Source organism: Pituophis catenifer, unplaced genomic scaffold (genome assembly GCF_029215685.1).
Source record: "Pituophis catenifer annectens isolate HBS135680 unplaced genomic scaffold, rPitCat1.0.hap2 SCAF_6, whole genome shotgun sequence".
Taxonomy (NCBI): Eukaryota; Metazoa; Chordata; class Lepidosauria; order Squamata; family Colubridae; genus Pituophis; species Pituophis catenifer.
The window spans coordinates 82,950,193-83,022,281 of record NW_027256886.1 but is presented as its reverse complement, the minus strand read 5'-3'; the positions used below and the strand labels follow the sequence as shown (position 1 = coordinate 83,022,281).

The following is a 72,089-nucleotide window of genomic DNA, read 5'->3' as shown; positions in this document are numbered from 1 at the left end:
TATTTTTCTATGCAGACTGCTGATTATTTCTAGATATGTTTATTTGATTGAACAGTCAAAATGCTTGTTTTTATTTATGGAAGACCTCAGAATGGTAAACCTCATTTCTATGTGCTATTTCAATACCTTTGAGCACATGGATTTCCTTTTTCAAGGCATGACTTAATTCCATGTATACTTGTTACAGTAATGAAGGCTGACTTGCTGCAGCTATTGTTCATATAATTCTATTATCTCTATCTATCTCTAAGTATATCATATCTCATATATCTGTCTATCTGTCTGTCTGTCTGTCTCATTTCTGCTACATTTTTTGCAAAGATTAGAAGGGACATAGAGATACAGAGAAGCTGAGTGACCATTCCACTGAAGGATCTCCCTTGTTCAACTCATGATGGGGCTGTCTTCAAGGTATTTTCTATTTTTCTTCTACCGCTGATTATTACTATGTTAAGTAGGACACTTTGACTCCTGCATTAGTTTTTCAATTATTTCAATTATTTATTGCTTTGTAATCTTCTCGTGTTCTCAAGTTTCAGGTAAGCATGTATTGGCAGTTCAAATCTGGTTTGATTTGCTACTGTGGTACCTTTAATACTCTTCGTCTCCCACTTCCTTAAACTCAAATATTCCTGATTAGAATTGGGTATAATTGGGAGTGGAATGCCAGAATAGTGGAGAATATACGCAGCTCAGGATTCAATTGTCGGAACTTTGATGGTTTTTCTCTCTCTCTCTGCATTCACTAATAATATTAATAATGAAATATCTGAGGTACCCAACAAGGATTCCACAATCAACAGCTCAGGAATTGCTCCCATACCCAGTAACTGACAACCCACATAGGTTAACTTGTTTTATATTATTTTTGTCATCTTAGGCCATGCATCCCAACAATGCTGACCTTCTTAATGCTTCTTCAGCTGGCCTTCAAGGTTTCACTCCAAGAGAGACCTAACAGAGGGGATCCCAGAATACAAAAGTTAATTGAAGGTATCTGTATGAGAGTGTGCTGTGTTGTTGTTTTTTTATGCATAGGAGGGTGCAGATAGTTTCTGTCTTTTTATAACCTTTGTTATAAAAAGCTATCATACAGTACAGCTATCATGTACTGTTCTACTGATAAAAGGTTGCAGAGATATGAAGAAGTAGAAGAAAAATCCCAAAATTATATTAGGACAGTACAGTTATTGAAGAAACTTAATAACTGTTTATTTTTTTAATTTTGTTTGTCAAACATATACAAGATAGCAGGTATAGGTATAAACATAAACATAAACAAAGGAAGTAAGTACAGATAAATGGGGACAGTAAGACAGGGATGGTAGGCACACTAGTGCACTTATGCACGCCCCTTACAGACCTCTTAGGAATGGGGTGAGGTCAACAGTAGACAGTCTAAGGTTAAAGTTTTGCGGGTTTGGCGAAGAGACCACAGAGTCAGGTAGTGCATTCCAGGCATTGACCACTCAGCTGCTGAAGTCATATTTTCTGCAATCGAGTTTGGAGCGGTTTACCTTGCATTTGTATCGATTGTTTACCAGTGTATTATTGTGGTTGAAGCTGAAGAAGTCATTGACAGGTAGCAGACAATTTTGTGTACTATGCTTAGATTGGACTGCAGGAGGTGCAATTCCAGATTGTCCAAGGCCAGAATTTCAAGACTGGTGGCATAAGGGATTCTATTGTGAGTAGAGGAGTTTGCCAGACCAATACAGCTCATCTGCCTGGAATCCACACTGTATATCAGACATTAACACAAGTGTGCAGGTCCAGAGGTATTTATGCTTGTCGTGAAATACCTCTGGACCTGCACACTTGTGTTAATGTCTGATATACAGTGTGGATTCCAGGCAAATGAGCTGTATTGGTCTGGCAAAGGTTTTGTATGCCCTAGTTAGCAATACAATGTTACTGGAGAAGAAGCTTCACAAGATTAGGTTAACAATTCTTAATGCCATTTTGGCAATGCTATTACAGTGAGCACTGGGGCTTAGATCGTTTGAGATTAGTACTCCTAGGTCCTTGACAACTGTACTGTTGTTAAGTGTACTAATAACTCAGATATGTAATTTTGAAGGAATGTATTTTTTCAAATAAGTAGAAAGTTCAGATCGCTATAATCAGATCCTGATCCCATCATTTGAATCTGTATGGAGTAGCAACACACTGTAGTTGGAGCATAAGCAGTAATTCAGTAATGAAGTCAGTAATGAATTACTAATGCACATAAGGTGTTTGCTACAAGCCATACTTCTGTCACTAATGTCTACACATCAGACGCATCATTTTGTAATTTGTATGATAATGTTGTGACTCGCATGGTGTCACTGGCCGTCCCTCACCCAACCAGAAGAGTAGAAGGCTTAGTAAAAGTTTGGAAGTGAAATCTGAGTACAGGAAGTCCTCAGCCATTTGTTTATTGACCATTCAAAATTACAACAGTATTGTAAAAAAAATGACAATTTTTCACACCGATGACCACTGCAGATCTCCAAGGTCAACCCTGTCCCTCCATTGAGGATCCAGGCCATTTGATGGAGTTAGCACTTCAGGCCCGTATTTAGCTCTTTTGCTAAATATGGTTTATTTTCAAAACATTCTAGTGAGATAGGCTATGGGGAACACTAGGAATCTGCTTAGCTCCCTTTACTTTAGTGAGATTTCTTGTTACATTGAGCCTACTCAAACCAAATCATAAGATATGAGAGTCACACACTGTTCAACCAGGTTTCTTTTAGTCCTTGTTTGCTGGAGAAATTGCAATTGGCTTTCATTTACCCTTCAAATGGTTGCTGAAGCATGTCGGTTGGGTTCCAACAGCCATGCTAATCTGTTGTACAATTTCAGCCACTGAGCTTTGTGAACTCTGCTCTATGGCTCAGCGTTGTGTGTAAACTTCACCACAGAGTGACTTATTCTACAGACTCTGCCTTGGTTTGTGTTAACTTCACAACCACCAATTTTATTCTTCCGATGTCTTGTACTGTATTTGTACAAGGTCCAAACGCTTGAACTTTTATATCACTGTGGTGAGTATATCTGGTTTACAGGCCTGGGATTGTTCAAAGGATCAAAATGACAGCATCCGTTCAGCTCTGACATAGCAGAAATTTCTTTTCTTCTTTTTTTTCCTTTGCCCATCAATACTCTTTTCCTCCTCTGATATATCTTCTGCTCCTCAAAGAAAACTAACAGGGCCTCTTGTTCATCTATCATTAGATCATCCCTCACAGAAACCTTCCCTAAATCTTCCTTGGCTCACAGCTTTGTTTTATTTTGTTTTTTCATTTCTTGAAAATGTGCATATTTACACAAGGTTGTTTTACTTCCTGTTCCAAACAAGGGCGCAGTTATTTTACCGGCCTTCCACTGAGTTAATAAACTTCCTGCTCAGGCAAACATAGTTGTGGTCCATCCAGAATGAAGGAGAGATTTAGAACTCACTATTTTGTACAGGCAAAACTTGTCCAACCAGCCTTCCTATCAAGAGCTGAGTTGAGATCTGCTTAAAAAACTGGGAGTCAGGATATCTATTGTTTGAAGCTGGTGAACGTCCTTCTGTCTTATTACGAAGGTTACTCTGCTTCGTGTTCAACCAATAAAGACACTGTGTTCTTTATCAGAATATTGATTGAACAGAAAATTTAAATAACATTAGGAATCAATGGTGATTATGCCCACCACAAATTTAAATATGCATATAAGAAATATCTGCACTATTAAGTTTCCAAACTCAAGGACATATAAGCCCTGAAATATCTCTTTATATCATAAATGGGGATTTTCTGCATGAATCTTGGAGCCATTCATTCAGTGGTGGGTTTCAAAAAAATTTACTACTGGTTCTGTGGGTATGGCTTGGTGGGAGTGGCATGGCATGGCTTGGTGGGCGTGGCTTGATGGGCAAGGCAGGGAAGGATACTGTAAAATTTCCATTCCCACCCCACTCCAGGGGAAGGTTACTGCAAAATCCCCATTTCCTCCCGATCAGCTGGGACTCGGGAGGCAGAGAATAGATGGGGGTGGGGCCAGTCAGAGGTGGTATTTACTGGTTTTCTAAACTATTCAAAATTTCCGCTACTGGTTCTACAGAACTGGTCAGAACCTGCTGAAACCCATCTATGCACCCATTGATGAATATCTACACAAGGGATTTCATAGGAATGTACAGTTATGAAGGATATACTTCCAATGATAGAATACCATTATATATATATGGGAAGAAACCCGTAATATTAACTGTACACACACACACACACACACACACACACACACACACACACACACACACATATATATATGTGTGTGTGTGTGTGTGTGTGTGTGTGTGTGTGTGTGTGTATAGTTAATATTTCGGGTTTCTTCCCGTGTAATTGTGGATATATCCCTAAAAGGGTAGAAGCGACGTTTCGGCAGAATCCCATCTGCCATCATCAGGCTTATGTTAGCAGTCATTTTGCACTAACTGACGTTGGAATTTCAAATCTGGTGCTGGTATTCTGGGATGGCTCCACCTTTTCATTCTGATTGGTTGGGAGTCCCAGTATGTGTTTATTGGCTTGGCTTCGGGTGTATGGTCGGTTTTTCTCCACTAGGTGGCAGGGCTTCATCTTTGTGGCTGGTTTGAATATGATTTGGTTGGGATTTTTTTGTTTAATGCTTGGTCCCTGTCCCATATATGGTGTCAAGATTCGTCTATCTATGAGAGCAGGTTTCCAAATAGTAGGCAGACGTGAAGTGTCATCCCGTCTATTCATGCAATATGGTCTTCTTTCCATTTCTATTGCTTCTCTGATTATTCTGCCATTGAGATGTTCTATTTTTGCAACTGTTTTTGTTTTATTAAAATTAATGTTGTGTCCTGTTGTATTTATATGTTGAACTAATGATGATGTGTGTTCTTGCTTTTGTATTGAGTTTTTGTGTTCCTCGATGCGCACACTCATTCTTCTGTTGGTCTGTCCAATGTATGTTGATGGGCAGGAAGCACATGAAATCCCAGGGCAGGACAGGGACCAAGCATTAAACAAAAAAATCCCAACCAAATCATATTCAAACCAGCCACAAAGATGAAGCCCTGCCACCTAGTGGAGAAAAACCGACCATACACCCGAAGCCAAGCCAATAAACACATACTGGGACTCCCAACCAATCAGAATGAAAAGGTGGAGCCATCCCAGAATACCAGCACCAGATTTGAAATTCCAACGTCAGTTAGTGCAAAATGACTGCTAACATAAGCCTGATGATGGCAGATGGGATTCTGCCGAAACGTCGCTTCTACCCTTTTAGGGATATATCCACAATTACACGGGAAGAAACCCGAAATATTAACTATACACACATACATACCCGTGAAAACTTACATATATATATATATATATATATATATATATATATATATATATATATATATATATATATATATATATTTCCTAAAAGTGAAATTACTCTTAATTTAATTGCAGTCATATTTCCTACTTCAAAATAAATGAGATAACCCTCATGGGTTTTTTTAAAAAAAAAAATCTGACAAATCCAATCATTGGGTGCCTGAAGTAAGAACTCTAGGAAGGTGGGTCAAGTTATTGCGTCCTTCTGACTAGATGAAAATGTTCTCCAAGGTCATGTATATATATTAGAAATATCATTCTTTTCATTGAAGAATCTCTAATTGAATTTGATATCAATGAGGAAGTCTAACTCAATTCCATTCCCATCCAGTGCTTGATCATCTTAAGCTGCAAATAAAAGAACTTCAGGATGTCGTGATCCAATTTAAAGGAACCACCATCAACATTTTTAAAGGTAAGACATTTGGGAGAAGAGGTTAGGCACTTCTGGCATGTGTGTTTCCACATCTTGATCTAGCTAACAACCTTGGATTTCCCTGCTGGTTCCCCATCCAAATATTAAACAGGGACAATCCTATTTGGCTTTCAAGGCAGCTCTGAGTTCAGTGGCCTCCAACAGTGGCTCTGATAACACAAGAGGAATTCTCTTCTGTGGGTTTCTCATTGTTTATGCACCACTGTACACCAATAATCCTCGATTTACAACAGTTCGTTTAGTGTCTGTTAAGGATATTGTGGGTTATTGAGCAGAGTACCCTTTGAGTATACGCATGAAAAGCGACTGGGAGTGGTTGTGAACAATCAATACACATTCACATGTATTGTGAATCACAATACAAATACACTGAGTTGTGGTAGTCATTTACTTTTCAAAAAAAGTAAAGCAAAGTCCAAAAACAATCCAAGTCATACACAGATAACACAAGAGTTAAAAGATCAATCCAGGGATATTTCAAGTACAAAGTCTTCTTACCAGTTGTAGTCATACACAATAAAACAGTTCTTCTTGAGTTTCAAAACAGGAACAAGTTCAATATCAAAACATTCAATAAATAGTAGAAAGCAACATGTAGCTATGATCAAACAGTGATCATGCAGAGAGATCAGGTAGAGAGTTACAGCAATTAAGCAGGTAAAATGGTGTAGTATCCACACAAGCCATGATCCAGACTTCTCTTAAGTACATAGGCTACAGAGCTTAGCCAATCAGGATACAGGATGATGCAATACAGTCTTAAAGCAATATAATACCTTTCTGACTGCAAACATACATTGTTGGTTTATATATTGCCTGACCAACTAGTTAGACAAATAACCATTTCCTAACAGTGTCAGTTCAAAGTTACAACAACAATTAAAAAAGCAACTTAGGAATGTTTCTCACCCTTATGACCATTGCAGCATCCCAATGGTTACATGATCAAAATTCATACACTGGACAACTGACTCCCTTTTATGACAGTTGCATTGTCCCAGGGTCACGTGTCACACACACACACACACACCTTTTGCAACTTTCTGACAAACAAAGTCCATGGGGAAGTCAGATAACAGTAACATTTTATTACCTTAACAACTGCAGTGATTCACTTAACAAATGTGGCAAGGAAGATCCTAAAAGGGGCACAACTCACTGAACGAAAGCATCACTTAGCAACAGAAATTTTGGGTTATCAGGCAAGTGGTGTGTCACCAGCACACTTCTAACACTAATCAGTAAATGAGTGATAAAATTGATTGAGAATTCGGAGAGCTTCTGTCAGGCACAGGTGATCAGGATCATATGCCAAAAGATTAATTGCTCCAACCTATCCACAAGAATGTGGTCAACTAAAGTTCAATACTAAGTTGATGCCAGATAAGGGACTCAAGACAGAGTTGCACTTGGAACGTAATGACTCTTAAGCTGATGATGCATTTAACTCTGCCCCCAGCTCTGCCTGCTGTTCTTCTACAGCTTTTTCACCAAAAGAAAAAAAATTAATGCAGGTAGTAAAATGCTAGTCCTCCTGTCATTTCCACACTGCCATTTGTATACACAAATAAACAAAGGTTTATTTGTTTATTTGGGTATACAAATAAACAGAGGCTTATTTGTACACACAAATAAACAAGGCAAGAAATAATGGTTGGAAACTAATCAAAAAGGGAGCAACTTCCTATCAGTGAGGACAATTATCCAGTGGAACAGCTTCCCTTCAGATGTTGTGGGTGCTTCATCACTGGAGGTTTTTAAGAAGAGATTGGACAGCCACTTGTCTGGAATGGTATAGGGTCTCCTGCCTAAGCAGAGGATTGGACTAGAAGACCTCCAAGATCCCTTCCAACTCTGTTAGTCTAGTCTAGTCTAGTCTAGTCTAGTCTAGTCTAGTCTAGTCTAGTCTAGTCTAGTCTAGTCTAGTCTAGTCTTAGTTCAGTTCTTAGTTCCAAGATCCAATGTTTTTCCAGTAAAACAAATCTGAAGAGGGACAATTCAACCTAAATGGGCTGCATTGTTTCTGGTACTAACAGAAATCATGACAAGAAATCAAAATATTTTCAAGAGCAGCTTAACTCCTTGTGAGAGAATCAATTGTGTGATGACATCAGATAAAGAGGCAGGACTTGGATTTCAAGTTTTAGGGTGGGTTTTTTGTTGGTAATTTTATTTTGGTGTGTGTTTTTTGCTTTGTTTTCTTTTCTTTGGTACTTTAGTCACCCTTTGAGTTACATGGGATTTTGGAAAGAAATTGATTCTCTAAAAGAGAATATTTGTAGCTTAGGTTGAAATGAATGCTCTTTCAGTTTGTTTGTTTGTTTCCAGGGGTGGGCTCTACTTACCTTTACTACCGATTCGCAATGGGACCACATACGCAGAAGCACTCTGATGACATCTGAGTCAGTGGGTGGTGCCTTCCTCCGGTTTTAGTATCAGTTCTATAGAACCAGTCCGAACCGGGGGCAACCCACCACTGGTTGTTTCCTTTTAGATGTTTCATTATCCAAACTAGGTAGACTAGCACTAATGATGTTACCTAGTTGCAGTAGTGGGTTTTAAAACCCATCTCTACCACTTCGCTCATGCGCTTGCGCATGCTTGTGCACATGTGTGACACTTCTGCACATGCACAGAAGTGTGCGGGTGGGCACAGCCTCCCACCGCCGCCGCTACCAGTTCGCCCAATCTGGGGTGAACCAGTAGCAACCCACCACTGCCTAGTTGGGTAACGAAACATCTGCAAGAAAACAACCAAGCTCAGAGAGCATCAAGAACCCCTCAAGTCCTCTTCTATTTTTTAGGGGCTGCCCCTGAATGTTAGCTACACAATTTATAAAGTACATTCTGACACTGAAAGCAATGATCTAGAGAAGTGAGATATCTCTGCTTCATTGTCCTGGATAGGAGGACAGACAACCCCCTGTCTTTAATACTTTAATTTAGATCCCTGAATGGAGCAGGGTATCCACACTGTGATTATCTCTAGGGTTAGAATAACAAAAGGGAGAGTTGAAAGCTACCTGTAGATTTCTATCTTTTATATGTTTTCCTTTTTTTAATGACACGTTTTTTTTAAAAAAAAAATCCATAACCAATGTATATAAAAGGCATGTAGAAAAGAAGAAAAAGTAGGATGCAATTAATGCTCACTTACTTGCAATATAAAATGCAAGTAAGTAAGCATGGAGATGGGAACATCATGGAGGTTACAGTTTTCCATCTATCATTAGTTGCTTCTCATGTTGTAAAATGCATTAGCTTACTTTTTAAAGAAAAAAATAAAAATAAAAAGCACTGTTAATCTTTAAGAATATCTAGCTAACACAGTATAGTATCACAAACTAGAGCAATGGGCTGTAATAAATCAGATCAATGTAGGAATTTTATTTCTCTTCATTTGAAATATAATCTCTAAATCTAGAACAACCCACATTTTGGATATGGTACAAATCAATGCATAAAATGCAGTGGTGAAATCCAAATTTTTTTACTACCGGTTCTGTGGGCATGGCTTAGTGGGCATGGTGTGACTTGGTGGGCGTGGCAGGGGAAGGATATTGCAAAATATCTCCCTTCCCACCCCACTCTGGGGCCAGCCAGAGGTGGCATTTGCCAGTTCTCCAAACAACTCAAAATTTCCGCTACCAGTTCTCTGAACTACTCAAAATTTCCTCTACTGGTTCTCCAGAACCTGTCAGAACCTGCTGGATTTCACCCCTGATAAAGTGGTAGTCCATTAATTGCTCCCCATTAAAAATGAATTCAGCATCAGATTAGTTTTTTTAATACAAAATTATTTTGGACATTGGGGTATAGGCCCATCGTTTGATGAGCTATTTTCCAGACCATGTTTTATATTTTATTGAAAAGCCTTCCTTTCCATTAAACTGCCAGAGACATAATCATGGTACATTGGCACATTGCAACACATAAACAAACACGGCACTTGAAAGCTTTGCAATTCTCTTTCCTTCTAGTTCTCCTTGGTCCTGGTGGAGCGATTGCTGATGGTAAAATTTTCCGAACGCAAAAAGATCGAGGTACTTTTCAGGACGGCAAAAGTGGCTGCGAGAACAACCTTGCCTTGCCGAGGAATGACGCAGAAAACAAAGCCCTTCAAAATATATTAGTACAGCCTGGTCAAAAGGCAGTTCTGGGAATCACTCACAATGCAGCTAAAAACATCTTTGAGGATCTGACTGGCCAGCCCATAAAATATTTCAACTGGGCTCTAGGAGAACCAAAAATCCTTGAAAAAAAAAAGTGTGTGATGATAATCGAAAATGGCAAGTGGCAAATGCAAGATTGTAAGTTGGATTCATGGACAATCATCTGTGAAACTAGCATCTAACAGATGTTGGGTTGGGGAAGGAAAAGAATTCCACCATAGAATTGAAAACGAAAGCTTATTCTGTTTATCACACAAACAGTCTAGCATATGGCAAGTAAATCCTAATCCAATAGCTTCCCTTGTTTTCAGTGAAGAGATCTGAAGTCAAGTTTTACTCCGTTGACTTCAGCCTTGTCATTCCAATGGAAGTTGCCTTCTTCCACTTAAACCAACCACCTTGGATCCTTCCTCAGTCCTCCACTGAAGTAGTGGCCAGACTTGATGCTGCTTAGCTTTTATGATCCATCATCAAATAGATGTTTCCATCTTCCAAGTCTTCCCTAGCTTAGCTTAGATAGCAAAACCTGCACAGAAATGTAACAGTTTATCGATTTTCCACCATTTCTAAATAAATGCATTTCCTATCAGCATTTGTTGTTTGAGACTCTATTTTTTTATTTACATTGAGAGGCAACTTAATAGACATGGTCCTACAATAACCTTGCTACATTTTCCGGAAATCCTTGGACAGTTATGCAAAGGATACTTCAGAGCATTGGTGGGCCTCGAATTCAGGGATATTCCTATCAGCTCTCAGAGGGTCAGATTAGGTAATCATACTTCCTCGGTCCTTATTCTTAACACTGGTACACCACAGGGTTGTGTGTTGAGTCCCTTACTCTATACTCTTTATGTACATGACTGCATTCCCACTCACACCAGTAATACTATTATTAAATTTGCAGATGATACAACAGTGGTAGGATTCATCTCTGGTGGGGGGGATGAATCTGTCTATTGAGATGAGGTGAACCGGTTGCTTTCGTGGTGTGGAGACAATAACTTGATCCTTAACACCAATAAGACGAAGGAGCTTATAGTGGACTATAGAAGGAATAGATCAGACATCCAGCCCTTGCTTATCAATGGAGACTGAGTGGAACAAGTGACTAGTTTTAAGTTTTTGGGTGTTATCATAAAAAAAGACCTGACCTGGAGTACTCACATTGCTGCACTGGTCAAAAGGGCCCAGCAGAGATTATACTACCTGAGACTTCTCAGGAAACAACAACTGAACGAAAAATTGCTGGTGATCTTCTACCATTGTACCATATCTTAATTTACTGCACCTGTGTATGGTTTGCTAATTGCACAGTGGCAGATAGGACAGCCCTCCAGAGGGTTAACATCATTGGCCAGATAATCATTAGTTGCCCTCCCCCCTTCTTGGAAAAGCTTTATAGCTCCCGTTGCCGTAAGAAAGTTCAAAACATTCTTAAGGATCCATCTCATCCTGGGCACCTTTTTTTTTTTTTTTTTTTGAACTATTACCATCTGGCAGACGGTACAGGATAATAAAAACAAGGACAAATAGGCTGAAAAACAGCTTCTATCTCAGAGCAGTAACTATATTGAATTCTACTGTTTAGTGTAATATTAATGCAGTATCAGGAGTTTTCAATTCAATTGTATAGAATGTGAAGGATGTGTGTTTTTGTTTTATTTTTTTAAATAGTTTTCTTATGTATGATGTACACTGAAGATGGCATTTAATTTCATTGTACGAGATGTAATCACAAAAAGGTAAACTTAACTTAACTTATCATTTTGTACCGAAGGATCCAGATTTGAATTTAAAATTTACAGTAATTTTGTTGTGAGCCATTCAGTCCAAGATGTCAGAGGTGAACCATGATAAATCCTGGCTAGCTTAATAAAGGAAGTTTGGCCTGGTGGGTTTGAAGCGGGAAAACCCACTTTCCACACCTTATAGTGGAATTATATGCCAGTATTGAGTCCCTTCATGCTCACAGGGGGGAAATTATTGGAAGAGCAATTAGGGAGTTTGGTACTGCTATAAACAAAATGCCTACCCGAGGGTAAGGCCATAAAGCATTCAGTAGACGGAGGTATCTTGGAGCCCACCACATTCTGCATGTTATGGATCATATGCATACTCAAAGGGGTGTCTGGGCTCCAATATTCCCCATGCATTACCTCTGGGTAATTTACAGTGGGAGTAGGGGCACGCACTCTTTCCATATTCTAACTATCGAGTGCAGCTTGACACCAGTCTAGGGGTTACTCCCTCATTCCCCACTACTCCTGAGGCTCCGCCCTCTCCTATAAGGCCTACAATACATATAGCTACACAGATTCTGTCAAGTTGTTCGGTTGTGGGATCGCAATTTCCAGGATAAGTTCGTTTCGTCGCCCGTGCGTTGGGTGTTAGCCTCCGGAATAACACCTGCAGGTGTTCACCTTTCCCGTTCATAGAGGGACAGCTCCCGGAGTGTCACCAGAAGGGGAGAGGTTCCCTCTAGTCCTTTGAAGAGTTAGTTTCCACATAAACTTGGGCTTTTTCTTAAAAGCACAGCGAGGAAAGAAAAGTTGAACTCCATTCTTCACCCTGTCTAATGATGGCCATACCAGACTGGGCGAAGTAATTTTCTTTCCTCTCAGTGGTGTCAACTCATTTCTAACAATTCTAGAGATCAGGCATTTAATACTTGCAGTTACCTTGAAGGTACCCAAAGACTTAGACATATACACTAGTCATTATAGATGCACATCCATCTTCCAACGTCGCCTCAAGTTCCTTAGCTTGTTGCAATTCCTCCTTAGAATAATTAGGTCTAATTTGTTCATCTGGGACCCATAGAGTTAAACAGTTAGCCTGTATAATTAAAGGCTTCAGCACGGCTCGACGAGCTTCCTAGTCGGCCTTATTATTGCCTTGCTATGTCTCTGACGCTGTCTTCTGGTGTCCTCTACAGTGCATAATGGCAACTTCTCGGGGGGCCCAAATGCTGTCCAACAGGCGTGAGATCTGGGACCCATACTTAATGTCCTTTCCCCCAGCCGTAATAAGGCCCCTATCCTTGTATATGGCCCCATGCACTTGCACTGTCAAGAAGCATATTTATTTATTTTTTAAAATAATTTTTATTATAAATTAAAAACAAAAAACAGAAAAAAGACTATAACAAGACAAAATCACATACATACAACTGAGGTTGATTCAACTCCCATATATATACAGTTTCTAAATAATATTACATATCATCATACTACAGATTCAATTAGGTTTATCATATTGCATCTTGCACTTGTTAATCTTATATCTTCTTATCTCTAATATTACCTTATTTATATTTAGTTTGCTATTTACATATCTATGCCACATGCTTTCCTAACATCTATCTCATGACATTTTTACTTCTATCCATTGGTACCATTTATCCCAGCTTTGATTGAAAGTTGATTCTTGTCTATCTTTAAGAATATATGTTCATCTATCACATTCTGCACACCACAAAATTTTGTTAATAATCATCTGATCCGATGGTACTTCTTTCCCTTTCCAAAGTTGCACATATGCAATTCTAGCAGCAGTGGTAATATGTATGAAAAGGTACCAGTCTATTTTCCTTATGCCCCCAGGGTTTATTCCTAATAAGTAGACTTCTGGTCTCAATTGAAAGCTGACTCCCGTAATCTCCATGAGCCAATCTTTTATCTTGCTCCAATAGTTTTGGGCTTGTAGACATGTCCACCATTGGTGGTAAAATGTATCCCTGGCTGACCCACATTTCCAACATTCTGCTGAAGTTCCAGGGAACATCTTTGCAATTCTTGCTGGTGGTATATGCCATCTATATAACATTTTAAATATATTTTCTTTGAAGGACACTGCCATCGTCATTTTTGCATTTCTGTTCCATATTTGTTGCCATTTTTCCAAATTTAATGAATATCCAAAGTTCCTCCCCCAGGCTATCATCGAGTCTTTAACTATTTCATCAGCTACAGATCGGGACAGGAGGAGGTTATATACCTTGGTGATACATTTTTTATCACCTTCCAGGAGGGCCTTATCGAACTCTTGTGGTGAAGTAAAAATCTCCCCATTGGCTTTATCTTTTTGATATCTTGCTTGGATTTGTACGTATGCCCACCAGTCCAAATTGATTCCCCGTATTTGTAGGTCCGCTTTAGATCTAAGGTTACCCCCACCATCCAACAATTCCTTGTACATCACAAGTTTATTCAAGTTGTATAGAGGTGGATATGTAGTCGCTTCAAGGGTCACAAACCAATATGGAACCTTACTATACATCATTCCTTTGATCTTATTCCATACCTCAATCAGACATCCCCTTACATAGTGATTCGTAAAGTATTTATGCTGTCCTGCTTTGGTTGGCCAAAGAAAATAATGCCATCCCTGCTGTAAATTATACCCTTCAATTTTTAATATAAGCTTCCTCTTCAATATTATCCAATCTTTTACCCAAACCAGGCAAGAGGCTAGATAATACCACTCCCAGTTGGGGAGCCCCAAGCCTCCCCTTGTTTTATGCTCTTGCATCATTTTCCCTTTAACACGTGGCTTTTTCCCTTACCATATGGATTTTCCAATTATTTGATCCATTTTTCTAAAAAAGCTTTTCTCTAATCTTTCCACAGCTGTTTGGAAAAGATATATCCATTTTTGTAGCACGTGTGCCTTTACCACTGCCACTCTTCCTAGCAGGGATAGCTGTACTTTCCTCCACCGATCTAAATCCTGTTCCATTTGCATGATGAGTTTATCATAGTTGTTCTTTTTTATCGAGGAGCATTTTGGAGTCAGCCATATGCCCAAATATTTTACCTTTTTAGCTATTTGTATTCCCATCACATTCTCTATCTTCAATTTCCGTGTCCCCTTAAGATTTTTAATAAGTAATTTGGTTTTGTCCCTGTTAATTTGTAGACCCACTACTGCGCCGAATTCCTCAATACTTCTCAACAAATTTGGCCCTGAAGTCATTGGCTCCTCCAATATAAAAATGAGATCATCTGCAAACGCTTGTATTTTAAACTCCTCCTTCCTGACATTAAGTCCTTTTATTTCTTTGTTTTGTCTGATTTGATTTAGTAAAGGTTCCAGAGTCAAAATAAATAACAGTGGGGATAGCGGGCATCCCTGCCTAGTTCTCCTATGTATTTATATCTCCTCTGTTGTTTCACCTTCAATTAATACTTTTGCATATTGCGCCGTATAAAGTGCCCGGATTGCTTGCGTAAAACTAAATCCGAAATCCATCTCCTCAATTTGTAATAAAATAAAGTCCCAATTAACCCTATCAAACACCTTTTGTGCATCGAGGAACATTAGAGCCATTTCTTTGTCTGTATGTGTTTCATAATATTCCAATGTATCCATGATGGTTCTAACGTTGTCTTGTAAGTATCTATATGGCAAAAAGCCATTTTGATCTTGATGGATATATTCGTTTAAAAAAATCTTCAACCTTTCCGCTAATATTGATGTGAATATTTTGTAGTCCGAATTAAGCAGGGAGATAGGTCTATAATTTTTAATCTGTGTTCGATCAGAATCAGGTTTGGGAAGCAACGTAATATAAGCTATATATGCGCAGAGATGGACAAACTAACTTTAGAGTTACAGGATAAGGAAGACTCAAAATACTTCATAATATGGAATAGATGGTACCAGTGGATAAACCAGAGAAGGGGGAATGGTTAAAGATGAAATTTAGAAGAAATCAACATAATTAAAAACAGCACTGTCAGATGGATAGAAAAGGAAATAAGTCACTGTGCGTATGTATATATGTATATATAATAATAGAAAGTAGTCAATAGATGAAGTTGAGTACTGTATATGTACGGTATATGTATATGTAATTTTTGTCTTTGATTAAGAGAAACTTGTATGTTTTTCTTATATTTGTTTTTTAAGAACGAATAAAGTTTGTTTTAAAATAATATATATATATATAAGCTTCCATCCATGACCTGGGGACTATTCCTTTAGTTAATACCTCATTAAATAAATCTTTCATGTTTGGCAATAATATATCATATATCTCTTTATATAATTCAGCTGGTAGTCCATCCGGTCGGTGATTTACCACATTTCTGCTTCTTAATAGCAGTTTCGATTTCTCCTTCCCTAATCTCTGAATTAAGAATATCCTTCATATGTTGTGGGACTTTAGCTAATTTCAAGTTTTCAAGGTATGCCCTTACTTGTGTCTCCTGTATTCCCTCTTTTTGATATAATTCCTCAAAGAAATTTATAATCACCTTCTTTTTCCCTTCCACATTCCCCACAAGAATTCCCTCTCCATCTTGTAAGGCATCAATTCTCTTTGCTTCAATTTCTTTTCTTAACCTATACAAGAGCCATTTACCTGCTTTATTAGTGTGTTCAAAAAAATGTTGCCTCCCCCGTTTAAGTTTGTTCACCAATTCCTCTTGGTCTAATAATGATAGTTTATGTTTAAGAAACTCTTTTCTCTCTTTTATCTTCCCATTTCTCGGATCTACTTGTAAACCCTCTCTTCCTTTTCTAATTCTTCTAGAATTTTGCCCCTATTTTCTCTCTCTAATTTCCATTTATGCGCCGAAATTTTTATCGAATATCCTTTTATAAATAAATTTATTTTTATAAATAAATAAATAAATATCCTTTTATCGAATATCCTTTTATAACCGCTTTCATAGTATCCCATACATTTTGCAGCGAGGTATCCTCTCGTCTATTTTCCTCGTAGAAAAGCTTTAATTCTTTTTTCAATCCCGTAACAAATTCCTCCTCCCTTGCCAAATCTGTCCTCATTGTCCACCTTCCTCTATACTTTCTTTCTTTCCAACTTACTATCACCGGACTGTGATCCGCCCATTCGTTTGGTCCAATTTCTACTTCTACAGCCAATCTTAATATTTCTGGAAATATTAAGAAGGCATATTTAGAGTCTGTATAAATGTTGACACATTTGCCTTTCCCAAGTTCCAAAGTTCGAGTCAAAGCATGCAATTCTGCCAGCTGAGCACTTGTACCGGGAGGGAGGGGCTCAGCTTCCCATACATCTTCGAGAGTTACAACAGCATACCTAGCTTTCCGTATTCCCTCCTGCACAAAACTGGTGCCATCTGTGTATGGAGTAAAGTCGGGGTTGGAAAGCAGAACATCAGTCATATCTGGACAGCTGGCATAGGTTTCCTCAATAGTCTGAATACAATCGTGAGTAGCTTTTAAATCTGGTTCAGGCAGCAATGTGGCTGGATTCAATGTAGTAAATTGTATTAACTTGATCATGGGGTTGTGCGTAATTAAACCTTGGTATTTCCGCATGTGGGGGTTGGTCAACCACAAATGTCCTTTGGTTTCTAAGACAGCTTTGAGGGCATGGGAGGGGGGGAGATATCCAATTCCTGGCCAAAATGTAATTTACTAGCTTCTTGTGTTAACAACGCCGTGCCTGCCAGGGCTTTCAGATAGCCAGGCCACCCTCTTGCTACAATATTCAGCTGCTTCAACAGATAAGCAACGGGGCGATGCCAAGTTCCCATTTTCTGGGTGAGAACCCCGACTGCTACGTTCTGTTTAGTGTCGACAAACAGCTGAAACGGCTTGTCTAAGTCAGGGAGCCCTAAGCTGGGAGCTTGCATTAAAGCGTCTTTTTAAGTTGTGAAACTTTTCTCTTCCTCTTTTTCCCATCGCAGAGGTTCCTTATCACTTCCTCTTATAACGTCATAGAGAGGTTTTGCAATTAAACTGAAATTGGGGGTCCAGATGCGACAGAAGCCTGCAGCCCCCCCCCAAAAAAACCCCTCAAGTCTTTCCTATTCCTAGGCGCCGGGAGCTGACATATGGCCTCCTTTCTCTCATGGCCGAGAGTTCTTTTACCTGGTTCAATGTCATATCCCAGATATCTGACTTTTTGTAAGATTAGTTGTGCCTTTTTCCTGGATGCCTTGTAGCCCAGCTCTCGCAAGAGATGGAGCGGGTCGTGGGTGTTTCACCAACAGTCGTTTTCTGTCTGGCCTGTAACTAACAAATCATCTATGTATTGCAACACAACATCTGGTGGAGCCTGGTGGAGCCTGGTGGTGCAGTGGACTAAACTACTGTTAAAGTAGTATTTAGCTGCCAGCTGTCTGCAATTACTGTGAGTTCAATTCTCACCAGGCTCAAGGTTGACTCAGCCTTCCATCCTTCTGAAGTAGGTAAAATGAGGACCCGGTTTGTGGGGGCAATAAGCTGACTTTGTATAAAATATACAAAAGTATGAAGGCTATTGCTTAATGCCTTGTAAGCTGCCCTGAGTCTCCGGAGAAGGGTGGCATATAAATCAAAAAATTTTTTTTAAAAAAAGCATTGTAAGCCACTCTGAGTCTCCGGAGAAGGGCAGCATGTAAATCAAACTAATAAATAAATAAATAAATAATAAACATCTGGGTAGGGGATTTCCAGGGCCGTCAAATCTTTTCCCAGTGCAGCCCCAAAAAGAGTTAGGGAGTTCTTGAATCCTTGGGGTAACCGTGTCCAGGCATACTGTTGTTTTCTTCCCCATCACTCCTTGGATATTGGTGAAGTAGGGGGAGGCTTGGCTCAGAGGCTGGGTTAGGACTGAATGAGTGGCCCCAGTATCCACAAGGAAGGAGATAGGTTTGCCTCCTATTTTAAACTGACCACAGGTTCTGGGAGGCGGGCTGAACCTGGTCGATCTCAGTCCCATTCCTTCACTTTTGCCAGGCCTATGAGGGGGGCTTTTAAAAATCCTTCTCTTCGTCCTCTCCCTCCCTGGCTTCTCCCTAGGCCAGCTCTGTAGTTCTTCACAAACCTGCCTCTTCTTCCTTCTTGTCCTTTTCCGGGCATTCACCCTTTCAGTACCCTTCTTTCTTACATATGGCGCACTGGTTACGTCCCAAACCCATTCCATACCCTTTACCTCTGCAACCTCCCCTTCCTCTTGGTACCCCCATCATAGCAGCGGCCAGCAATTCAGCTTTTCGTTGCATTTTTTTGGTCCTGCTTCCTTTCCTCCACCTTGTCACAATTGACAAAAGTCTTCCCAGCGACTTCCATCAACTCATTCATAGGCTTTCCCAGGGCTCCCTCCAATCTTTGTAACTTTTTACGTATATCTGGAGCACTTTGTGATATAAAGGTCATGGCAAGCATTTGAGCATTTTCAGGCGCTGTGGATCAATAAGAGTATACATTTGGTATGCCTCCAACAACCGAGTATAAAAAGCTTCCGGGGGCTCAGTGGCTTTTTGCATCACCAGGGAAGGCTTGGACAGGTTAATGGCTGGTTTTCCTGCTGCACGGACTGACTGCACCACCAAATGTTGATAGTCCTGAATTGCCCGTAATTGGCCATTTCGACTCCACAAGGGATCCTTCGTAGGGAAGCGTTCCTCGACATATGCTTCAAGAGTGCGACCTTGGGGTAGATCAGGCTTCACTATTTTTGATACTGCAATCCTAATCTTTTCCCTTTTGGGGTGGCAAGGTGCGTGAGACTAGGAGCCTACATTGCTCAACTTTGCATTTCTGGATCCAAGGTGGAGGTCTTTGAAATAAGCTGAGCCACACATCAATGCAGGGGGCTTGGTCTAGGTGTCCTAATGTGGGGTGGAACACTAACTGGAGTACCTTTAAAGCAATAGAGGGAACTAATGTTCCCTTATCAGGCCAGCCTACCACACAGAAGACCCTAAACCTCTGTTTGCTCCACTTAATACCATACCTTTAAAGCACATAAGCGTTTTTAAAATGCTTCAACATACACTCTAATGGAATAAGGGGCCCACTTCCACCTCCTCTCATAGTCCACCCAGGGCACTAGACAAGACAAATGAGGAAAAGGGTATGAGAGGAAGGTAAGGGGTCCATTCCTCTCGGGATAATACTTAAGGAATTTTGTTTCACACTTTCACGTCCGACCCTGTGAGCCGGATGATCACGGTCTCCGATGGGAACTGCGAACGCTATTCGCTTTCTACTGGCCCAGGGTGCTGGATACTCAACAGTCACCTTTGGGAACCGCAGTAGACACTCACATCAAGCGCACTTGGCAACCTTCCCCCCCTTTTACCTCATAAGAGAGGGTACCTTTACCTCTTAAGAGAGGGTGATCAGTCCTCTCCTCCGTCCCTGCTTTACAGGGAGAGATTATTCTATTCCCCAATACTTGCCTGCAGGCTTGTTCTCCTGTCCTCTGGCCGGCTGGAACTTGGCCTGGTCTCCATTCCCTTTCCAAGTGGTTCTTGGAGGCATCAACCGCTGCTGCAGGGGTCCTGCGTCACCGGGAAGTCCCTCGGAACAAAGTGTCCGATGGTGCCTGGGAAGTTCCCTCTAACTCAACAAGCCCCTGGCAGAGGGGTGACCCTCCAGAGAGTCCCAATGACTCGTTGTGTCCCATCTGGGGTGCCAGAAATGAAGCGGGAAAACCCACTTTCCCAAATGCAGGAGACAAGACCACAAAAGTTGGAGAACACAGGTTTATTTCCTAGCAAAGGTTCGGAACATTCACATGTCAGATTCCAAACCCTGGGCTATGCCCAAGGTGTACCTTTTATACATTTTGCAATTCTAGCCACGCCAGAGGCGTTACGCTTCTGACTCTATTTCCATATATGGTCTGTTACTTTCCGTGAACACTTCTGGTAATATGTTTCTTAATATAAGTTCGTTACAGGGATGATATAGAACATTAAGCTCATCAGTACATTTAACAAGTTCCTTATTTCTGTTCCTTGTACTTTCCTGAGGTTTGCAACATAACTTCTACTCCCACGACAACACTTCTGAGAGCAACATAATACTGTGAATAATACAATACATAGATTAATATGATTTATAGTATAAGACCCTCCTGTCTCAGGTTAACCAAAAACATAATGGGACAATTGAATACAGCTGCCTTAACACTTCTTCTCGGGCACTCCACCACAGCTGACACAACATGGACATTCTTACTTGGCTGGCTCTCCTCTGATGTTCTCCTGCCATTGGTCTGCCAGTGCTCTTCCCTCATTCCTTCATCCTGGGAGCTTCACAGAGAGATATGCCCAGAAACAATCATTTAGGAAAGCAGAATCTCCACTCTAATTGACTGAAGTGAAAAGAACTTTTTATTAAAGATTTTGGTTGTAGGAAGATGAGGAGGAATCTGAAGTTCCTGCTCACTGATACTAAGAGCCAAACATTTCCCATCCCTCCTTCCAATGTCCAGTCCTTTGCCACCCAATCTAGGATCACCACAATATTGTGGAAAACTCTGGGTTGTTTAGACTGCTGGAATTTCATACCCAGGGCAAGCAGCCTTGAAAATACTGTAGGAAATTAGCACCCACCCTTCTCCTAGAAAAATGAAATATTCTAGGAAATATTAAAAAGGCAGACTATTATACCTTCCTGGATGAGAAAAGGAGAAAACATGTGCTTGGAAAGCAGCCCCCACCTTTGTCAATAGCCCCAGAAAGACAAAAGACATCTTACCTATAACACAAAAGACCTTCAGCTCCAGGGTGATGGGATTAAGACATGGCCCTCAGGACATGATAGGATTAGCCCTCCACCCATCTCACCATATGGCACCTGGGAAGGTTACATCAGCGAACAAGGCTCAACCAAGCCTGGGAGACAGACAGCCTACAACGTTAGCTAAGACCCCTGTCCTGGGAATCTGACAGCCAATGAGATATATTTCTTGTACAGGAACAGAAAACTCTAATGCAGGGCCCAAGAGAGGGTATAAATCTATCTATCTCTGTCTCCCATGTGTCTTTTTGCCTGGGACCTCAAACAATGGTGTCCACCATTAAACCATCTTTCCAAGCAGTCTCCATGTTTCCAGTGTCTTTCTTCCCCATTTGGAACTGAACCCAGATGAACATTTCTTCCAACAATACCCAGTGTAAGTGGAACAAAGAGCTCTGGTCTACTTCACATGTCAGCTCCCCTGCCGCCGTCACCCCATTTCTCACCATGAGATACACAGGTGTGGATTGGCCCAAATGCCTCCCTCCTCCATTTTCCTTTGATGGCAGGACACCAACAAGGCCACAGGCTGATGATGGAGATTGTGATAGATACTTTTCCACGGCCATTTGGCTTTGTGGGACATTTAAACACACATCCAGGGGAGCCAATGCATATGTCAAGGGGGGGGGGGGGCAGAGAGAGAAAGAGGGAGGGAGGGAGGGGAAGAGAGAGAGTCCAGAGGGAAAGAAAAGAGGAGGAGGAAGAGAAGGAAGCCAAGGTGCTACAAATAGGAAAGCTTCCCCCTTTCTCCTATCTCTTTTTTTTAACCGCCTCCAAGGCTGTGGCTGTGGTGAAATTTTTTTACTACCAGTTCTGTGGGTGTGGATTGGTAGGCATGGCATAGCTTCGTGGGCATGGCAGGGGAAGGATACTGCAAAATCTCCATTCCCAGCCCACTACAGGGGAAGGATACTGCAAAATATCCATTCCCACCTCACTCTGGGGCCAGCTGGTATTTGCCGGTTCTCTGAACTGCTCAAAATTTCTGCTGCTGGTTCTCCAGAACCTGTCAGAACTTGCTGGATTTCACCCCTGCTCCAAGGTACTTTCCAACTCTATTATCCTATCCTATCATATCCTATCCTATCCTACCCTACCCCACCCTACCCTACCCTACCCCACCCCACCCTATCCTACCCTACCCTACCCTACCCTATCCTATTCTATCCTATTCATTAATATTAAAGCAATTTCAATTTAAGATTTTACAGGATCATATGCAAGAATAATAAATCTTATGCGAAAACATCCCAAACTACCCATTTTTTAATGTTTATTAAATCTGTGACATTACAGTGCAATTTTAATTTACTTTCTTCCACTGCATTATTAAAATGCAGTGGAAGAAAATAAATTAAAATTGCACTGTAATTCACAGATTTAATAAACATTAAAAAATGGGTAGTTTGGGATGTTTTTGCATAAGATTTATTAAATCTTATGCTATTATTAAAGAGCTATTATTAAAATAGCTCTTTTCTCAATAGACAAAGCAAAAAAAAAAACTTTAGAAGAAGAAGAAAATCCTGCTCTAAGACTCTATTTGGGCCCACAAAGAAAGCACATATTTAATTGTGTTGATGGAAATAAGAAATACTTGATGTAAAACCACTGGTGATTCCTTTCTAAATCAGTCAGTCAGTTGGGAATCTTTAGAGTCATTTCTGCAAGACTGGAAATGGATTAAGAGTTTATCCTTAAATATTTGCTTGCACCAAATATAAAGAGCCCGAGTAATGCTTGCTTATGCTTCAAAACTCCCCAACAATACCTGCTTTGTGATTAATATTCTTACAAGAGTCAATAAGGAAGCAACGGGGACAACACAGCCCTAAGTGACACCGAGCTGTGCTGATAAATGTGGTTTGAATATGGTGACTCAGAACATTTATTCTTAAAATACAAATGTGAAATGTGAGACCTTGTTACATAAGCCATTGTCTATAAATGGAAACCTTAAAGTCTACCAAATTATTCTTCCCACGACGCCTGTGAAACACTGGAAATCACAAAGTAAGTAATCTGACTTTTGACTCAACCCTGAAAAGAGATACTTCATGTAAAATCATTGGTGATTCCTGTCTAAATCTGTCAGTCAATCAGCCGAGAACCTTCAGGGACATTTCTCCAAGCCTGGGAACGGATTAAGAATTTATCGTTACATATTTGCTTTCATCAAATATAAAGAGCTAGAGTTAGGTTTAAAAAGATGGCCGCTGTATTTTTCTATGCAGACTGCTGATTATTTCTAGATATATATATATATAGAGAGAGAGAGAGAGAGAACTAAGAGTTTATTTGATTGAGCAATCAGAATGCTTGTTTTTATTTATGAAAGACCTCAGAAAGGTAAGCCTCAATTCTATATGCTATTTCAATACCTTTGAGCACATGCATTTCCCTTTTTCAAGATATGACTTAATTCCATGTATGCTTTGTACAGTGATGAAGGCTGGGATTGAAACTGGCATTTCCTTATTCCATCAGCTATTGGATAGATGGATGGATGGATGGATGGATGGATGGATGGATGGATGGATGGATAGATAGATAGATAGATAGATAGATAGATAGATAGATAGACAGACAGACAGACAGATGTAGATTAGATAGAAGAGACAGACAGACAGACAGACAGTTATGGATGGATGGATGGATGGATGGATGGATGGATGGATGGATGGATGGACGGATAAATGATAGGCAGATCAGAGGTGATATTCAGCAGGTTCTGACCAGTTCTGGAGAACCGGTAATGTAAATTTTGAGTAGTTCGGAGAACCGGTAAATGCCACCTCTGACTGGCCCCGCCCCCATCTATTCTCTGCCTCCGGAGTCCCAGCTGATCGGGAGGAAATGGAGATTTTGCAGTAACCTTCCCCTGGAGTGGGGAGGGAATGGAGATTGTACAGTATCCTTCCCCTGCCATGCCCACCAAGCCACGCCCACAGAAGCGGTAGTAAAAGTTTTTGAATCCCACCACTGAGACAGACAGACAGAAAAACAGAGAGAGAAAGAGACAGATTGCATCTTTTAAAAAGATGCTAAAGATATCATTCCTTACCCAATAGGCTGAAATGAGAGAGAGTGATTTCCTCATCATCACCCAGCATGGTCAAGTGAAAACTTGAACAATGACTTCAACTTGGTCCTTCCCAAGGTTCAACACCAATTTTACTCTTCAAATAAAAGCAGCAATACAGATTAAAAATATCTATCTATCTATCTATCTATCTATCTATCTATCTATCTATCTATCTATCTATATTAACTATAATTTCTGTTGTATTTTTCTTTTCTGAATCCTGTCTTGTAAAGATTGCAAGAGACACAGAGAAGCTGAGTGACCATTCTGCCAAAGGATTTCCTTTATTCAACTCATGATGAGTGCGTCTTCAAGGTATTTTCTGTTTATCTTCTACCATTGATTGTTACTACATAAGCAGGTCACTTTGACTCCTGCAATAAACTTTCAAGATCACCTATTTACTGCTTTGTAATCTTCCTGATTCTCCTTGTTGTCACCTTTCAACTGGGCCTGTATTGGCAGTCCAAATCTGGTTTGATTTTCTACTGTGGTATCTTTAATGCTCTTCATTTCCTACTTCCTTAAAATCATTTTTTTCTGATTGGAATTGGCTATAATTGGGAGGAGAATTCCAGAATAGTAGAACAAAATATGTAGCTCAAGATTCAATTATTAGGACTTTAGTGGTTCCTGAGTTTCATTCTCCTTCTGCAAGCACTAATAAAGTTGGGAATGAAATGTCCACAGCAGTGGTGGGATTCATTTTTTTTTACTACCGGTTCTGTGGGCAAGGCTTCGTGGGTGTGGCATGGCTTGGTGGGCGTGACAGGGGAAGGATACTGCAAAATCTCCATTTCCACCCCACCCCACTCCAGGGGAAGGATACTGTAAAATCTCCATTTCCACCCCACCCCACTCCAGGGGAAGGGAAGGATACTGTAAAATCTCCATTCCCTCCCCACCCCACTAACCTGCTTTCCAGCCCCCTGTGCAGGACAACAAATGAAGACCCAGCCGATCAGCTGGGATTCAATCAGATGGGACTCAAGAGACAGTAAATAGATGGGGGCAGGGCCAGTCAGAGGTGGTATTTGCCGGTTCTCCAAACTACTCAAAATTTCCACTACTGGTTCTGCAGAACCAGTCAGAACCGGCTGAATATGACATCTGGTCCACAGATACCCAATTAACTGTTCAGGTACTGGTTCCATATTCAGATTCTGACAATGTAGGTTAACTGGTTTTATATTATTATTATTATTATTATTATTATTATTATTATTATTATTATTTAATCTTTAGTGAGATTCACAGCCTTTGAGGCTGGTTAATAGTTCAGCAGCTCAAGTCCTAACCAAGGACCTAGGAACTGTTAAGGTATCGTCGGAGGATGTAAACTGTTCTGACTAAGGTGGTTTTTTGTAGAGTCAAAATGTTCAAGTCCAGTAAATTTAGAATTTCTAAATAGCAGGGTAGCCCTTTGGGTATTGCTCCAAGGGCTCCAATTACAATCAGGACAACACACGATTTCTTTTTCCACAGTCGCTCAACTTCAATTTGCAAGTCCCTGTACTTTGTGATTTTTTCTTGCTGCTTATCTTCAATCCGTGCATCACCAGGTATTGCAATGTCAGTGAATCATACTTTTTTTCTTTTCAACTTTTGTTATGTCAGGTGTGTTGGGGACCAAGTGCCTGTCAGTCTGAATCCTAAAATCCCACAAGATCTTGAGTTTCTCATTCTCTAAAACTTTCTCAACCTGATGTTCTCAGTGGTTTTTGCTATACTCAGATCCAAACTTCCAGCACAATTTCCAGTGAATGATCTTAGCAACGCGGTCATGGCATTATAGGTAGTCAGTTTGTGAAATTTTGCTGCACCCACTGATCAGGTAGTCGACTGTCTCATCTTTCTCATTACAGAGGCGGCATTTGCTGTTGGTGGTAACTTGTTGAATTTTTGCCTTCATGCAGTTTGTGGCCAGGGCTTGTTCTTGAGCTGCCAAAATAAAGCTTTCTGTTTCTTTTTTCAGTACTCCTGATCTTAACCAGTTCCAAGTTAGTTTCTGGTCAGCTTTGCCTTCAATACTTTTCGAGTATTGGCCATGCAGAGCTTTGCTTTTCCAATTTTCAGCTCGCTGCTCAATTACTTCTTTCTTATATTCTGCTTTTGTTTTAGTTGTCTTTAAAAGGCCTCCTTTATTTACTTCCTTAATCATTGGTTCTTCACTTTTCTGGATGTAATCATTCAAGCTGCGTTTTTCTTCTTCCACAGTCTGCTTTACTTGTAGGAGTCCTCGACCACCCTCTGCTCTTGGTAAATATTTATTATTGTTGTTGTTGTTGTTGTTGTTGTTGTTGTTGTTGGTTAATCTTTGGTGAGATTCATAGCCTTTGAGGCTGGTTAATAGCTCAGCAGCTCGAGTCCTAACCAAGGACCTAGGAACTGTTAAGGTATTATCGGAGAATGTAAGCTGTTTTTTTTTTATTATTATTATTTTTAATTTGATTTATATGCCGCCCTTCTCCGAAGACTCAGGGCGGCTTACAATGTGCTCAGCAATAGCCTTCATCCTTTTGTATATTTATACAAAGTCAGCTTATTGCCCCCACAAACTGGGTCCTCATTTCACCTACCTTAGAAAGGATGGAAGGCTGAGTCAACCTTGAGCCTTGGCGAGATTCGAACCCTGCAGTAATTGCAGGCAGCTGGTCTTAATAAGCTTAATAACAGGGTGCCTTAAACCCCTGTACTACCAAGCTGTTCCAAGTAAAGTGGTTTTTTGTAGAGTCAAAATGTTCAAGTCCGGTAAATTTAGAATAGAACTGGTTCCATATTCAGATTCTGACAATGTAGGTTAACTGGTTTTATATTATTATTATTATTATTATTATTATTATTATTATTATTATTATTATTTTGTCATCTTAGGCCAAACATTGAAACAATGCTGGCACTCCTAATGCTTCTTCAGCTGGCCTTGGAGGTCTCGCTCCAAGAAACCTCCAAATCAGCTATTTCTCCTCAAGACAGGCTCCACAATGCATGCATGTTAATTATGTGTGCACCTAACAAAGGGGACCCCAGAAGAGAAATGGCCATTCAAGGTATCTAAACATCTGCATGAAAGTGTGCTGTTTTGTTTTGCTTTTATGCATAGAAGGAGGGTGCAGATATTTTGTGTCTTCTTGTAACCCTCTGAGCCAAGTTCAATTATGATGTTCTGTTGTACTGATGAAAGATTGCAGAGATATGACGAAGTAGAAGAAAAATTATAATAGGACAGTAAATTAAAGCAATTTAATAACGGTACTCTTATTAACTGTACCAATAACTCAGATATGAATTTTTGAAAAAGGGGTGGGTTTTTTTTGTCAAATAAGTAGAAAGTTGAGACTGCTACAATCAGTTTCTGATCCAAACAGTAGAGTAGAAGGCTTAGCAAGAAGTAGGAAATCAAACCTGAGTAGTAGCAAAATCACCTCATGATTTAAAAAGTTGGAAGTGTTAGTGCTAGGTAAGGAACCTTGGCTGATAATAACACTGTAGTAGTGGAAAGTCTTCCTTTGAGTCATTGAACCAATCTGTCTTCCTCTTATAAAATCACCAGGGCTTCAACAGTTTTCAAGTCCATCAGAACTTCTGGCTATCTCTGCACCAAACAAAGATAAGCTGGGGAGCGGAACAAGTGGTGAGATTCATTTTCCAGAAAATAAATTTACTATGATGAAAATATACTGAGATTCTACTCCCAGTCCCCCAAAAGAGGGGGCTGGGACAAGCTAGGAGGAAAAAAATTAAAGGAAGTGGACAATTTATGATGCAAATACCAACAGGACATAGAAGGTAATTTAACGTACTGCACTATGTCAGGGTTCCAATGACAGATGCCCTAATTAATTCATGAGCCTCGAGGCAAGTTTCAAAAGAAATCCAATTATTTATTAGGAGCAACATGTTGGCATATACCCAAGTGGAGTCAGCTCTGGCCCACATAATTTACGTCCCAACTATGACCCTGGTTCCCCCCTCCTCCCAGGGTGTGTCATAAATCACATTCTCCAATGGAGCACTTTCGCAGGCTGTAGAGAACACACCTCTCCGTCTGGCTCTGGTAACCTAGGCTGCAGCCTTGAGAAAGGTATGCGTGAAATGTGCTTCTGGTTGTTGCCGTTTTACTCTGTCAGTTTTCTCCCCTCCTGCCTATGGCAACTCAAGAGCAGGCCAGGAATGCTTTACGAGTTGACACACTATTTATTCATTTATTCAATTTATTGTGTCGCCTCATCTCACCTGGAGGTGACTTTAGGTGGCTTACAATCATTAAAACCCACAAAAACAATAAAACAATAAATAGTGACATTGAATTGATTAAGATTGACAAAAATGGGGAGGGAGAGAGAAAGATGCACATGGGGGAGAGGAGGTAGAGTCTTTAATCTTATGGGACCGCCTACTACCATCAATAGCCTCCCACCGACCAATACGCTCCCACAGAGAGGGGCTCCTCCAGGTGCCGTCGGCCAAACAATGTCGGCTGTCGGCCCCTAGGGGGACAGCCTTCTCTGTGGGGGCACCGACGATCTGGAATGAGCTCCCCCCAGAGATACGGAGGATTCCGGATCTGCACACCTTCCGCCGCGAGCTGAAGACTCTTTTATTTCATCAAGCTGGCCTCGCCTAAATCTTCTCCCTTTTAAGTGTAAATTTTAAATTTTTACTGTATTTTAAAATATGGGTATTTTAAATTATGGGTATCAATTCAGCCAAATTTATTTAATTCATTTTATTCGATTTTAAATTTTGTATTTGTATGTGTTTTATTTCATGGCTGTTCACCGCCCTGAGTCCTTCGGGAGTAGGGCGGTATAGAAATTCAATAAAATAAAAAAAAATAAAATAAATAATCAATTAACCAAAATAATGTGTCCCCTCCATTGAGGATCTATGCCATTTGATGGAGTCAGGACTTCAGGTCCTTTCAGCTCTTTTTCTAAATACGATTTATCTTCAAAACATTCTAGTGAGATAGGGTGAGGCGAGAACTAGGAATCTGCTTAGCTCCCTTTACTTTAGTGAGATTTCTTGTTACATTGAGTCACGATCTTGCTCAAACCAAATCATAAGATATGAGAGTCACACACCATTCACCCATGTTTCTTTTAGTCATTGTTTGCTGAATATATCTTAATTGGCTTTCATTTACCCATCGAATGGTACATGGTTGCTGAAGCATGTCAGTTGGGTTCCAACATCCATGCAAATGGGATGTAGGGTTACAATTATTGAGCTTTGTAAACTCTGCTCTATGGCTCAGTGTAGTGTGTAAACTCCACCACATAATGACTTTGTCAACAGACTCTGCCTTGGTTTGTGTTAACATCACAACCACCAAGTTCATTCTTCCTGTTCCTTGTATTTGTACAAGGTCCAAATGCTTGAATTTTGATATCACTGTGGTGAGTACATCTAGTTTACAGGCCAGGGATTGTTCGAAGGATCAAAATGACAGCATCCCTTCAGCTCCGACATCAAAATGACATTGCAGAAATTTCGTGGTTTTTTTTTTTCTTTTTCTTTTGCCATCTTAGCTATTTCCTCCTCTGATATAGCTTCTGCTCCTCAAAGAAAAAGGAACAGGGCCTCTTGTTCATCTATCATTAGACCATCCCTCACAGAAACCTTCCCCAAGTCTTCCTTGGCTCACAGTTTTGTTTTGTTTTGTTTTTTCATTTCTTCAATATGTGCATATTTACACAAGGTTGTTTTACTTCCTGTTCCAAACAAGGACGCAGTTATTTTACCTGCCATGCACTGAGTTAATAAACTTGCTTCTCAGGCAAATATAGTTGTGGTCCATCCAGAATGAAGGAGAGATTTAGAACTCACTATTTTGTACAGGCAAAACTTGTCCAACTAGCCTTCCTATCAATAGCTGAGTTGAGATCTGTATAAAACACTAGAAGACAGGATATCTATTGTTTTGGGCTGGTGAACGTCCTTCTGTCTTATAACAAAAGTTACTCTGTTTCATGTTCAACCAATAAAGACACTGTGTTTAGTAGAAAAATTCATAAGGAAAAATAATATGAGGGATCAATGGAGGCGCTTCCCACCCCAAATTTAAATATGCATAGAAGAAGTATCTGTGGTATTAAGCTCCCAAACTCAAGGACATATAAACCCTGAAATATCTCTTTATATCATGAATGGGCAACTTCTGCATGAATTTTTGAGTCAATGTTTGGTGAATACCTACATGACAGACTCTACAAGAATGTATAGTTATGAAGGATATACTTCCAAAGATAGAATACCATTTTTCATATATTCCTAAAAGTGAAATTACTCTTAATTTAATTTCAATCCTATTCCCTGCTTCAAAACATATGAGATAACCCTCACGGTTTCTTTAAAAAAAAAAAAGATCTGACAAATCCAATCATTGGGTGCCTGAAGTAAGAACTCTAGGAAGGAGGGTCAAGTTATTGAGTCCCTCTGACTAGATGGAAATGTTCTCCAAGGTCATGGCTATTAGAAATATCTTCCTTTGCATTGAAGAATCTCTAATTGAATTTGATATTAATGAGGAAGTCTAACTCAATTCCATTCCCACTCAGAGCTTGAACTTCTTAAGCTGCAAATAAAAGAACTTCGGATTCAGATGGACATTCTCAAAGCTACCTTCATCAAAGTTCAACAGGGTAAGACATTTGGGAGAAGGGGTTAGGCACTTCTGGCATGTGTGTTTCCACATCTTGATTTAGCTAACAACCTTGGGTTTCCCTGCTGGTTCCCCATCCAAACATGAAACAGGAACAACCCTATCTGGCTTTCAAGGCAGCTCTGAGATCAGAAAAAACTTCCCTTTCCACTAATCTGCCATAGATGTAATCATGTCACATTGGCATGTTGCAGAATCAGTGAAGACAGTACTTCAACATTTTGCTATTCTCTTTCCTTCTAGCTGCCCTGGCTCCCAATGGAGTGATCGTGGGTGAGAAAATGTTCAAAAGAGGTGACTCTAAGGGAGATTTCCAGGCCGCCACCGCCAACTGCGCACACATGAAGAGCAAGCTTGCCTTGCCAAGGAATGTGGCAGAGAACAGCGCCCTCCAAGAAATAGTAGCATGGCGTAAAGAACAGGCGATTCTGGGAATCAGTTACAACGCAGCTGAAAAGAAGTTTGAGGATCTCAATGGCCATCCCCTACAATTTTTCAACTGGGCTCCTGGAGAACCGAATAACCTTGGTTACGAAAAATGTGTGGAAATACACCCAAATGGCCAGTGGCATAATAGAATTTGCGATCTCGGCTGGTCAATCATTTGTGAATTTAACATCTAATGGATGTTGGGCTGGGGGGAAGGAAAAGAATTCCACCATAGAGTTGAAACAGAAAACTTACTCTGTTTATCACAAATACAGTCTAGCACCGTGATGGCGAACCTATGGCACACGTGCCCAAAGTGGCATGCAGAGCCATGATACCTGGCACATGCGGTGTCACCCGTTCTTCTTCCAGGTTTCTGGCATTCATGCATGTGCAATGATCAGCTGGCCTTAGCTCGTGCGGCAGTGCCGAAAATCAAAAGACCAGCTGGATGGTGCGCATGCGCATGTGCATGCCGGAAACTAGCTCTTCTGATTTCTGGCACTGCCACACGCACGAAAGCCAGCTGATCATTGCACAGACACTTGTTGGGGCTGCAACCCAAAAGAGGAGAAGCCCAGGGGGCATGCATGCACCAGGAAATGAATTTCCGGTTTCTGGCACACGCATGTCCCCTAGGCAGCTCCTCTTCTGGTTTGCAGCCCCGACGAGCATGCGTGCACGCAATGCGCTCACTCCCTTTTCGCCATTCGGTGCCAAAAAGGTTCACCATCACTGGTCTAGCATATGGCAAGTAAATCCTAATCCAATAGCTTCCCCTGTTTTCAGCGACATCGGAAGTCAAGTTTTACTCCGTTGACTTCAGCTTTGTCATTCCAATGGAAGTTGTCTTCTTCCACTTAAACCAACCATCTTGGAATCCTTCCTCAGTCCTCCACTGAAGTAGTGGCCAGACTTGATGCTGCTTAGCTTTTATGATCCATCATCAAATAGATGTTTCCATCTTCCAAGTCTTCCCTAGCTTAGCTTAGATAGCAAAACCCGCACAGAAATGTAGTGGCTTATAGATCCATTTTCCACCATTTCTAAATAAATGCATTTCCTATTAGCATTTGTTGCTTGAGACTCTATTTTTTTATTTACATTGAGAGGTAGCTTAATAGACATGGTCCTACAATACTCTTGCTACATTACCTTGAAATCCTTGGACAGTTATGCAAAAGATTCTTCAGAGCCTTGGTAGGGCTAGAGTTCAGGGATATTCCTATCAGTGAATATCAATTTGCACTGAAGGATCCAGATTTGAATTTAAAATTTATTGTAGTAATTTTGTTGTGAGCTATGCAGCCCAAGAGGTCAGAGGTGAACTATAGTAGCAATGGAATTTAGACTTATATACCGCTTCACAATGCTTTACAGCTAAGGTTGTTGAGAGTGTGGTGGCACGACAACTGCCCAGGCACCTGGATGAAGCTATCTATCTGGACCCATACCAGTCAGGCTTCAGGCAGGGGTACAGCACAGAAACGGCATTGGTCGTGTTGGTGGATGATCTCTGGAGGGCTCGGGACAGGGGTTGTTCCTCTGTCCTGGTCCTGTTAGATCTCTCAGCGGCTTTTGATACCATCGACCATGGTATCATGCTGCAGCGGTTGAGGGGGTTAGGAATAGGGGGCACCGTTTTGCGGTGGTTCTCCTCCTTCCTCTCCAACCGCTCGCAGTTCGTGTTGACAGGGGGGCAGAGGTCGACTTTGAGGCGCCTCGCATGAGGAGTGCCGCAAGGGTCGATCCTCTCGCCCCTTCTGTTCAACATTTATGTGAAGCCGCTGGGTGAGATCATCTGTGGTTTTGGGGTGAGAGTCCACCTGTACGCTGATGATACTCAGCTGTACATCTCCACCCCAGACCACCCCAATGATGCCCTTGATGTGATGTCTTGCTGCCTGGAGACCGTGCGGGTCTGGATGGGGAGAAATAGGCTCAGACTCAACCCCTCCAAGACTGAGTGGCTGTGGTTCCTGGCGTTGTGATATAGTCAGCTGGTGCCATCGCTGACTATTGGGGGTGAGTCTTTGCACCCCACAGAGAGGGCTCGCGATCTGGGCATCTTCCTGGATGCACGGCTGTCTTTAGAAGAACATATGATGGCCGTGGCCAGGGGGGGGGTTTATCAGGTTCGCCTGATTCGCCAGTTGCAATCTGGATCGTGATGCCTTGTGCACATCACTCACACCCTTGTCACCTCCCGACTGGACTACTGTAATGCTCTCTACATGGGGCTCCCCTTGAAAAGCATCCAGAGGCTCCAACTGGTCCAGAATGCGGCCGCGTGGGTGGTTATGGGCGCAACTCGTTGTGCCCAGGTGACACCCCTCCTGCGCGAGCTGCACTGGCTCCCAGTGGTCTTCCGGGTGCGATTCAAGGTGTTAGTTACCATCTTTAAAGCGCTCCATGGCATTGGACCTGGGTACCTTCGAGACCATCTTCTGCCACCAGTAGCCTCCCAACCGGCCAGTCCGCTCCCACAGAAAGGGTCTCCTCAGGGTGCCATCGGCCAAATTATGTTGGCTGGCGACACCCAAGGGGAAGGCCTTCTCTGTGGGAGCCCCTGCCCCCAGAAATGCGTAAGATCTCCGACCTCTGTGCTCTTTGCTGTGCCCTCAAAACCTTGTTGTTCCGCCAGGCTGGGCTATAAATGTAAAGATTTTAATTGGTTTTAAATGTGGGATTTTAAATTTATAATTGAGCCAATTATTGAATAATTTTAATTATTTTTAAATTTTGTCTATCTTTTTGCTTTTAATCAGGCTGTACACCGCCCTGAATCCTTTGGGAGAAGGGCGGTATAGAAATAAAATTATTATTATTATTATTATTATTATTATTATTATTATTATTATTATTATTATTATTATCCCTCTCTAAGTAGTTTACGGCCTATTGTCCCCAAAAATCTGGGTCCTCATTTTACTGACCTCAGAAGGACAGAAGGCTGAGTCAACCTTGGGCCAGTTAGGATCGAACTCTGGCAGTTGGCAGAGTCAGCCTGCAATCCTGCATTCTAACCACTGCGCCACCACAGCTCATAATAAATCCTAGCTAGCTTAGTAAAGGAAGTTTGGCCTGGAAGTTTAACCAAAAGTTTGGTTTAATATTTTGATGGATTGGAATTAAAATATTTGGGTTATATCTCTGAAGATCCAAGGGTCCAGTTAGCCTGTACTACGCAACAGCATCTTCTTCAGAGGTGGGTTTCAGCAGGTTCTAACTAGTTCTGGAGAACCGGTAGTAGAAATTTTGAATAGTTCAGAGAACCGGTAGTAAAAATTCTGACTGGCCCTGCTCCCATCTATTCTCTGCCTCCCAAGTCCCAGCTGATCGGGAGGAAATGGAGATTTTGCAATAACCTTCCCCTGGAATGGGGTGGGATACAGTATCCTTCCCCTGGAGTGGGGTGGGAATGGAGATTTTACAGTATCCTTCCCCTGCCACCCCTACCAAGCCATGCCATGCGCACCAAGCCATGCCACACCTACCAAGCCATACCCACAGAACCGGTAGTAAAAAAAATTTGAAACCCACCACTGCTCTTCTTCATCCTTTTGTTTCCACATTCATTCCCAAACTAAGTTTGCATTTCATCACCACACCCTAAAAGAAAGTACTGTATGACAAAATTAAAATTAAAATTAAAGCAGAAAATAATATTCTCAACTAAATCCAAGAAACAAGCACCAGAAAATGAAAAGGGAATGAAATTCCTGTAGTGGAAGTCAGCCATTTCTTGCTCAACACTCAAATTTATCTTAAAAACATTGGGGTTGTTTAAATTGTCACGGGCCAAATTATTTAATCAGATTTTATATTGTTTTTTAATTTTGTAATTTATGTGTTTTATCTGGCTGTTCACCGCCCTGAGTCCTGCGGGAGTAGGGTGGTATATAAATCTAATAAAATAAAATAAAATAAAATAAAATAAAATAAAATAAAATAAAATAAAATAAAATAAAATAAAATAATAAAATAAAATAAAATAAAATAAAATAAAATAAAATAAAATAAAATAAAATAAAATAAAATAAACACAGCATCTTGGCTTGCACTGTGCAATAGGATAAGCTCCCACTCCTTGCCTCAGCTCCTGTAGATAAATAGGTACCACTTTGGTGGGAAGGCAACAGCGTTCCATGCACCTTTGGTGTACAGCCATGCTGGCCACATGACTACAGAAATTGTCTTCAGACAACACTGCCCTCTGGAGTTGAACACAACTGGACAGAGGAAACCTTTGCCTTTTAATAGTGACGAACAGAGAGTCTCATGAAGGACACTATATGGCTGTGTCGCCAGAGGTGGGTTTCAGCAGGTTCTGACCAGTTCTGGAGAACCGGTAGCAGAAATTTTGAGTAGTTCGGAGAACCGGTAGTAAAAATTCTGACTGGCCCAGCCCCCATCTATTCTCTGCCTCCCAAGTCCCAGCTGATCGGGAGGAAATGGGGATTTTGCAGTAACCTTCCCCTGGCTTGGGGAGGGAATGGAGATTTTACAGTATCCTTCCCTGCCACGCCCACCAAGCCATACCATGCCACGCCCACCAAGCCACACCCACAAAACCAGTAGTAAAAAATTTTGAAACCCACCCCTGTGTGCCACGTGTGAATTATGCAAACCCCTGCAGAAATGAACTGAACTGAAGAGATTCAGAAACATGTGTGGAGATGTATTCAGGCACACTTGAAGTACAACCAGAACATTCTCTGGTTCTGTGAATTTTAAAGCTGTTTCTCCAGGTTCTGTACTTAAAGTTCATATCTCTTTAATTGCCATGACTTTTTCAAGGAATTTTAAGACAGTCCCATACTGTTCCCACTGTCTGATCTCTTAATAAAACTCATTTCTCTTTACCTAATTCTCCCTTTCCTGCTACAAAAGCAACACGAAATAAAATTGCTTACACGACCGCAACATTTGTGTCCTTAATTAATGTTCTGTGCATTTCTTTCCCTTTTTCTTTTTCTTTTTTGGGAGGCTAACAAAAAATCTCAGCGGTTCCTTTGAGAGGAAGCCACAAAGCTGTCAGTCCACCTTTCCCTTTGAAAGTATTATTGCGATGAGCTTGCGTTTTAATGTTTTATTGATGCTAAGCAAGGAGACACAAAGGTGTTTATGATGATATACATAATACATGCCTGCAGATATTTCGGGATGACAGCACCCGGTGTTGGGTAGTGGGGTGAGGCAAGAGTTTCTTCCTGAAAAGAAGGACAGTCACAAGCTCTAGAGTGATTCATTGTAGATTGCAAGGAAAAGATTCGTTTTATTTCGGTTGCAACCTCACCCTCCTGAGCCAGAAATAAACTTACACGAAGCTCTCTAACGTAAACAAGGCTGAGAAACAATATAAATCTCTAGAGTTTTATTTCAGACAGATGCAGATTGTCAAAAGTACTTCTGTTCTCATGCAGTGTTAATGAGACATCTTTGAAAAATCTCCAATGCGCCCTCAGAACAACCCAAGAACTGTCAGAAGATTTTGCTGCAGCTGGATACAAGCAAACCTTGTAGGAAAAGAGGGCAGGAGTTGTTTATATATTTCTCACCAACTGCATAAAAAAGATATTTTTCATATAGTGTAATAAAGCGATTTTTCCAACTTACGTTATTATTTGGCTCTGTCAGATGTAAATGCCTTATTCTCTAATGTGTAAATAGTATATGAATGGGGTATCAGGGGTTAACTTATTCTTCACTTCTTAATGTATTCATAATTCACAACTCCCACTTATAGCTCCACCCATTGTATATATAAGGAGCCACCTACACCCTTTTCCTCGCTTCTATCTGTGAATATTCAGTGAATATAGAATGCCTATTGTAAATAAAAGGAAGTATATTTAAACCTTCAACTCTCACTAATATTATTGAGTCTGATCCTGAAAATATTGCAACAAGCTGGTAGCAGAGGATGGTTAATTGACTCAATAAAAACTTAAAAATGTCTAAGAAAGATAGGCCCAACACCAGGGCCTACAGCAAAGAAATGGAAACAGAACAAGAAATAATCAACGAATCCACAAACGCAATTTCGAGAGAATCCGAAGAATACACCACTGAAGACGAAGAAATAATAGACGAAAATGATGACCAGGAGGAAATTGAAATAGAGAATAACGAACTCAGGTCAGAGATATTAAAACTATTAAAAAGCCAGAAGAATGATGAAAGCCTCATCGCGAACCTCCAAGAAATGCTGAAGAACAGCGGAGCAGCGAGAGAGAAAAACATCACTAATGAGAAGTCTAGAGACCCAAAAATAGTGAGTGATATGACTGCAGAGAAAGTCATTACGAAGAAGAAAAACAGTGATCCCGCGCGAAATTTTGAATGGCAGCCATCTTGGTTTCAACAGGCCTCCAAGGTGAGCGAAGCAGAGCCAATCAAAATGCTCAATTCAAAATTTCTGGCGCGAAAAACGTTATCAGACAACGAAAATGAAAAAGAAGATTCGAACTCCTCAGAAGAATCAGAATCAGAAAGTGAAGATGACTCAACAAAATCCCAAATAAAATCAGCAATGAAAACACTTTTTGCTGCATTTGGGCCAAAACTAAAAATTACCAAAGAGCCAGCGAAGAAGCGAGCGAGCAAGCCGATACCTCAAGACCTGTCCGCTCCCATCCTGACTTCGAAAGCGACGACGCCCGAACCCAGAGAGCCTTGTCGATTCCGCCCTACACCACAGACCGAAGCAAGTGCCAACGCCCCCAAAAGAAAAAGAAGAGCAGCCGCCGTCGTCAGAACTCCCAAGGTCGAACCAGAGACCGACTCGTCTGAAGCAGAGCAGAGCGAGCGAGCCGCAACGGAGAGAACCTTCCACGACGACTTCAAAGAAGAAATGGACAACGTGCATGCGCGAAACTACGCAGACGGTCCGGGAAGACATGAACTGGCGAGAGAACCACGCAGACTCGTTGCGAGCATCCCCATGCCGTTTTGCAATTTTCTACACTTGCGAGACCACGGACTACCTCAGGTCGTAAGTAATGGACAAAATAATGTCGGAAATTTACCCAGTGACTTCCCAAAACTAAGGGTTGATGGCATTAACTTGCAAGAATGGTATCAACAGCTACAGGTTGTCTTTATGAAGGAAAATTTACTATTTTTTATCACTAGTCCCCCAAAAAGACCTTGGACTTTAAAAATAGATTGTTTACACCATAGAGCATTTTTCTTAATAATATCTAGTGTGTCTCCTGCAATGTATCATAGCATCAAACCTAATCTGACTGTTTCAGAAATTATTCAATGCATGTTTAATTTGTTTCACAGCGATAGTGTGGCTACCACCACAAGAATGTCTAAGGATTTCTTTTCATCTAGAGTGAAACCAGGGGTTTCCATAAGTGAGCATTTAATATCTTTAAACAAAATAAGAGCTGAGCTGCATTTGAGGGGGGAGGTGATTTCAGACCAAACAATGAAAAGTGTTATTATCAACTCACTTGATTCATCATGGGACAGTTTTATGTCACATTTAGACACTATCAATCTAGGATATTTATCCATAGAAAGTCTATCCAATAAATTGATAGCAGAAGACAATTCAAGAAGAAATCGTTCTAGCAATCACACAGAACACAAACCTTATAGGAAAGTAGCTTTCCAAGAAAAATATAATGAAACATTTAAATGTCACAATTGTGGATCCAGGGAACACAATAGAAGAGATTGTCCCAAAATTTCAAAGGAAAGACATAGGTCAGAATATAGGAACAAATACAATTATAGACAGTCTTCCATAGATAGACATAGATATAGAAGCCCACCAAATTACAAAGAGAATAGAGGGGGCAGAGATAATTCAAAGGATAGAAAATCTGGTTCACTAAATGGATTAAATAAACAAGACAACACTAAAATACAGCAAAATGAGAACAATAATTGGCTTATTGATTCTGGAGCAACTAATCACACCACTAATAACAAAAATATATTGTCTTCATTTACAGAAGATAAATTTGTAATAAAGGTAGCTAACCAAGAAAAGGTTCAAGTATTAGGCAGAGGAAATGTAACCTTGCCTGGTCTAGGAAAAATAGAGGGGGTATTGTTAATACCTGAAATACCTCATAACATACTAAGTGCCATAAAACTAAGTAGAGATTCTGACATTAATATAGTTTTCTCAAAGGGAAAAGCGACTTTGGAGAAGAATAAAATAAATATAGGCACTGTGATGATTAAAGGAGGCCTACCTTATCTGATAACAAAGGAAAAATGGTTGCATAACATTGATTCAAATATGGAAGATTGTATTGAAGCAGATGATGAAAATATTAGCAACAGTGACAATGATGAATGTAAAATATCTCATGATCACGCAGATGCACACAATAAAAAAAAACCAAAAATAGGTAAACCAATTCATGATGAGTGTGCTCACATCTTACATAGGAAGTTAGGACATGCCAGTTTTCCTGTAGTACAAAAAATGACTGAACACGCAGAAGGTGTCAAAATAAAAAATTGTGAAAACTATTTGGAATGCTCAGTATGTAAATCTACAAAACTAAAAACTAGTCCCAGGCCAAGAAAATCTACTAGATCAACTAACAAAATTTTTGACTTAGTACACATGGACTTAGTTGGCCCATTAACTCCATCAATCACCTATAGAAAACGTTACTTCCTGACAATAGTAGACGATTATAGCCGTTATGGGTTTGTTTATACATTAAAACACAAAGATGAAACCTTTCAAAAATTTAAGGAATTTTACAAACGCATAGAAACACAACACAATATCAAAATAAAACAAATTATGACAGATAGGGGATGTGAATTCATGTCTAAAGAATTCTCCCAATGGTTAAAGGATAGAGGAATGCTACATTACACGTCTAGTCCATTTTCTGCGTTTCAGAACGGGATTGCAGAGAGAAAGAATTCCACATTACAAACCATGATTAGATGCACATTGGAGGATGCTGGCTTAAGCAAACAATTTTGGTCAGAAGCCTTACATTATTCAAATTACACACAAAATAGAACCTGGTCCAGTATTGTAAATAAGACACCATATGAAGTAATGTATAATAGGAAACCGAAATTAGCACACATGCACATATTTGGAGTCACTGCAGACGTACACATACCTAAACAGTTGAGAAGAAAGGGAGAAAACGTATCCAGAAGACTCAGATTTATGGGATATGAAACTGGCACCAAAGGGTACAGATTCATTGATAATAATAACAAATTTATAGTTTCCAGAACAGCTGTGTTCCATGAACAGGCCAACTGGTCTAAATTACATCTTAATGAAATATTTCCAAATAAATGTAAAGATACAAAATCTCATGAGAAAGGGACCATAGAAAAACAGAATATCAACAAATATAAAAGCAAAACCAAAACTTGGACAAATAGCCAACACAAAATAAAGACAGACACACTAACAAAAAAAGAAGCAAGATATTTGCATGATAACAATAGCAAACCTGAAAGAGTCATTAGAAACAACAGAAATCAAATGCCAAATAAATACAGAGATTACATAATGCATATGGATGGTGAGCCAATAACACCTAATACTTATGAGGAAGTGTTAAAACTCCCTCGTGAAGAAAAAGAAAAATGGGAATTAGCTATGAAAAAAGAGATGGAAAGTTTACAAGGATTAAATGTATTTACACCTGCAATTGCACCTAAAGATAAAACAATTATTGGTACCAGGTGGATATATAAAATTAAGAACTTAGAAGGAGGCAATACTCTATATAAAGCTAGATTAGTTGCACAAGGTTATGCACAGAAATATCCGGAGGACTATACTGACACGTATTCCCCCACTGTAAGAACAGAGAGTGTCAAAACAGCTCTAGTGGTAGCATCAGCACTCAATCTTGATGTATTTCAATATGACATACAGACTGCGTATCTACACGCAAAACTAGATAAGGAAATATACGTAAGAGCACCTCACAGTCAATACACCAACAAAAATGAAATTTGGCTGTTGAACAAGAGTTTATACGGATTAAAACAATCTGGTAAAAGATGGTATGATTGTTTAGTAAAAGTACTTAAGACCATGGATTTCAACGCTACCACTGCTGATAACTGTTTCTTTGTCAAAAAGGGTGATGATTACATTGAATTTGTGTTGATTTATGTAGATGACATTTTATATATAGGAAAACACAAAGAGAGAAGAGAAACTTTTGTAAATAAGTTAAATGAACATTTCTCGTTGAAATCTCTAGGTAAAGTGAACAAATATCTTGGTGTTCAAATTAATAAAACTAGAAGGGGATTCAAACTTACTCAGAGAGATAAGATTATAGAACTTTTAAATAAATGCAATTTAAACAATGCCAAACCCTGTGATACTCCTATGCAAACTGATTTTCTTAGAAATACTGATGAATCTTCCCCTGAATTCAAGGATAACACGTTTTATAGATCAATCATAGGTTCACTTCTTTATATATCTAATTGGACTAGACCAGATATCGCCTTACCACTCAATTTATTATCCAGACACGTCAGGAAACCAACAATGTATCACTGGGAAGCTGTTAAAAGAATTTTAAGATATCTGAAAAGTACATTAGATTTTTGCTTAGTATTAGAACCTAGTGATAATAAAGAACCAAAGCTTGCATGTTATGCAGATGCGGACTGGGCTGGAGACACATCATGCAGAAAAAGTACATCTGGTTATATTTTTCTCTTAAATGACTGTCCAGTTTACTGGTATACTGGTAAACAAGAACTAGTAGCCACTTCAACGACAGAAGCGGAATATGTTTGTTTATCCAAAGCTGCAAATAACCTTGTATGGTTTAATGATTTAATTTCAGATGTTTGGAAAAAACCTACTTTGCCTTTTGTCATGCATGAAGACAATAAAGCGGCCATTGAAATATCTAGATCTGATGCCATTGGACAAAGGTCCAGGCATATAGATATAAAATTTAAACATGTGAGGCAATTATCTCAGGATGGATTTATTAAAGCAGTGCATTGTGATACTTCAGAACAATTAGCTGACATATTGACAAAGCCTTTACCTTCTAAGCAACACAAATATTTAACATCTAAATTGTATGTCTTGTATTGTCCTGAATCTGAATGTAATTGGTGTTGTATAACGAATCGGCATTTAGAGGGGGATTTGTCAGATGTAAATGCCTTATTCTCTAATGTGTAAATAGTATATGAATGGGGTATCAGGGGTTAACTTATTCTTCACTTCTTAATGTATTCATAATTCACCACTCCCACTTATAGCTCCACCCATTGTATATATAAGGAGCCACCTACACCCTTTTCCTCGCTTCTATCTGTGAATATTCAGTGAATATAGAATGCCTATTGTAAATAAAAGGAAGTATATTTAAACCTTCAACTCTCACTAATATTATTGAGTCTGATCCTGAAAATATTGCAACAGGCTCTTTCCTTTTTGCTGCTTAAAGGTAAAGGTAAAGGTTCCCCTCGCACATACAGTATGTGCTAGTCATTCCTGACTCTAGGAGGTGGTGCTCATCTCCGTTTCAAAACTGAAGAGTCAGCGCTGTCCGAAGACGTCTCCATGGTCATGTGGCCGGCATGACTAAATGCCAAAGGCTCATGGAACACTGTTATCTTCCCACCAAAGGTGATCCCTATGTTTCTACTTGCATTTTTTACCTGCTTTCGAACTGCTTGGTTGGCAGAAGCTGGGACAAGTAATGGGAGCTCTCTCCATTATGCAGCACTAGGGATTTCAACCGCTGAACTGCCGACCTTTTGATCGACAAGTTCAGCGTCTAAGCCACTGAGCCACTGCGTATATACTGCTTATATGCAGGTAAAATATCTGAAAAAGTAAGACTATAGCCTACCCTGCTTTGTTTCTGTCCCAAACTCTGGAAAATGTTCTGCACAGAAAGTACATCTTGTTAGGACAGGTCATTAGTGCCAGGAGGCACAACAATACAACATTAGAATCAGGGGTGAAATCCAGCAGGTTCTGGCAGGTTCTGGAAAACCGGTAGCGGAAATTTTGAGCAGTTCGGAGAACCGGAAAATACTATCTCTGGCTGACCCCCGAGTGGGGTGGGAATGGAGATTTTGCAGTATCCTTCCTCTGCCACGCCCACCAAGCCACACCATGTCCACCAAGCCACGCCCACAGAACCGGTAGTAAAATAATTTGGATTTCACCACTGAAATTCTTTTTTTTTATTATTAAAAAGTTTTAACAAATATTACAACAATTTTTCCCATCCTTCCTCCCCCCCTTCTCTCCTCCACCCACCCACTTGTCCATATTGATTAATTATATCCATTAAACCTACAACTGACTGTAATGGTTGGGTTAAAGTAACAACCAAGTCGTCTGCGAATGCTCGTAATCTGTAGTCATACTGCCTAATTTTAAATCCATTTATTTTGTCTGACCCATGTATCTTACTTAACAAAAATTCCAAGGTCAAGATAAACAACAATGGAGACAAAGGACATCCTTGTCTTGTTCCTTTTTCTATATTAAAAGTATCTGTTAAACTACCGTTAATTATTATTTGCGCTGTTTGTTTCTGATATATTGCCTTAATAGATTGTGTAAAATATTCTCCAAACTGCATCTTTTCTATTATTTTCGATAAGAATTGCCAATTCAATCGATCAAATGCTTTCTCCGCATCAAGAAATATCAGCACCACAGGGATTTGGTTGTTCTTCCCCAAATACTCCAATAGGTTAACAACTTGCCTTACATTACTCTTCATTTGTCTACCATTTATAAAACCAGTTTGATCATTATGAATCATTTGTTGCATGACTGTCATTAACCTATTTGCTAGTATTTTAGCAAAAATCTTGTAATCTGTATTTAAAAGTGATATAGGCCTATAATTTTTTGGCTGGGTGTGGTCTTGTTTCTCCTTTGGAATCAGAGAAATATAAGCTGTCCTCCAGGATGGGGGTACATCTCCTCCAGATTGTATGTTAGTAAATAATTCTTTGAGTGGTCCCACCATTTCTAACTGCAAGTGTTTATAATAAGCAGCTGTCAAACCATCCGTCTCAGGAGCTTTACCCACTTTCAACTGCTTAATTGCAAACATAATCTCCTCGGAAGTTATTGGTTGATTTAAACCCTCTCTTTGCTCTTTTGTAATTGTAGGAATATTCTCTTTCTGTAAATATCTATCTATATCTATACTTTGAATTTTATCACTAGCATACAACCTTGTATAAAATTCTAAAAATGCTTTTTTAATCATATTTTGCTGATAAACCTCTTTACCTTTATATTCTATTTTCTCTATGGTCCGTGACTTTTGTTTTTTCCTTAACAGATATACTAACCATCTCCCTGGTTTATTAGCGTTGCATTCTTGAACATCTTAAGAAAGCACCTTTTTTTCTCACTCTCTCTGCTGGCATTAGCACCAAGGGAGACACCTGAGCCAGGGGTGGGTTTCAAAAATTTTAGCAAGGAGTTCTCTGCCCGGTTGCTGGGTGGGCTTGGGCATGGTGGGCATGGCCTAGTTGGCCTCCTGCACCATGGTGGAGGTGTGGGCATTTTTGCCTTCCCTAAGCTCCGGAGGCTTTCCTTGAGACTCCGGGAGGCCGAAAATGGAAACAGGCCCATTTCTGGCCTTCCCAAATGTCTTAGCTGGAGGTTTTCCCAAACCCCTGTGAACCCCCAGCAGCCCACCCCTGACCTGAGCTCTTTCAAAACTTCCATATCCTTTCTTAAATTGGCACCTCTGGCAATTGAACCACCAACCAGAAGGTTGCTTCTCTTTTTAGATACCTTATTCACCACACATGGCTGATTTTTAATGCCTGATTCAGATCTTCCCCTACCCAGGACAAGTTTTTCCTGATGGCCCACAATCCCCTACTAGTCCAAGTAACCATCTTCCTGACAAACAGTTGGACCTGCCACCCTATGAAGTTCAGGAAAGGCCTTATTCCTATTGTGCAGGGACACACCAAAAGTTTCATGTTTATGGTCCACAGCTCTGACACTGCCCAGATCCACACTGTCCTTCTCCAGGGGGGTGTTTGTGGAAGAAGGAGGCTGATAGCACTGCAACTCAATAGAACACACTGGCTGGGTTGGCCACCTAATTTCAGCCTGAATAGCACAAACTAAAGACTCTAGACAAGGGGAGGGTCGGGCCCGGCCACGACGCGCGGCGGGACGGGTGGGGGACCCAGGGGCAATGGAGGGGGTTGACCTTGTTCGGACTGTGTTTTTACCATCAGTACTGTGAGTGGGAGGGGTAGATATGGTGGGAGCAGGGGGCCATATCATGTTAAGGGAGCACGCACGGACCTGGCGGGTATTACGGAGACCTGGTTGGGCCCGGAGGGGTCCCTCTGGTAGAAATGTGCCCACCAGGCTTCCACGCATTCCATCAGCCGAGGTCACAGGGGAGGGGCGGGGGAGTAGCGGTTATTATTAGAGAAGGCCTTAGGCCCAGGGAGACCACTGTACCTCAGACAGCTGGTTGTGAGTCCCTCCTTGTGAAGTGGGGCCATGGGGTTCAGATGGGCTTGCTGATCACGTACCTGGCTCCCTGCCACGTGGCAGCAACCCTGCCTGAGCTACTCAACGTTATCACCGCGGTGGCGGTTGATACCCCCAGACTTATGGTCATGGGGGATTTCAACCTGCCGTCCGTGGGTGAGACGTCTGAGGTGGCTCGGGAGTTCATGGCTTCCATGACGGTGGGTAGCTCTCAATCTACTTTATAGCAGTTTTCCTTAGAATTATAAAGGGACCTCTTTACACTATAATTGCAACTTAAACCTCTTCCTTCTGCTGTATTGTCTTGTCTAATCATCAAAATCATAAATGATAAATTCATTTGTTTCCTTTTTATGTTAAAAGTCCAGAAGGGATTTCTAATCATCAATAATCATCAATATTATTTTTTTTTCCTCTGATCAAAGAAGTTACTTTGGCCATCTCAGCAAGTTCCATCATCTTCGCCATCCATTCTTCCATTCTGGATATTGCTCAGTCTTTCCATCTTTGTATATATACAATAATCTCACTGCAACCATCACATACAAAAACAAAGTGCTGTGATTTTTTTTCCCAACAGTTTGTCCACCAATCCCAAGGAGAAGACTTCTGATCTCAATTGTATATTAATCTTTAAAATCCTCTGAAAATTCAGAATTTTCTACTTTTTTTTACAGTTTCACTAAATATAACAAAATGTCCCTTGATGTTGTTCAGATTTCCAGTGTAATGTTTGAAGTGCTTTTATACATTCTATACCAGTGATGGCTAACCTTTTTGCCATCACGTGCCAGGAGGGAGGGGAAGGTTTCCGTGCACGCATGCTCACACCCATAATTCTATGTGCCCCAACCTGCACATGCGCATGCAACCCCCTCTCCCCCCCCGCTCCTGGCATGTGTTTGCCCGGTAGGACCATTTTTCTTTTTCACCTGGCTCCAGATCCTCTCTATGCATCTGGGGAGTGCGAAAACCGCCTTCTGCATCCCCTCGGAGGCCCTCCGGAGGCCTGAAACGGCCTATTTCCCAACTCCCGGTAGGACAGGAAGTGACTTTTTTGCTGTCCCCAGCCTCCAGAGCCTCTCTAAGAGTCCATTTTATCATATATTCTTTCACTTCTGTTACAAATGTCAATTAAAGTGTGTATACCCCAGCAGTAACACGTTCATCGTTTCTACACAATTCTATTTCAAACTCAGTTTTACAATGTTCAAAACCAAAAATTCTTTTCTCTACTTAAAACCCTTCTAATAATTGTAAACAAGAGAACCACTGACCACTATATCCCTCTGCCACCAGTTTTCACCAGCTTCAAAGTTTTTAAAATTTTTGAGGCTTTAGTCAAAGATTCTAGTCAACTATTTATTCTGTATGTATTTGCAACTGTGAATGGATTGCACTCTGGATGGAATCATGTTTTGGCAATGAATTGCTACTAAGAACAAATGAAATGAAATGAAAGTATGAGGGCATAACAAATCCAGAAAAGAAAAGAAAAAAGATCTTTCTACAAGAACGAATGTTTGGTCGGAAATATGAAACCAATTATAATTCAGAGTTAATAATTCATTCAACTAATCTTTGAGAAGGCCAAGATGAGTGGATAAACTATTTCTGAGAGGAACAATGATAAAAACAAAGAGGTAAAAACTCATCGACAGTGAAAAGGTCACTAAAATAAACTGGGATTGTTTAAAGAAGAACTCAGAAAAAAATATCTGCTGCTTTGATGTGTATTCCGTTCTGCTTTCGCACAGCTTCGTTATCCCTGGAGCTTCCATCAAAGAGTTTGATCGTGGATATCACATGTGACAAGGGGTGGGCTGCTCGGGGTTCGCAGGGTTTCAGTAGAACCTCCAGCTAAGATTCTGGCAGTTAAGAGAACCCCCAAATCCCATTCCAGGCTGGCCCCACCCACCCTGCCCCACTCCTCCCAGGAGTCCCCAGGCAGCCTATTGTGGATGCAGGTAAGTGCAGGGCATGTGCAGAGGTTTGGGGAGGGCAAAAAACGGGCCTACCAGAAGTTCAGGAAGGCAGAAATGAGCACATTTCTGGCCTCCAGAGGGCCTCTGGAGCCTGGGGAGGCCATTTTCGCCCTCCCGAAGTCTCGAGGGAAGCCTCTGGAGCCTGGGGAAGGCAAAAACGCCCCCCCACACACAAACACTGTGGTAAGGAGGCCAACTAGGCTATGCCCAACATGGCCATGCCCATCCAGCAACTGGGTAGAGAACCAGGGGTAGAATCCAGCAGGTTCTGACAGGTTCTGCAGAACCAGTAGTGGCAATTTTGAGCAGTTCAGAGAATTGCAAATACCACCTCTGGCTGGCCACAGAGTGGGGTGGGAATGGAGATTTTGCAATATCCTTCCCCTGGAGCGGGGTGGGAATTGAGATTTTGCAGTATCCTTCCCCTGCCATGCCCACCAAGCCACGCCCTCCAAGCCACGCCCACAGAACTGGTAGGAAAAAAATCACCACTGCAGAGAACCGCTTGCTAAAAATTTTTGAAGTTGTACTGAAGTGGTTTATAAGTCTGACTGATTGATCAGTCAGTCAGTCAATCAGTCAATTCGAAAGAGTTATGGCATTCAGCCCTATGCAAATTAATCTGATCTGGTAACTGACAGTGGTTTTGTAATAAATCAACTGGGTAAAAGTTTACACTAAAACACTGCAGGCATGCCGGTAAACAGAACTAGCAAAGTTAAGTTTTGCAATCCAATATCTTGAGCAACAGCAGAGATAAAGGAAAACGCACATCTGCACGCGTTTTTCTCTTTCTGTTTTTTTTTTCTTCTTGCTGTTGAGAAGAGAAGAGATTCTACTCCTTCTGGATCAATCTTCATCTCTTTCCAGGGTGAAGGAACTGCTTTAGCTGACCAAGGAACACTCTGGTAAGCAACACTGATTTCATGTTCAGCTCAGACTCTGCTTTGTAAATTTTAAAGCAAATCTTTTGCAATTTCTACTTCTATCTCTGCCTTCTGAGAAGCTTGAATCTAAGTTCTGGAGAACTGAGGTTGAATGACCATTTAAATAACTCAATAATGTTGCTACTTGGTTAATTTATTTATTTCTCATATGTCATCTCTACTTGGAGAATGTTGTTGATGATGAGTATGTAGCTTTGAACATCATCCAGATACCTCGCGCAATCTATTTTGGTCTATTCACTCTAAATGTTGAATAAAACTACATTAACCCCAAATAATCTCTCCTTAATTTTGTTCTCGATCCAAGGTACCAAGCATGTTTTTCCTCCAACCTTTCAACACTTTGCTGCTGCTCTTCTTAGGAGCATCGGTGGCATTGGCTGCTGCTCCGGAGACAAAGGGTTGGGATACAAATTCCTGCACAGTGTTGGCTTGTGGAAACCCAGGAGTCGCTGGTTTACCAGGGAGAGATGGAAGGGATGGCGCCAAAGGAGAGAAAGGAGACACAGGTATAATTTCTGCAATCTCTCTCTCTCTCTCTCCCTCCCTCCCTCCCTCCCTCCCTCCCTCTCTCTCTCTGTTTTCTCTGTTGGAAAACTTCCAGCTAGGCTGGAAAGAGGGGTTGAGCAAGGACCTAGCTTAGAGTCTTCCATAGCAGCAAGCAGCATAAACTTGACCTCCCCCCCAAGATCCATGAAGTTGGTCCCTCTGGTCATTCCAGGGGAAGGCAAGAGTCTGGGGAAAATTCTAGAATAAAGTTGCTTACTTTAGCTATCTGAGAATGGCTTCAGTTTTCATGCAACTGATCCAGGGGTGGTTCACTGGTTCATCCCTTCTGCGCACGCTCGCTTCACGTGTGCCATCCACGCATGCACCCAGCCTTCCGCGCATGCACTTTGCTCGGTCACGTGCCTTCTGTGCATGTGCCCAGCCTTGAAAACATGCCTAAATAGGACAGCATAGAGCTGGGGCAGGTGGGCGGATCTCCGTTACCAGTTCACATGAACTGGTCCCAACCAGCTGAATACCACCTCTGAACTGATCCTTCAGCCTAGCAAAACATCATGTCATCGGCAGACATCCTTTTGAGTTGGAGAGGTCTGACGGATAGATGCTGAGTGGGGGTTGGGAAAATGGAGTCCAAGAGATGCTGCTTTGTCTCAAACCCCAGGCCTCCAAGTGAAGGGTCAACAAGGAGTCCCCGGGAAGGCTGGTCCTGCAGGACCGAAGGGGAGCACAGGAGCCCAAGGCCAGAAAGGACAAAAGGGAGAAATGTCAGGTAAGAAAGTTTTTTTTGATGGCGAGCTTTGCCTGCATGAGAAGGAAGGGGAGTTTCTGATATTTCCAAGAAGAGCTCAAACACGGGTTATTTTGCAATGTCCATCAATAGCAACAGTTCTGCCTTTCTCGCTTTGCTAGCCCCATGTAACTTCTAGCAGGAAGGAATTCCTTGTCTCAAATCCTGGCAGAACAAATGCAAACCTCTTGATCATTTTAATTCAACAAAGTTCTTGAATTCCTGATTCAAGTGTGACTCTGGTTACCTCCATCAAACTGGAAACTATTTCATAATTGATAGCTTATAGGGATTGGGCTCGTCCCAAACTAGCATTTATTCTTTATTTTTATCTAAATATTCTTATTTGACCTAAACACTTATTTTAATGGCAATATGTTTTTTAAGCATGGCGGCGCAGCACACTAAAGCACTGTTATTAACAGAACTGTTATTAACATCAGCTGCCTGCAATTACTGCAAGTTCAAATCTCACCAGGTTCAAGGTTGACTCAGCCTTCCATCCTTTCTAAGGTAGGTGAAATGAGGACCCAGTTTGTGGGGGCAATAAGCTGACTTTGTATAAATATACAAAAGTATGAAGGCTATTGCTTAACGCATTGTAAGCCGCCCTGAGTCTCCGGAGAAGGGCGGCATATAAATCAAATCAAAAAAAAAAAAGCAGCCCTTCTTTATATTTATACATCTATCCCCTCACGAACAAAAAAAGTAAATAAAAGTATTGCATTTATAAAATAAACTAGTATCTCAATATGTACACTAGTTAATGCATTAATCTGTTAATACCTGCATTCAGGATTTGCACTGAGTTATGATTATAGGACCGTGATGGTGAACCCATGGCACGCTGGCCAGAGATTGCACACAGAGCCCTCTCAGTGGGCACACGTGCCGTTATCAGCTGGTCTTCTGGTTTCTGACATGCCACCTGATCTTCGTGGGCACTGGAGTGCCAGTAAACGGCCTGAAAACAGCCAAAACCTTTCCAGGCCTTTTCCGGACCATTTTGAGGCTGTTTTTCAGGGTGTTTTCAGGCTGCTTTTAGGCTGCTTTTCGGGCCTGAAAACGGCCCAAAAAACAGCCTCAAACTGGCCCAGAAAAAAACTGGAAAACAGCCAAAAAACAGTCATGACAGCCAGCTGGTCTTTCGGTTTCCGATGCTCTGGTGTGCACATATGCATGCACATGCAGGCGTGTTCCAGTTTGGGCACTCGGTGCCGAACTGGTTTGCCATCACTGTTATAGTGGCTTCATTTGCCACAAGCTGTTTCTCAGTGGGTTATTTATTTTCTTTTGGAGCTTGGTCTTCACAGTAAAATACAGATTTTCCTGGTCTAGATATAATAGACCAGGATTGTCCAATCTTGGCAAGTTTAAGATTGGTGGACTTTTAACTCCCAGGGTTCCCCAGCCACCATGGGGAATGGGGAATTCTGGGAACTGAAGTCCAGAAGTCTTAAACTTGCCAAGGTTAGATACCCCCCACATTAGACAAATCAAATGGGTGGGGGAGTGGGAGTGGCCGAAATAAGAAAGTTAACCATTCAACGTTGTATCTCCTGGACTTCTTGCTTAATTGTATGATGAAGTTTGATGTTCTCCAGAGTCTCGGGTCATCAGAGGAGTTTCCTTGAAGAGCACAAATGAAGGTATGACAATAAATGGAAGTGTTGGTGTTTAATTAGGTTTCCTTGTCTCTATTTTTCTCTGTAGCTGTTGATACAGTTCAAAGGCAAGTTGCTGCTTTGGAAAAGACGATCCAGACATTACAAGCTGAAGTTAGCAAAAGCAAAAAAAGTAAGAAAGAATATGGGTTTGGGGGTTAGCTTGTTGGTTTGTGTTTGTGTGCAGTATCTGGGGGAGGGCAGAGAAAGTAACAATGAGCAGTGTGGCCAACTCATTCCCTTCCATTCAGTGGTGAGGAAAGTATCTGCATTTAGGCAAGAAAACCAAATGAAAAGGTACTTGGCTCAATAGCAGTAACTGCAAGAGGGATCTTGGAGTCCTAGCGGCCAATCACAGAAATATGAGTCAGCAGTGTGGCAACACTGAAGCTTCCAAGATTGCATCAGTCAGACCAGCTTCAGAGTTGACACAGTGTGCTGCAGCAGCCAAAAAAAAGCCAATGCAATCACTAGACTAGCCATACCCAATTCCTGCAAATGTTCTTCAAATGTTTAGCCTCCAGCCCTCTAATCCTCTTTGTTGCTCTTTTCTGCACTCTTTCCAGAGTCTCTACATTTTTTTTATAATATGGTGATCAAAACTGGATGTAGTATTCCAAGTGTGGTCTTACTAAGGCTTTATAAAGCAGTACTGATACTTCAGATCTGTTAAAATCCATCTGGATCTTGAGCCTTTTTTCTGGAGTGTTTGGTATTCCCAACAGTTTGGTGTCATCTGCACATTTGATGAGTTCCCCTTCGATTCCCTCATCTAAATCATTTGTGAAATTGTTGAAGAATACTGGGTTTAAGACAGGGGTGAAATGCTCTGAAGTCTGCCTCCGGTTCGCTTTGCACACATGCACACCGCAAGCGCTAAGAAGCCTTTTCTGAGTCTGCAAAGGTAAGTAGAACAGCGACGGGGGGGAAACGGCTGTGCCGCACGATTTAGATTAGCCAGAAAGAAGAATTTCCTGATTTCTAGCCAATATAAATCGCACGGCACAGTTGATGGTCACACAGTTGATTGTCGGAACTTTTTTTTTTTACTTTTTAAAGCATTTTTTTACTACTGGTTCTGGCAAACCAGTAGTAAAAACTGCTTAAAAAGTAAAAAGAAAAGTTCCGACAGTCAGCTGTGTGACAATCAGCTGTGCCGGTGATCATTGGAACTTTTTTTTTTACTTTTTAAAGCATTTATTTACTACCAGTTCGGGTGAACTGGTCCAAACTGGTAGCATTTCACCCCTGGTCTAAGACAGAACCTTAGGATACCACACTTTTTACTTCCCTCCATGGAGATATAGTTATAAATAAATTCATGTAAATGTTATCTCTCCAGTGAGGTGGCAATATTCATTGTTATTAGCTGATCTCAAAATAAACTCCAGCGAAAAAAAAGAAGAAGACACTGTCCATTCTTTTAAATATTGATATTAATATTGATTAGATATTGATCTTTACCAATTTTTCAAACCACGTAGATATTTCCCCCTCTGCTTCTGAATTTCCAAAAACTCCTTGAAGAGCATTCAAGAGATTTAAATCTGGCTGCAGATAAATAAGAAGCCTGCAGGGTATATAATCAATGGGCAAAGTGCTTTGAAGAATACACATATAGACAATTCCCAGAGAGGAAAATAAATTAAACTAATAAAGGCTCTATAAGTAAGTCAGAAAAGCTACAAGGATTAAGAATGCTGTAGGGAATATCTATCCACAGCTAAGCCCTAATGATTTCTGGACAAAACTCTGCTTTGCATTGGGCTAGATCGAGTTACTGGATTGGAAAAGGTGAGCTGGTGGCCCTGATTAGTCCTTGCAGGGAGAATAGGCTTCACTGGGGAATAAACCACAATGAAGAAGGCAGTGACAAATAGCAATAGCACATAGACTTATATACCCCTTCATAGTGCTTTTACAGACCTCTATAAGCAGTTTACAGAGTCAGCATATTGCCCTCAACAATATGGGTCCTCATTTTACCCACCTTGGAAGGATGGAAGGCTGAGTCAACCTTGAGCCTAGTGAGCTAGCAGTCAGCTGGAGTAGCCTGCAGTACTGAACTCTAACCACTGCGCCACCTCAGCTCTTGGTTTGATCCACCAGCTAACCTGGTTAGCTGGTGGACTTGATTAGTCCTTGTATGGAGAGTAGGCTTCACCAGGAATAAACCACAGTGAAGAAGGCAATGACAAATTTGGTTAGCTGGTGGACCTGGTTAGTCCTTGTATGGAGAGTAGGCTTTGCTGGGGAATAAACCACAGTGAAGAAGGCAGTGCAAAACCTGGTTAGCTGGTGGACCTGGTTAGTCCTTGTATGGTGATTAGGCTTCGCTGGGGAATAAACCACAGTGAAGAAGCGTGACAAATCATTTTGATATGGTTGCCAGCTAAATCCCTAAGCTAAACTGGAAGGAGATCTGTCACTGTGCACCTTCAATGCTTGCCTTGAGTGATGTTTATTCATTGGCCAGAAGCTGTTTTCATGGGTGATTTATTTCTGCTTAGTCTTCGCAATGCAGGGGGTGACCACCATCGGAGGGAAAACCTTCGTTTCAACTGGTCAGAGTGACAATTTTGCAAACGGGAAAGCTCTCTGCAGTAACGCCGGTGGAGCTCTGGCAGTTGCCAGGAATGTAGCTGAGAACACGGCCTTGGCAGCAATTGCCAAGAAGAACGGCAAGCACATATACCTTGGTATGAGTGACCTCCAGACGGAAGGCAAGTTCGTCTATTTGAACGGACAGGCGGTGAGCTACACCAAGTGGAAAAGCTCAGAGCCTAATAACTTTAAGAATGGGGAAGACTGTGTGATACTCCTCCCAGACACCCAATGGAATGACATCAACTGTGACCACCAAACATTAATCGTCTGTGAATTTTGATGTGTCTAGAATGTTGCAGTTTGTATTCCCAGGGACCTCCATGGAAGAAGAAGACAAGGGGCTCAATTGATGTCATGCCATCATCATGCCATCATTGGTGCTCTTAATGCCATGACACCCTGATACATCTTTGACATAGATGCCAGTCCATGTTCTAGGAGAGGACAAAATAACTGCATAAGTGTGTTGATTTTGCTTTCCAGGCTGAAAATGTAAAATTACACTAGAAAAAAAAGAACATTATAGAGGTACTGTCTGTTTTTCTCCATGCATGTTTTGTCTCACAGTATTTTATTATTATCATTATTATATTTTTAAAAAGTGTCATTCCAAAGGTTCATAACTCTTAGGAAAAGGTGTTGAGCAGAACGATAGAAAGCGCAAATTGTGGAATCAATAGTCCTCTCCTTAAATCTGAAGTTCATCTCAGTTGTTCCGTTGAGATCAAGCTTGAGATCAAGCAAAAGGCCTCCAAATTTCTGAGAAATAGAACATGGAATAAACAGAGTTGGAAGGGGCCTCATAGGTTTTCTAGTCCAGCCTTCCCCAAGAGGTGATGGTTTTGTGTGAGGAACAGTCACACGTATGTGCACGTGTGCACACAGCTTCATGTGAGTAGTTTGTACAACCACCCGCTGTGAGCATGAGTGGAGCTGAAAGTGCCAATGGGCACCCCTCACGTGAGTGGAGTGCAAGCCACCCACCACTCACATGGCCTGGTTTCGAATAGACCATGGGCCGGTAGTGAGCTATAGCCCACAGGTTGGGACCCCTGTTGTAGTTCAACTGCCTGCTCGAGCAGGAGACCCGATTCCATTCCAGACAAATTGCTATCCAGTCTCTTCTTAAAAGCCTCCAGTGATGGAGCAACCACAACTTCTGGAGGCAAGCTGTTCCATTGGTTAACTGTTCTCATTGTTTAGAAGTTTCTCGTTAATTCCAGGTTGCTTCTCTCCTTGATTAATTTCCATCCATTGTTTCTATCTGGTAAAGGTAAAAGTAAAGGTTCCCCTCGCACATATGTGCTAGTTGTTCCCTACTCTAGGGGGTGGTGCTCATCTCCGTTTCAAAGCCGAAGAGCCAGCGCTGTCCAAAGACGTCTCTGTGGCCATGTGACCGGCATGACTAAACGCCAAAGGTGCACAGAACGCTGTTACCTTCCCAGCAAAGTTGGATCCTATTTTTCTACTTGCATTTTTTATGTGCTTTCGAACTGCTAGGTTGGCAGAAGCTGGGACAAGTAACGGGAGTTCACCCCGTTACGCGGCACTAGGGATTTGAACCTTTCGATCGACAAGTTCAGCATCTAAGCCACTGAGCCACTGCGTATATACTGCTTATATGCAGGTAAAATCTCTGAAAAAGTAAGACTATAGCCTACCCTGCTTTGTTTCTGTCCAAACTCTGGAAAAACGTTCTGCACAGAAAGTACATCTTGTTGGGACAGGTCATTAGTGCCAGGAGGCACAACAATACAACATCAGAATCAGGGGTGAAATCCAGCAGGTTCTGACAGGTTCTCGAGAACCGGTAGTGGAAATTTTAAGCAGTTCGGAGAACCGATAGCGGAAATTTTGAATAGTTTGGAGAACCGGCAAATACCACCTCTGGCTGACCCCAGAGTGGGGTGGGAATGGAGAATTTGCAGTATCCTTCCCCTGGAGTAGGGTGGGAATGGAGATTTTGCAATATCCTTCCCCTGCCATGCCCACCAAGCCAAACCATGCCCACCAAGCCACGCCCACAGAACCGGTAGTAAAAAAAATTGGATTTCACCACTGACCAGAGTCCTTACTAGAATTCTTGAACATCTTAAGAAAGCACCCTTTTTTTCTCACTCTCTCTCTGCTGGCAGTAACACCAAGGGAGACACCTGAGCCAGGGGTTGGTTTCAAAAATTTTAGCAAGGAGTTCTCTGCCCGGTTGCTGGGTGGGCATGGCCATGGTGGGCATGGCCTAGTCGGCCTCCTGCACCATGATGGGGGGTGTGGGCAATTTTGCCCTCCCCAAGCTCCGGAGGCTTTCCTTGAGACTCCGGGAGGCTGAAAACGGCCTACCCAAGCTCTGGAGGCCCCCTGGAGGCTGGAAACAGGCCCATTTCTGGCCTTCCCAAACTTCTGGTAGACCCGTTTTTCGCCCTCCCCAAGCCTTTGCATGTGCCCTGCACTTACCTGCATCCAAAACAGGCTGCATGGCGACTCCTGTGAGGGGCGGGGTAGGGTGGGCGGGGCCAGCCAGGAGTGGGATTTGGGGGTTCTCCGAACTGCACAGAGCCTTAGCTAGAGGTTTTCCCAAACCCCTGTGAACCCCCAGCAGCCCACCCCTGACCTGAGCTCTTTCAAAACTTCCATATCCTTTCTTAAATTGGCACCTCTGGCAACTGAACCACCAACCAGAAGGTTCCTTCTCTTTTTAGATACCTTATTCACCACACATGGCTGATTTTTAATGCCTGATTCAGACCTTCCCCTACTCAGGACAAGTTTTTCCTTTTTTTTTTTTTATACAAGTTTTATTGGTTTTTTCCTTTTCTCCTCTCCCACTTTCACCCACATCTTTCTTTTCTTTTCTTTCTTTCTTTCTTTTTTTTTTTTGAACAGTGTTGGTCGTTTCTTATCTTATACAATTAGTCAAATTCAAATACATTTTACTCAATTACAATTTTGTCAATATCGTCTTCCCCTTTTCCTTTTTTTTTTAAATATACCTCAGTATTTCTATACTTGCATATATAAACACCTTCTTCATTTATCCCTAAATTCTAACTTGGCTAGTTGTACATATTTGTCCTCTTTTATTCTTTAACAATTCATTCTTTTTCCTAATATATTTATATTTGTTTGTTCAGAGCTGCCACTCTTTCTTCCACTTCTTCTTTTTTTATTGTACAGCAATCTTTCTCCTCAAACCTAGCCTCTCCCTCTTCTCCTTCCAACTTTCTTTCCCCACCTTTTTCTTCTTTTCTCTACTTCCCCTTCCCTTCTCCTTCTCCTCCTCTCTTCCCCGTCTTACCTTCTCTCCTCCTCTGCTTTCCCTTCCCTTCCTTCCTTCTTACTCTTCCATCCCTCTCTCTCCTTCCTGCTCCCCTCCAATTCCTTCATATCTCTCATTTTCAATTTAATGTGGAGTTCAGGCAGCCCCGATCCCTTATCTTTTTAATTATTAACAATATATTTCATTTTGTTCTCTTTTTTCCTTCAAATCTTTACTCAAACACTTTTCTAATCTCTTGTCTTTTTTACTTTTACCAATATATTTTTTCTACTTTATTTCTTGCAAGTATAACATTTAAATCATTTTTATCCTTTCAATTTCATTCAGTTTTACATTCAATTTCAATCATTAAATATATTTCTCAAAACATTTTAACAATATATTTCCACTTATTCAAATATATATTTATAAAGCGCATCTTAATCCTTTCTCATTTTACCCAATCCAATTAGTTCTTAAAATATTCTTAATTTGTCTTCTTTTCTCTTTTTAATTATGTTTCAAATATATAGTTTGGAATATTCCAAATATTACATTTCCCTCAACTGATTTATTCATATTGTTAAAACTTATCATTCTATAAACCTCCAATATTATTGAGCATGTGACATTTATTACAATTTTCCCTTTGTTTCTACTTTTCTTTTCCTTTTTCCTATCTTTTCATTATTAATATTTTGTATCTTAAAATCGTGAAAACTTTGCCCTTTATTTCCCATTATTTTCCATCACTTTTCCCTCTTTCTTATATTTCCACTGTAAATCCCAGTGTAATCATTTATATTTTTAATAATTTTCCTTCTCCTCCACCCTTTTCCTTCTTTGCCTTTTGTTTTCCCTTTTTCTTCCTTTCTTCTGTATTTTAAAGTTCTGCACTCTCCTATTCTGCCCTATATTTCCCATTGTTTCTCCTTTCTCTTTCATTTTTTGTGCCTTTTCATTGTTAATCCTAGTATGCTTATTTTGTATTTTAAAATCATAAAATCTTTTATTTTGTCCTTTATTTCTTATTATTTTCCATCTCTTTTCCCTCTTTCTTATCTTTCCACTGTTAATCTCAGTGTAATCATTTAAGTTTTTTGTATTTTCCTTGTTTCACCCTCTTTTTCTTCTTTGTTTCTTTTCTTTTTGTCCATATTTAATATTACAATTGTTTAATTTTCCATAGTCAGTCTCTTTGTCTTTGTCTTCTTCATAATCCATCTCTCTTTCTTCTTTCTCATTAGTCATTTCTTTTTCATCCTCAGTGCATTCTAACTCTGTCTTTGCCTCCTCAGATTTTGATTTTCCATGCAAATTTATAATCATTTCTTTTATTTCCAAACACATCGTCTTTATCAGTTCATTAAGTTCCTGTTCCATTTTATTCTTTCCGGGTTGAGTTATTCCAGTTTTAAATCGCATTAAGGTCATTCTTTTATAATCATCAAAGTCTATCCTCTTGTAGGCAAAACGTATCCTCCTTAGTTCTCGCCAGTTATCTTTTTTTAAAAGTTCAAGGTTTTAAAAGTAAAACAATTCCATGTCATGCTCTTCCTTCTCCTGCAGATGTCTCTCTATAATCCACAGTTCCACTCGTCTAATTAACAAATCGCGATTTTATTTGTAATCCACCTCCGTGTTTACCAAGTCATAAAAGAGAAAAAATCCAGTTTTCACATCTTCTTTCACCTTTATATATCACCAATCAGTTTATAATCCAATCCAAATTGAATCCAAGTTCCAGATTTACATTTCCATTTGTCAATCACTTTTAATTCTTTATTTGGGTTCTTCTATGGTGCACTTGTCATTCTCACTTTGTCTTTCCATCAGCCATCTCCCCCCACCGCTATTTAGCCGCAATTTCCATGCCAGGGTAATTTTAGTAATTGTTTAGTAGTTGAAAATATTTAGAATTTTCTTTTTATTGTCTGTGGGTTAGCTAATCACTCACCCAACACCAGCACTCTGTCCAAATCTTCCCTCCTGCACATCACTTGCTCCAGAGGCTCCAGCTTCATGGCGATTCACTCTGATCACTGCCCCCATCACCGGCTTGGAGAGAGGTTCTCGGGCTATCCAAGGGACTTGCCTGTCCCTCTTTAGACACCAAGCTGCCTTTCTTTCTTTGCTGTCCCTACAAGACAGCTTTGGTCCGAAGACCCCCCAGTGATGGTTCGTCTGGCTGGATTTTGCCGAGCTCGTCAGAGCCAACATTTTTCCCAGCCAGTACCGCCACACCGCTTCCGGATTCTCCTCAGGACAAGTTCTTCCTTATGGCCCACAATCCCCTATTCAGCCAAGTAACCATTTTCCTCACTAACAGTTGGACCTGCCACCACAGTATCCCTATTAAATTCAGGAAAGGCCTTATTCCTATTGTGCAGGGACACACCAAAAGTTTCATGTTTATGGTCCACAGCTCTGACACTGCCCAGATCCACACTGTCCTTCTCCAGGGGGGTGTTTGTGGAAGAAGGAGGCTGATAGCACTGCAACTCAATAGAACACACTGGCTGGGTTGGACACCTAATTTCAGCCTGAATAACACAAACTAAAGACTCTAGACAACCAATCTGCCCATGTAAACTAGCAATCTGCTTACAAATAGGATAGTATCCAAACTTAAAAAGAGAACCACAAAAAACAGCTGAAAAACAAGTGTTGCACTGAACTAAACCCGACTTTTGTGGCTTGTCGGCTGCCGGCTCCTCCAGCAACTGAATCAGATGAGGAGGCAGCGTGGAAGTCATCAAAGCAGCCTGAGAGCTCCGAGGGGAAAGAGGGAATGGAGCTGTCAGAGAGAGAGAGACAGAGGCGGAGCCTGGGCTGCTTGTTGTGTTTCGGAGCCGGGTCAGACATTCTAAAATAAAATAGCAATAATACAAGCACTTACCAAGGATGAACTTCTGCTGTTTTCAAACTACTGATGTTTAAGACTACACTCTTGCTCAGATGAACACTGTCAGAAGGTCGTATTCTCCCTTGCCTTCCTTGTTTAGATTTTTAGTTGTGTGATTCACGTGCCGTTAGGTGCGCAGGCCATCAGCTTGATCCACTGGACATACTCCCAGTTTTCTCCAACTTAAGGGATTTCTAATCATCAATAATCATCAATATTATTTTTTTTTCCTTTGATCAAAGAAGTTACTTTGGCCATCTCAGCAAGTTCCATCATCTTCGCCATCCATTCTTCCATTCTGGATATTGCTCAGTCTTTCCATCTTTGTATATATACAATAATCTCACTGCAACTATCACATACAAAAAAAAAAGTGCTGTGATTTTTTTTTCCCAACTGTTTGTCCACCAATCCCAAGGAGAAGACTTTTGAACTCAATTGTATATTAATCTTTAAAATCCTCTGAAAATTCAGAATTTTCTACTTTTTTTTTTTACAGTTTCACTAAACATAACAAAATGTCCCTTTGTGTTGTTCAGATTTCCAGTGTAATGTTTGAAGTGCTTTTATACATTCTATACCAGTGATGGCTAACCTTTTTGCCATCGTGTGCCAGGAGGGGGGGGAAGGTTTCCACACACGCGTGCCCACACCCATAATTCTATGTGCCCCACCCTGCACATGCGCATGCAACCCCCTCTACCCCATCCCTGGCATGTGGTTGCCCGGTAGGCCTGTTTTTCTTTCTTACCTGACTTCAGATCCTCTCTATGCATCTGGGGAGTGCGAAAACAGCCTTCCCCACCCCCTCGGAGGCCTTCTGGAGGCCTGAAACGGCCCATTTCTCAACTCCCGGTAGGACAGGAAGTGACTTTTTTGCTGTCCCCAGCCTCCAGAGCCTCTCTAGAAGTCCATTTTATCATATATTCTTTCACTTCTGTTACAAATTTCAATTAAAGTGTGTATATCCTAGCAGTAACACGTTCATCATTTCTACACAATTCTATTTCAAACTCAGTTTTACGATGTTCAAAACCAAAAATTCTCTTCTTTACTTAAAACTCTTCTAATAATTGTAAACAAGAGAACCGCTGACCACTATATCCCTCTGCCACCAGTTTTCACCAATTTCAAAGATTTTGAAATTTTTGAGGCTTTAGTCAAAGATTCTAGTCAACTATTTATTCTGTATGTATTTGCAACTGTGAATGGATTGTACTCTGGATGGAATCATGTTTTGGCAATGAATTACTACTAAGAACAAATGAAACGAAATGAAAGTATGAGGGCATAACAAATCCAGAAAAGAAAAGAAAAAAATCTTTGTACAAGAACAAATGTTTTGTCGGAAATATGAAAACAATTATAATTCAGAGTTAATAATTCATTCAACTAATCTTTGAGAAGGCCAAGAGGAGTGGATAAACTATTTCTGAGAGGAACAATGATAAAAACAAAGAGGTAAAAACTCATCGACAGTGAAAAGGTCACTAAAATAAACTGGGATTGTTTAAAGAAGAGCTCAGAAAAAAATATCTGTTGCTTTGATGTGTATTATGCTCTGCTTTCTCACAGCTTCCTTATCCCTGGAGCTTCCATCAAAGAGTTTGACCGTGGATGTCACATGTGACAAGGGGTGGGCTACTCGGGGTTCGCAGGGTTTCAGTAGAATCTCCAGCTAGGATTCTGGCAGTTCAGAGAACCCCCAAATCCCATTCCAGGCTGGCCCCACCCACCCTGCCCCACTCCTCCCAGGAGTCCCCAGGCAGCCTGTTGTGGATGCAGGTAAGTGCAGGGCACGTGCAGAGGGTTGGGGAGGATGAAAAACGGGCCTACCAGAAGTTCAGGGAGGCCAGAAATGGGCACGTTTCTGGCCTCCAGAAGGCCTCTGGAGCCTGGGGAGGCCATTTTCGCCCTCCCGAAGTCTCGAGGGAAGCCTCTGGAACCTCGGGAGGGAAAAAACTCCCCCCTCCCCACACGCACACATTGTGGTACAGGAGGCCAACTAGGCCATGCCCACCATGGCCACACCTACCCAGCAACAGGGCAGAGAACCAGGGGTGAAATCTAACAGGTGCTGACAGGTTATAGAGAACCGGTAGTGGAAATTTTGAGCAGTTCAGAGAACCAGCAAATACCACCTCTGGCTGGCCCCAGAATGGGGTGGGAATGGAGATTTTGCAATATCCTTCACCTGGAGCGGGATGGGAATTGAGATTTTGCAGTATCTTTCCCCTGCCATGCCTACCAAGCCACGCCCACCAAGCCATGCCCACAGAACTGGTAGTAAAAAAATGTGGATTTCACCACTGCAGAGAACCGCTTGCTAAAATTTTTGAAGTTGGACTGAAGTGGTTTATAAGTCTGATCGTTCAATCAGTCAGTCAGTCAGTCAGTCTATTCCAAAGAGTTATAGCATTCAGCCCTATGCAAATTAATCTGATCTGGTAACTGGCAGTGGTTTTGTAATAAATCAACTGGATGAAAGTTTACACTAAAACACCGCAGGCAGGTTGGTAAACAGAACTATGCAAAGATTAGTTTTGCAATCCAATATCCTGAGCAACAGCAAAGATAAAGGAAAACGCACGTCTGCACGCGTTTTTCTCTTTCTGGTTTTATTTTTTCTTCTTGCTGTTGAGAAGAGAAGAGATTCTACTCCTTCTGGATCAATCTTCATCTCTTTCCAGGGTGAAGGAACTGCTTTAGCTGACCAAGGAACACTCTGGTAAGCAACACTGATTTCATAGCAGAGTCTGCTTTGTAAATCTTTACAGCAGATCTTTTGCAATTTCTACTTCTATCTCTGCCTCCTGAGAAACTTGAATCTAAATTCTGGAGAACTGAGGTTGAATAACCATTTAAATAATTCAACTATGTCGCTACTTGATTAATTTATTTATTTCTCATATGTCATCTCTACTTGGAGAATGTTGTTGATGATGAATATGTAGCTTTGAACATCATCCAGATACGTCGCGCAATCTATTTTGGTCTATTCATTCTAAATGATGAATAAAACCCGAGGACGTGGACAGGATTCTGGGAAGGCTTAGTGCTGCCACATGTTTATTGGACCTGTGTCCCTCCTGGTTGGTACTGGCCCGAGAGGTTACACGAGGCTGGCTCCAGGGGATTATAAATGCTTCTCTGAGTGAGGGGATCTTTCCTGCCGCCTTGAAGGAGGTGGTGAGGCCCCTCCTCAAGAAGCCTTCCCTGGACCTGGCTGTATTAGCCAATTATCGTCCGGTCTCCAACCTTTGCTTTGTGGCGAAGGTTGTTGAGAGTGTGGTGGCACGACAGCTCCCCCAGTACCTGGATGAAGCTGTCTATCTGGACCCTTACCAGTCGGGCTTCAGGCAGTGGTACAGCACAGAAACAGCATTGGTCGCATTGGTGGATGATCTCTGGAGTGCTCGGGACAGAGGTTGCTCCTCTGTTCTGGTCCGATTAGATCTCTCAGCGGCTTTTGATACCATCGACCATGGTATCATGCTGCAGTGGTTGAGGGGGTTAGGAATAGGAGGCACCGTGCTGCGGTGGTTTCCTCCTTCCTCTCCGACCACTCGCAGTTTGTGTTGGCAGGGGAGCAGAGGTCGACCTCAAGGCGCCTCGCTTGGGGGGTGCCACAAGGGTCGGTCCTCTCGCCCCTTCTGTTCAACATTTATGTGAAGCCGCTGGGCAAGATCATCCGTGGTTTTGGGGTGAGGGTACATCAGTACGCTGATGACACTCAGCTGTACATCTCTATCCCAGGCCACCCCAATGATGCCCTTGACGTGATGTCCCGCTGCCTGGAGGCCGTACGGGTCTGGATGGGGAGAAATAGGCTCAGACTCAACCCTTCCAAGACGGAGTGGCTGTGGCTACCCACGTCCCGGTATAGTCAGCTGACGCCATCGCTGTCTATAGGGGGTGAATCTCTACCCCCCACACACAGAGAGGGCTCGCAATCTGGGCGTCCTCGTGGATGCACAGCTGTCTTTAGAAGAGCATATGATGGCCGTGGCCAGGGGGGCTTTTTATCAGGTTCGCCTGATTCACCAGTTGCATCCCTTTCTGGGCTGGGACGCCTTGCGCACAGTCACTCATGCCGTTGTTACCTCCCGGCTGGACTACTGTAATGCTCTCTACATGGAGCTCCCCTTGAAGAGCACTCGGAGGCTCCAACTGGTCCAGAATGCGGCCGTGCGGGTAATTATGGGTGCAACCCATTGCACCCATGTAACACCTTTCCTGCGTGAGCTGCACTGGCTCCCAATGGTCTTCCGGGTGTGATTCAAGGTGTTGGTTACCACCTTTAAAGCGCTCCATGGCTCAGGACCTGGGTACCTACGAGACCGCCTTCTGCCACCGATAGCCTCCTACCATCCAGTTCTCTCCCACAGAGAGGGACTCCTCAGGGTGCCGTTGGCCAAATTATGTCGGCTGGTGACACCCAGGGGGAGAGCCTTCTCTGTGGGAGCCCCTGCCCTTTGGAATGAACTGCCCCAAGACATACGCAAGATCTCTAACCTCCAAGTTTTCCTCTGTGCTCTTAAGACCCTGCTCTTCCGACAGGCAGGGCTAGCTTTATAAATTGAATTTTAAATTTGGAATTCTTAAATTTTTGGGGTTTTTTAGTTAATTGGCCTTAAATGTAATACTTTTAATAATTTTTTTAATTTAAATTGTGATATTTGTATTGTGTTTTTACCTGGCTGTACACCGCCCCGAGTCCTTCAGGAGAGGGGTGGTATAGAAATAAAATTATCCTTATCCTTATTAACCCCAAATAATCTCTCCTTAATTTTGTTTTCGATCCAAGGTACCAACAATGTTTTTCCTCCAACCTTTCAACACTTTGCTGCTGCTCTTCTTAGGAGCATCGTTGGCTTTGGCTGCTGCTCCAGAGACAAGGAGTTGGGATACAAATTCCTGCACAGTGTTGGCTTGTGGAAACCCAGGAGTCCCTGGGTTACCAGGGAGAGATGGAAGGGATGGGGCCAAAGGAGAGAAAGGAGACACGGGTATAATTTCTGAAATCTCTCTGTCTCTGTCTCTGTCTCTGTCTCTGTCTCTGTCTCTGTCTCTGGCTCTCTCTCTCTCTCTCTCTCTCTCTCTCTCTCTCACACACACACACACACACACACACACACACACACACACACACACAGAGTGTATCCTCAGGGTGTCATCACTAAAGCGATGTCGACTGGTGGTTCCCAGGGAAAGAGACTTTTCTGTGGGGGCACCTACCTTTTGGAACAGGTTACCCCCAGAGATACGAATGATCCCAGATCTTCATACTTTCCGTCATGCACTTAAGACCTTTCTATTTCACCAAGCCGGGCTGGCATAAATCTCTTCTAATTTTCCTAAATCTTTATGTTGAAAATTCTTAACGGATTTCACATTTTATATGTATGTTATTTTAACTGTTCACCGCCCTGAGTCCTTCGGGAGAAGGGCGGTATACAAATTGAATAAATAAATAAATAAATAAATAAATAAATAAATAAATAAATAAATAAAATATTCAGTACATAACGGTGTATATTTAATCTTATTTTTGTATTTAAACAAAAAGAAGTTAATACAAAAGTTATAGATTCTTTTTTGCTTTTTGTCATGTTGGAAAACTTCCAGCTAGGCTGGAAGGAGGGGTTGAGCGAGGACCTAGCTTAGAGTCTTCCGTAGCAGCAAGCAGCATAAACTTGACCTCCCCCCCAAGATCCATGAAGTTGGTCCCTCTCCCCAGGGGAAGGAAAGAGTCTGGGGAAAATTTAGAATAAAGTTGCTTACTTTAGCCATCTGAGAATTGCTTCGGTTTTCATGCAGCTGATCCAGGGAAGGGTTTCACTTATTTGTACCCGGTCTTCTGCACATGTGCTTTGCTGCCTCACATGCCTTCCGCGCATGCGCCCGGCCTCGAAAACATACCTAAATAGGACAGCATAAAGCTGGGACGGGTGGGCAGATCTCCGCTACCAGTTCACCCGAATTGGTCCAAACTGGCTGAATACCACTTCTGAACTGATCCTTCAGCCTAGCAAAACATCATGTCATTGGCAGACATCCTTTTGAGTTGGAGAGGTCTGATGGATAAATGCTGAGTGGGGGTTGTGGAAGGGGATGGCTATTTTGGGAAAATGGAGTCCAAGAGATGATGCTTTGTCTCAAACCCCAGGCCTCCAAGTGAAAGGTCAACAAGGAGTCCCCGGGAAGGCTGGTCCTGCAGGACCGAAGGGGAGCACAGGAGCCCAAGGCCAGAAAGGACAAAAGGGAGAAATGTCAGGTAAGAAAGTTTTTTTTTTTTTTTTGATGGCGAGCTTTGCTTGCATGAGAAGGAAGGGGAGTTTCTGATATTTCCAAGAAGAGCTCGAACACGGGTTATTTTGCAATGTCCATCAATAGCAACAGTTCTGCCTTTCTCGCTTTGCTAGCCCCATGTAAATTCTAGCAGGAAAGCATTCCTTGTCTCAAATCCTAGCAGAACAAATGCAAACCTTTGATCATTGTAATTCAACAAAGTTTTAGAATTCCTGATTCAAGTGTGACTATGGTTACCTCCATCAAACTGGAAACAATTTCTCAATTGATAGCTTATAGGGATTGGGCTCGTCCCAAACTAGCATTTATTCTTTATTTTTATCTAAATCTTCTTATTTGACCTAAACACTGATTTTAATGGCAATATAAGCAGCCCTTCCTTATATTTATACATCTATGCCCTGGCAAACAAAAAAAGTAAATAAAAGTATTGCATTTATCAAATACACTAGTCTCTCAATATGTACACTAGTTAATGCTTGATCTGTTAATACTTGCATTCAGGATTTGCATTGAGCTATGATTATAGGGCCGTGATGGTGAACCTATGGCATGCTTGCCAAAGGTGGCACACGTGCTGTTATCAGCTGGTCTTCTGGTTTCTGGCATGCCACCTGGTCTTTGTGGGTACTGGAGTGCCAGTAAACGGCCTGAAAACAGCCAAAAACTTTCCAGGCCTTTTACGGACCATTTTCAGGCCTTTTTTCAGGCTGCTTTTTGGGCCTGAAAACGGCCCGAAAAACAGCCTCAAAATGGCCCAGAAAACAACCGGAAAACAGCCAAATAACAGTCATAGTTGTGCCAGCCAGCTGGTCTTTGGGTTTCTGGTGTTCGGGTGTACACATATGCATGCACATACACGCATGTTCCGGTTTGGGCACTTGGTGCTGAAATGGTTTGCCATCACTATTATAGGGGCTTCATTTGCCACAAGTTGTTTCTCAGTGGATTATTTATTTTCTTTTGGAACTTGAGCTTCACAGTACAATAAAGATTTTTCTGGTCTAGGTATAATAGACCATGACTGTCCAATCTTGGCAAGTTTAAGATTGGTGGACTTTAACTCCCAGGGTTCCCCAGCCAGCATGGGGAATGGGGAATTCTGGGAACTGAAGTACAGAAGTCTTAAACTCACCAAGGTTGGATACCCCCAACATTAGACAAATCAAATGTGTGGGGGTACTGGGAGTGGCCGAAATAAGAAAGTTAACCATTCAACTTTGTATCTCCTGGACTTCTTGCATAATTGTATGATGAAGTTTGATGTTCTCCAGAGTCTTGGGTCATCGATGGAGTTTCCTTGAAGAGCACATATAAAGGGATGACAATAAATGGAATAATGTTGGTGTTTAATTAGGTTTCCTTGTCTCTGTTTTTCTCTGTAGCTGTTGATACAGTTCAAAGGCAAGTTGCTGCTTTGGAAAAGACGATCCAGACATTACAAGCTGAAGTTAGCAAAAGCAAAAAAAGTAAGAAAGAATATGGGTTTGGGGGTTAGCTTGTTGGTTTGTGTTTGTGTGCAGTATCTGGGGAAGGGCAGAGAAAATAACAATGAGCAATATGGCCAATTCATTCCCTTCCATTCAGCGGTGAGCAAAGTATCTGCATTTAGGCAAGAAAACCAAATGAAAAGGTACTTGGCTCAATAGTAGTAACTGCAAGAGGGATCTTGGAGTCCTAGCGGCCAATCACTGAAATATGAGCCAGCAGTGTGGCAACACTAAAGCTTCCAAGATTGCGTCAGTCAGACCAGCTTCAGAGTTGACACAGTGTGCTGCAGCAGCCAAAAAAAAGCCAATGCAATCACTAGACTAGCCATACCCAATTCCTGCAAATGTTCTTCAAATTTTTAGCCTCCAGCCCTCTTATCCTCTTTGTTGCTCTTTTCTGGACTCTTTCCAGAGTCTCTACATCTTTTTTATAATATGGTGATCAAAACTGGATGTAGTATTCCAAGTGTGGTCTTACTAAGGCTTTATAAAGCAGTACTGATACTTCAGGTCTGTTAAAATCTATCTGGATCTTGAGCCTATTTTCTGGAGTGTTTGGTATTCCCACCAGCTTGGTGTCATCTGCACATTTGATGAGTTTCCCTTCGATTCCCTCATCTAAATCATTTATGAAATTGTTGAAGAATATTGGGTCTAAGACAGGGGTGAAATGCTCTGAAGTCTGCTACCGGTTCGCTTTGCACACATGCAAAGCGCAAGCGCTAAGAAGCCTTTTCTGAGTCTGCAAAGGTAAGTAGAACAGAGAGGGGGGGGGGAACAGCTTTGCCGCGCAATTTAGATTAGCTAGAAAGCAGGATTTCCTGATTTCTAGTCAATATGAATCGCACGGCACAGCTGATGGTCGGAACTTTTTTTTTTTACTTTTTAAAGCATTTTTTTACTTCCGGTTCAGGCAAACCAGTAGTAAAAACTGCTTAAAAAGTAAAAAGAAAAGTTCCGATGATCAGCTGTGCAACAATCAGCTGTGCCAGCGATCATTGGAACTTTTTTTTTTACTTTTTTAAGCATTTTTTTACTACCAGTTCGGGTGAACTGGTCCAAACTGGTAGCATTTCACCCCTGATCTAAGACAGAACCTTAGGGTACTTCACTGCTTACTTCCCTCCATGGAGATATAGTTATAAATAAATTCATGTAAGTGTTATCTGCCCAGTGAGGTGGCAATATTCATTGTTATTAGCGGTTCTCAAAATAAACCCCAATGAAAAACAAGAAGAAGACACTGTCCATTCTTTTAAACATCTATTGGATATTGATCTTGACCAATTTTTCAAACCACAAAGATATTTCTCCTCTGCTCACCCCTTGCTTCTGAATTTCCAAAAACTCCTTGAAGAGCATTCAAGAGATTTAAATCTGGCTGCAGATAAATAAGAAGCCTGCAGGGTATATAATCAATGGGCAATGTGCTTTGAAGAATACACATATAGACCATTCCCCGAGAGAAAAATAAATTAAACTAACAAAGGCTCTATAAGTAAGGCAGAAAAGCTACAAAAATTAAGAATGCTATAGGGAATATCTATCCACAGCTAAGCCCTAATGATTTCTGGACAAAACTCTGCTTTGCATTGGGCTAGATCAAGTTACTGGATTGGAAAAGGTGAGCTGGTGGCCCTGATTAGTCCTTGCAGGGAGAATAGGCTTCGCTGGGGAATAAACCACAATGAAGAAGGCAGTGACAAATAGCAATAGCACATAGACTTATATACCCCTTCATAGTGCTTTTACAGCCTTCTCTAAGCAGTTTACAGAGTCAGCATACTGCCCCCAACAATATGGGTCCTCATTTTACCCACCTCAGAAGGATGGAAGGCTGAGTCAACCTTGAGCCTAGTGAGCTAGCAGTCAGCTGAAGTAGCCTGCAGTACTGCACTCTAACCACTGCGCCACCTCGGCTCTTGGTTTGATCCACCAGCTAACCTGGTTATCAGGTGAACCTGATTAGTCCTTGTATGGAGAGTAGGCTTCACCGGGGAATAAACCACAGTGAAGAAGGCAGTGAAAAGCCTGGTTAGCTGGTGGACCTGGTTAGTCCTTGTATGGTGATTAGGCTTCGCTGGGGAATAAACCACAGTGAAGAAGCGTGACAAATCATTTTGATATGGTTGCCAGCTAAATCCCTAAGCTAAGGTGGAAGGAGATCTGTCACTGTGCACCTTCAATGCTTGCCTTGAGTGATGTTTATTCATTGGCCGGAAGCTGTTTTCATGGGTAATTTATTTCTGCTTAGTCTTCGCAATGCAGGGGGTGACCGCCGTCGGAGGGAAAACCTTCGTTTCAACTGGTCAGAGTGACAATTTTGCAAACGGGAAAGCTCTCTGCAGCAACGCCGGTGGAGCTCTGGCGGTTGCCAGGAATGTAGCTGAGAACACGGCCTTGGCGGCAATGGCCAAGAGGAACGGCAAGCACATATACCTTGGTATGAGTGACCTCCAGACGGAAGGCAAGTTCGTGTATTTGAACGGACAGGCGGTGAGCTACACCAACTGGAAAAGCTCAGAGCCTAACAACTATGATGGAGTAGAAGACTGTGTGATACTCCTCCCAGACACCCAATGGAATGACATGAACTGTGACCACCAAACACTCATCATCTGTGAATTTTGATGTGTCTCAAACGTTGCCATTCCCATGGGCCTCCCTGGAAGAAGAAGACAAGGGGCTCAATTGATGTCATGCCATCATCATGCCAACATTGGTGCTCTTAATGCCATGACACCCTGACACATCTTTGACATCTTTGTGGCTTGCTATAGATGCCAGTCCATGTTCTAGGAGAGGACAAAATAACTGCATAAGTGTGTTGATTTTGCTTTCCAGGCTGAAAATGTAAAATTACACTAGAAAAAAAAAAAGAACATAATAGAGGTACTGTCTGTTTTTCCCCATGCATGTTTTGTCTCACAGTATTTTATTACTATCATTATTATATTTTTAAAAAGTGTTATTCCAGAGTTTCTGAACTATTAGGAAAAGCTGTTGAGCAGAACGATAGAAAGCGCAAATTGTGGAATCAATAGTCCTCTCCTTAAATCTGAAGTTCATCTCAGTTGTTCCATTCAGATCAAGCTTTGAAAAGGCCTCCAAAATTCTGAGAAATAGAACATGGAATAAACAGAGTTGGAAGGGGCCTCATAGGTTTTCTAGTCCAGCCTTCCCCTACCTTTCCAGATTGGTTGCCCAGTATGTGGAGGGGGAAGAGGTCATGGTTTTGTGTGAGGAACAGTCACACGTATGTGCTCGTGTGCACACAGCTTCATGCGAGTAGTGTGTATGCCCACCTGCTGTGAGCATGAGTGGAGCTGAAAGTGCCAATGGGCACCCCTCACATGAGTGGGGTGCAAGCCACCCACCATTCACATGGCCCGGTTTCAAATAGACCATGGCCTGGTAGTGAGCTATAGCC

At 41.5% G+C, this 72,089-nt stretch overlaps 3 protein-coding genes across 3 annotated transcripts; all 3 read left to right on the top strand.

The window, feature by feature from the left end:
* Positions 1-16,991: 16,991 nt before the first annotated feature.
* On the top strand, positions 16,992-32,763 carry LOC139318331 (mannose-binding protein-like). Its single transcript, XM_070945740.1, is given in 7 exon segments — positions 16,992-17,204; positions 24,837-24,861; positions 24,864-24,918; positions 27,478-27,653; positions 28,157-28,237; positions 31,167-31,250; positions 31,514-32,763. Coding segments are annotated over 7 exon segments (1,014 nt in total). The 3' UTR covers positions 31,894-32,763.
* Positions 32,764-48,992: 16,229 nt separating this feature from the next.
* On the top strand, positions 48,993-55,238 carry LOC139318050 (mannose-binding protein-like). The gene is made up of 5 exons (XM_070945296.1): positions 48,993-49,092; positions 49,439-49,640; positions 50,303-50,410; positions 52,142-52,225; positions 54,603-55,238. Exons 2-5 carry the CDS (start codon positions 49,448-49,450, stop codon positions 54,977-54,979), a joined length of 762 nt encoding a protein of 253 aa, XP_070801397.1. The 5' UTR covers positions 48,993-49,092; positions 49,439-49,447; the 3' UTR covers positions 54,980-55,238.
* Positions 55,239-63,430: 8,192 nt separating this feature from the next.
* LOC139318063 (mannose-binding protein-like) lies at positions 63,431-71,562 on the top strand. Its single transcript, XM_070945310.1, has 5 exons — positions 63,431-63,585; positions 65,665-65,866; positions 67,027-67,134; positions 68,555-68,638; positions 70,914-71,562. The coding sequence occupies exons 2-5, from the start codon at positions 65,674-65,676 to the stop codon at positions 71,288-71,290; spliced, it is 762 nt and encodes a 253-aa protein (XP_070801411.1). The 5' UTR covers positions 63,431-63,585; positions 65,665-65,673; the 3' UTR covers positions 71,291-71,562.
* Positions 71,563-72,089: the final 527 nt, after the last annotated feature.

Coding starts and splice junctions, on each gene's coding strand:
- LOC139318063 (XM_070945310.1), top strand. CDS start 65,674: ATGTTTTTCCTCCAACCTTTCAACACTTTGCTGCTGCTCTTCTTAGGA. Junction 65,867..67,026: donor AGGAGAGAAAGGAGACACGG/GTATAATTTCTG, acceptor CTCAAACCCCAG/GCCTCCAAGTGAAAGGTCAA. Junction 68,639..70,913: donor AGTTAGCAAAAGCAAAAAAA/GTAAGAAAGAAT, acceptor ATTTCTGCTTAG/TCTTCGCAATGCAGGGGGTG.
- LOC139318050 (XM_070945296.1), top strand. CDS start 49,448: ATGTTTTTCCTCCAACCTTTCAACACTTTGCTGCTGCTCTTCTTAGGA. Junction 49,641..50,302: donor AGGAGAGAAAGGAGACACAG/GTATAATTTCTG, acceptor CTCAAACCCCAG/GCCTCCAAGTGAAGGGTCAA. Junction 52,226..54,602: donor AGTTAGCAAAAGCAAAAAAA/GTAAGAAAGAAT, acceptor ATTTCTGCTTAG/TCTTCGCAATGCAGGGGGTG.